Source organism: Sphaeramia orbicularis, chromosome 20 (assembly GCF_902148855.1).
Source record: "Sphaeramia orbicularis chromosome 20, fSphaOr1.1, whole genome shotgun sequence".
Taxonomy (NCBI): domain Eukaryota; kingdom Metazoa; phylum Chordata; class Actinopteri; order Kurtiformes; family Apogonidae; genus Sphaeramia; species Sphaeramia orbicularis.
The window spans coordinates 24,114,833-24,186,550 of NC_043976.1; the positions used below are offsets into that span (position 1 = coordinate 24,114,833).

The 71,718-nt window shown below is 38.4% G+C and overlaps 5 protein-coding genes across 10 annotated transcripts in view; 3 read left to right on the plus strand and 2 right to left on the minus strand.

The window, feature by feature from the left end:
* Positions 1 to 2,288, minus strand: part of amer2 (APC membrane recruitment protein 2) — a 5,178-nt gene extending 2,890 nt beyond the window's left edge. The window contains exons 1-2 of one of the 3 annotated variants that reach the window (XM_030123471.1): positions 1,105 to 2,288; positions 1 to 1,068 (exon numbers count right to left, since the gene is read on the minus strand). The exon at positions 1 to 1,068 is cut by the window's left edge and continues 2,890 nt beyond it. In XM_030123471.1, coding sequence (XP_029979331.1) covers positions 8 to 1,068; positions 1,105 to 2,113 — 2,070 coding nt within the window. In that variant the 5' untranslated portion in view covers positions 2,114 to 2,288 and the 3' untranslated portion in view covers positions 1 to 7. Of the gene's footprint in view, positions 1,075 to 1,104 lie in introns of all 3 variants that reach the window. The other 2 variants (XM_030123470.1, XM_030123469.1) reach the window with 2 other exon arrangements.
* An 8,827-nt stretch (positions 2,289 to 11,115) lies between these two features.
* Positions 11,116 to 24,005, minus strand: mtmr6 (myotubularin related protein 6). The gene is made up of 15 exons (XM_030123731.1): positions 23,812 to 24,005; positions 21,495 to 21,626; positions 19,553 to 19,715; positions 18,249 to 18,406; positions 16,945 to 17,073; positions 16,461 to 16,595; positions 16,229 to 16,361; positions 15,350 to 15,459; positions 14,554 to 14,679; positions 14,248 to 14,297; positions 14,060 to 14,153; positions 13,175 to 13,281; positions 12,550 to 12,684; positions 12,334 to 12,460; positions 11,116 to 11,877 (listed from the first exon to the last, which is right to left on the minus strand). Exons 1-15 carry the CDS (start codon positions 23,833 to 23,835, stop codon positions 11,521 to 11,523), a joined length of 1,980 nt encoding a protein of 659 aa, XP_029979591.1. The 5' UTR covers positions 23,836 to 24,005; the 3' UTR covers positions 11,116 to 11,520.
* Positions 24,006 to 24,901: 896 nt separating this feature from the next.
* nup58 (nucleoporin 58) lies at positions 24,902 to 39,307 on the plus strand. 3 transcript variants are annotated; one of them, XM_030122996.1, is made up of 14 exons: positions 24,902 to 25,333; positions 26,121 to 26,290; positions 26,374 to 26,406; positions 26,576 to 26,851; positions 27,602 to 27,767; positions 27,901 to 27,966; positions 28,250 to 28,424; positions 28,562 to 28,641; positions 28,840 to 28,958; positions 29,540 to 29,622; positions 30,367 to 30,568; positions 35,641 to 35,724; positions 36,458 to 36,556; positions 37,620 to 39,307. In XM_030122996.1, the coding sequence occupies exons 1-14, from the start codon at positions 25,254 to 25,256 to the stop codon at positions 37,787 to 37,789; spliced, it is 1,803 nt and encodes a 600-aa protein (XP_029978856.1). In that variant the 5' UTR covers positions 24,902 to 25,253; the 3' UTR covers positions 37,790 to 39,307. The 3 variants fall into 3 exon arrangements, with proteins under 3 accessions (XP_029978856.1, XP_029978857.1, XP_029978859.1); XM_030122997.1 differs by lacking the exon at positions 35,641 to 35,724; XM_030122999.1 differs by lacking the exons at positions 35,641 to 35,724; positions 36,458 to 36,556.
* Positions 39,308 to 40,297: 990 nt separating this feature from the next.
* Positions 40,298 to 47,943, plus strand: ropn1l (rhophilin associated tail protein 1-like). Of its 2 annotated transcripts, none has more exons than XM_030122781.1 (6): positions 40,298 to 40,404; positions 40,993 to 41,125; positions 41,878 to 42,001; positions 42,559 to 42,720; positions 43,369 to 43,544; positions 47,248 to 47,943. In XM_030122781.1, the coding sequence occupies exons 2-6, from the start codon at positions 40,995 to 40,997 to the stop codon at positions 47,357 to 47,359; spliced, it is 705 nt and encodes a 234-aa protein (XP_029978641.1). In that variant the 5' UTR covers positions 40,298 to 40,404; positions 40,993 to 40,994; the 3' UTR covers positions 47,360 to 47,943. The 2 variants fall into 2 exon arrangements, with proteins under 2 accessions (XP_029978641.1, XP_029978642.1); XM_030122782.1 differs by having other exon boundaries at positions 43,369 to 43,548; positions 47,248 to 47,362.
* Positions 47,944 to 56,325: 8,382 nt separating this feature from the next.
* Positions 56,326 to 71,718, plus strand: part of ankrd33ba (ankyrin repeat domain 33ba) — a 20,881-nt gene continuing 5,488 nt past the window's right edge. The window contains exons 1-3 of the mRNA XM_030123693.1: positions 56,326 to 57,217; positions 70,575 to 70,704; positions 70,856 to 70,996. Of these exons, the coding sequence (XP_029979553.1) occupies positions 56,768 to 57,217; positions 70,575 to 70,704; positions 70,856 to 70,996 (721 nt within the window). The 5' untranslated portion in view covers positions 56,326 to 56,767. The remainder of the gene's footprint in view (positions 57,218 to 70,574; positions 70,705 to 70,855; positions 70,997 to 71,718) is intronic.

The following is a 71,718-nucleotide window of genomic DNA, read 5'->3' on the forward strand; positions in this document are numbered from 1 at the left end:
ATAGACACTACTTCTTGTGGGCAGTTCCTCTGGTTGCGCTGCCAGGCTTGTTTCCAGAGCGACGGACCGGGACCTTGGATACAGGGATTCTGGTGCGGACTGGAGGAGGTGCTTGGGTCTTTGGTGGAGGGGATTCAGCCTCTAGGACGGATGACAGTGCTGAATGGCTTACAGAATGGGGAGGTGTGGATTGTTTGCTGCTTACTGGGATCTTAGATTCCCGGGGAAGGCTGGTGCTGCCTTTCATTGATCGGAAGGAGGAAGAGGAGGAGGAGGAAGGAGGTGTTGTTTGGGAGGTGGGGCTCAGTTTGTATTCAGTGGATGGAGAGGGAGTACTGTGCAGATCTACATCCTCTTCTTCCTCTTCAGGCTCATTGTAGAGATCGTACAGGTGATCTCCAGAACAACTGTCCCGTGATAGGGCCATCTTCTGGTCACGCTGTAGTCCACTCTCGTCAGGTGTTGCTGTGGGAGTTGCTGAGGGTGTGTCCCAGTAACCTTCATCACTAAGTGGCTCTTTTTCACCAGGTGATGTGGGATGGCGGTTATGAGGGAGTGGGGGTTTGGCCGCTGCCCGGCCTCCTGCTCCAACAACTGGAATCTTACTGAGCCCCAGTGTTTTGACCTGGGGTACTTTTCGCTCTGAACTCCTAGATGCTGATGGGAGGTGGCTGCTGGCAGGGTTGGAGGTGGAACGAGGGGGATATGTGGAAGTTGGGATGGTGGAAGGAGGTTGGTGAGATCGGGGCAAAGCTGGGGAGTTGTCCCCTGTGGAAGGTAGCATGTGCCAGAGCCCCTGCATGTCAGCATCATCCACTCCTTCAGGACTTGCCATTTCCTCCCCTCCGCCCATGTAGGCCACCACACCACTACCAGGTGGATGTTGCTGTGGTGGAGGTGGAGCACGGGCTCGAGCAGGAAGCGTCGCAGGCATTGAGCTTGTGGACACAGAGAACATGGGCTGGGAATGTAGAGGGGCTTTGGACGGGGAGCCACGAGACATGGAACTACTGACTCCAGATGCTCTCCCCATACCTGCTCCAATGCTTCCTCCTCCTCCTCCTCCTCCTCCTCCTCCTCCTCCTCCTCCTCCACCTCCACTACCTCCCCCACTGCTGCTGCTGCTGGTGCCACTGCCCCCATTCCCTGTTGGTCCTTCCTCCTCTGCATCAGCAATAATGTCACCACAGCCCGTCAGTGAATCAAAGCTTTTGAGGGATGTGACGTCAGTGAAGAGCAGAGAGCAGAGGCGGTCCACAGAGGGTTCTGAAGGGGGGTCGCCTGTACTGCAGCGGTCCAAAGGGGGCGTAGCAAGAGAGGGGGTGAGGCTTGAAATTGAGGCTTTGGCTTTGGGAATGGGAGGGCGAAGAGGTGAGTCGGTGGGTGTGAAAGGGAAGGGGCTGTCTGGCTCGCCAGACGGCCCTGGCATAGCAACACAGTGTGGGGGTGTCATGGTAACACTAGTACTTGGAGTCTCTAATGCATGGCAATTAGGTTCTGCCTCTGTATTCCCACAATCCTCTTGGTGATGATGAGGAGGTGGCTCTAGAGTTAGGGTAATATCCTTTACCTTTTCAGTGCCTGAACCATCCCCATCCGTCTTCTTCCTCGCTTCTATTTCCTCCGCATCACCTTCGTTTGTTTTTTCCTTACGTCTCCATCGCATGCTGCTGAAGAAGCCCTTTAGGCCCCTCCCTCTTCTGACAAGCCCCGCCCCTCCATTCTCACTCGACCTAAAACTCCCACGTCGGAGCAAAGAGAAGAAACTCAGTGATTTGCTGAGAGATCTTACGGGTACCGCCTCCAGTCCAGTGTGCCCCTCCCCTCTCCGTCCATCGGTGTCGTTGTTGGAGCTTGTTAGCCCATCATGGGTTTTGCTTCTTACTAGCTCTGCTGCTGATCCATTCCCATTCATAGAATTCCCATTGTCTGAATTCCCGTTGTTCCCGCTGTTTGTTGCTCCTTTGTTCCTGAAGGAGAAGAAGCTAGCCATTCCAGAACCAGTGGAGCGCCTTCCGAAGAGTTTGAAGGCAGCTTTGTTGATCTTCCCTGTTGGCTGGGGGTCACACTGAGGGGCCACAGGAGGCTCCACACACTCCGCCTGCACCTCCATTATCCGGCACTCTATCGCTCCCACTCAGTCGTCTCTCTTGAGCTCTCTCGCTGCCTCTCCGTCCTCTTTCTCTGACCACACATACACTCACCCTCTCTCTTTCTGTCCCTCTCTCTCCCTCTCCACCCTGCTGTCTGGTGCTCTTTCACTCCCACTCTGACTCGCTCTAACGCCTGCCTGCTGGTTTTCTCTCGCCTGGTTGCCTCTCTCCCTCCCTCTCTCTCAGACACACACACACATGCTGGGTGCTGCTCCTCACTGTATCCATAGCAACTGGGTGGGCTAAGCAGCTTTCGTCAATGTTGGCGGGGCTCCAGTGTCTGTCCTCCACTCCCTCCCCCATCCTCTTCCTCATCTCTTCCTCCACCTTCCTTGTCACCAATGCACTGTTTGCTGTTTTTTTACTTATTTAAGTGTTCATCAATTTCCAAGCTCAGCATTACCTCATTCTCTGTACTTCCAAATGTGTTTGCACAAAAGCATTGTTGTAGGCATATACACCCACTGATGCATTATAGTGATTAGACATGAGTTCAGTATGTTTATGTGAGCCTTCTCAGTGGCTCATTTGATGAAGTGCAATGACAAATTATAAAGAATGTTTCATACTTGCTTGGGGGTGAGAAAAATCTAACAAGTGAAAGCAGACAATTTAATAAATATCTCTTTGTTTGTGTTTCATTGTTTTAGCCTGTGAAGTGAGACATGTTAAGGCACAAAGAAATCATTAACCAATCGATCTAATTGTCTTGTGTGTGTTTGAGTGAACTTCAGAAACCTCAGAGCACATTGAAAGCGTGAATTAGATGACTCAAACACAAGACTTGCTGATCAACAGTATAAGAGGGCTTAAGCTGGGATATGGATTTAGAAAAAAGTGTTTCAGCACTGTCGCACAAACACACACAGATCAGACAACCCCTCCAATACAGTGTGGGTCCGACTTATAGACCATATGGCCTGGAGCCCTCTCCCATATGGGCCCAAAGACCAGGTGTCTGAAAGCCTGAAATGACAACACATCTAACTGTCACTCTGTCATTGTTAAGTGTGTGTGTGTGTGTGTGTGTGTGTGTGTGTGTGTGTGTGTGTGTGTGTGTGTGTGTGTGTGTGTGTGTTACCACTTATGCAGTCAACATTACAATCATCCTTCTCACATTAGCTATACTGTTAGCTCCTACCTTGGCAACCAGCTCCGTTTCAGTGAGCATGTAGAGCAATTAACTGTTCAGTAGCTGGAGGAAAAAGCAGTGTTCACCTTATTTTGTGGACTTTTTGTTAGTATTCTTCTCTTTCTCTCTTGAATATATGCATCAAACGGGATGTAAAACATGCACATATCTTACATTTAGCACATTCATTTTTTTTTTTCTAAAAATTGTGAATCCATCAAGGAGAGCTCCCCATTGTTTCTAGAGATAGATGATTGTTTTTATTTACATTTTATATTCACCAAAATATATTTTATGTCATCTTTGCTGGCAGCAGATTCACCCAGAGGTCTCCAGTAATCCACTGTGGGTGCTTTTTTCACTGCCTATTCTATCCTCCCAACCCCCATGAATCTCCCTGATACCCCGACCCACTTACGAACCTCTTCTCCCCTCCTTCCTTCCCTCCCCTACTCCTTTTCTCTCCTCCTCCTCCTTCATTGCTGTGGGCACTGGCTCTCCTCTTCCAGCCGAGTGCTATCAAACAATGTCTGCATTCATCCACCCAAAGGCAACACACACACACACTCACAGATCCACAGACAAGCTCACACCCACATAAACACATTTTGAGGGCTTCCCCAGAGTGAGGCACTGAAGCGAATCATCCTCATGGTCTCTCCAGATATAAAAGATGCGTAATCTGTCCACTCATCCCACATGTCAGCCGCCCTGTAGGCTGCTTGCCAGTCAGCCACTCAGTCACTCAGTCACCCAACAAGTGCACAGGTTTTCAGGTGTTACAATAAACCAAAATGCCCTGCAGCCATACCAGCAGGTCAGTTGGTTACTGACTGGACTTGAAGCTGACACTGAGCAGCAGATGGCTGGTGGCCTGACAAGTGGATACATATGAGTGGGCTCAGTTACTACATAATGGGACAAAGCAGTGTTATTGGAGGGCGGGAAAGCACATAATCAAGCAACTTAGTGTTTTTGAACACCAGTAAATCATTACAAATATCATAAATTTGACTACTTGTACAATATAGTAAACTTTATCAGTGCATGTTACAATACTGCACCACTTTGGATGTGGTGTGAAAGCAACAGGGTGTAATGAATAATGAATATTGCTTTGACATTCAACACCAAATCATGAGGTAAACATCACAGCTAAACTAAATAAAGTTGCTTTCCTTTTTAACAGAAATAATTGGCAATTAGGTGTCTGAGTATATTCCGTTTGCCTCGTCCTCATTACTAACTGTGAACGAGGAGACAGACATATACGATGTAAGACAGAAAAAAGTACACACCCTATTATCACTCCACACATACCTCCCCTTCCCCCCATCTGTCTAAATAGGGTTCCCATTTCATCCCCCTGAGTGAAGCTCTGCACTAAGTGGGACAGTTAGAGGACATTTTCTCTCTGCCTGCTACTTTCACTGTGTTTTCTATAATATGGCTTGTCTGACTGTGTGTACGTGCATAGTGCCAACATGCAGATGCTGAATATGCTTTTAGACACTCCATTCTCTTTAGTGAGGATCATCGGGATGCAAATATTGATGTTACTTTGAAAGTGCATGAGTGTGAGTGCATGGAGGGGAGGGTAGATGGTTGGATGCATATGTTACATCAGACGAGAAAATGCTGAATGCACTTCTCCTTGTCACTGTAGTCAAAATCTTAGCTGTTTTAAAAACCGAAAAATCCATTTAGCCCTTGCATCAGTTAAGATTTGCATAAAAGGCAATCACCTTGCATGGATGCAAAGCTCCATGCTCCATGCTCCTGTATGTGTGGCTGTAGTTGCTTTCTCTTTAACCCATAAGGACCCAGTGTGACTTTTGTGTCAGTTCCCAAATGAATTTTTCTCTCTATTTAACCTTTCCTAAGTGATTTATCACCATTTATTATAATATTATCCTCTGAATTTTGCATTTTTTCCAGTGAAAATCATCTATTTTCCTATGTTTAATTGACTGATCATGCAATTGTTCATAAAAGCTCAGAGTAAGTTCAAAGGTTATTGTATCAAAACAGAAAAAACTGAAGAAAAGGTGACTTTTTCAGCAAATCTCTCGTTAACTGAACGTAAACCCAGTGTGTCCATCCACTGTCATTGATCCAACTCCATGGGTTTTACTGGTGAATCAGTGTTGTAGAAGATGACATTGTTTCCATGGTAACTACAGAGCCTCTGAACGTCCAAATGGGTCATATCTGATGCCCATGAAAAGATAACAAACTGTATTTTACACCAATTATTGACATGGATTAATAGAATTAGTGGATCATTAGTTTAGATCAGTAGATGCTTCTGGTCGATGGTGGATGTTTGGGTCTTTATGGGCTATGCTTATTCAAAGTATTTCATCAAGTGGCTCTATAGCAGACAAACTAACTTCAGCAGAACAATTGGTCAGCTTGTGTTAACAGTAAGTGAGATATGAAGAAAAAACACTCTGTATTAGTAGGTTTCAGCTCTCCACCACCTGGATATTAATCTACAGGACATGGATGTACAGGATAGAAAACCAAACTTGAAACACTAATTAGATAAAGGTGACAAACTGAGATTTGATAGGTTCCCCCCAGAATAAGGTGATTAATCAAAATAAATCCCATACCTTTATCGCTGAAGTCAGCTGGTATTTTATCTTTATCAGATGAGAAACACTTTCGTTAAAGCACAGCTACACCCCGACCTGCAAGATGGGCTGCTGGCCAGAAGTGCAATATACCAGGGTTGTAATGATACACTGGTATTCTACTCAACTGGCTTCAGCTCTGATACACTATGTAAATGAGTGTAATGAAAATCAGATGTGAATCTAACTGCGTGACTCTTGTCAAAGGTAACTACAGTACAATGTCCTTATCTATCTTTCCTTTAGTGTACACTGCAGTAACACTGTATGTGCTTGTTTATTATATCACGGACATACATCAGTAGAGTTCCACAGTACTCATGCAGTGGGCTTGTAGAAGACTAACAACCATGCAAACAAAGCACAGGTGTGGCTGTTGTCTATCATTTGTTAGTTCTACTGTACAACAAACCCCAGCCTGTTCAGGACTTCAGAAGCATGAACAGATTGTAAACTGCTGTCTGTATTTCATGCGTGTGTGTGTGTGTGTGTGTGTGCGTGTGTGCGTGTGTGTGTGTGTGTGTGTGTGTGTGTGTGTGTGTGTGTGTGTGTGTGTGTGTGTGTGTGTGTGTGTGTGTGTGTGTGTGTGTGTGTAGGATTACCCCCTGTGCTGGTTTGTTGCTTTAGTTGTCAGTGGGGGGTAACTGTTATCAAGCTGTGTAAGCAGACTTCCCAAGCACTTTTATATCCCACAACTTTTAATTAAAAGAACTACTTCAGACAAATGATAAAACATTCTATTCAGACAAATGATAAAACATTCTATTTAGTTCCTTTCAATTGCATGCACAAATGTTGAAGAAGGTAATGATGACAGTATATTCTAAAAACACATTGTATTCGCAAGTGCACAATCTGCATATGGTGTGTATCGGCATGCTTTAGCTCATCTAGAATCCTGCCACAAGAGTTTTAACCAGACTCTAAGACAGTGGTTCCCAACCTTTATTGGCTCATGACCCCATTTTAACACCACATATTTCTGGCAACCCCAGACATTCAAAACACAGACAGTTTTTTTACTAAAATTAATTTGTTTTTGATCTTGTAATAGTTTGCTATATTATGTTGCAAATAAATGTTAATTTTAGACGACATTTAGGCTATATAGAGTATATTATTATGGGCAGAGGTAGAAAAGTCAGGTGTAGATTACTGCACAAAGTGAGAATTTTATTTTCCTTGATCAGGATATGTACAGTCAGTCCAGCTTGGATTTACAAGGCTGACAATTAATTCTGAGCAAACAATAACTCGAACTATGAATTATGAAAGAGCTGCAGCATCTGAAACCGACCACAATGAACATTTGACTTTGTCATGTCTTTTATGTATTGTGATTGTCTCTCTCAACTCACCATATGTTTTTTATTAGTACGTTTTTTTTTTCAGTTTTATCAATTACTTGAAATTTCAGTCGACCCCATTTGAATTCCAGGTGACCCCACGTGGGGTCCCAACCCCAAGCTTGAAAAACACTGCTTTAAGAGAACAGCATTACCCTGGCTTATAGTTTGTTACAGAATAGATTTTAAAGTACTGCTACTAAATCACAAAATAGTTCATTAGGTCTAGTCGATCTATGGACTCAGGTCTGGTCGAGCCCAAAATCCAGACTTAACATGGAGAAGCAGCGTTTAGCTTTTATGCTGCAAACAAACATGTCTCTTCATGTGCCTATGAAGAAGCTCCCTAACTTACACTCCTATCACATTGTAAGCCTTAACTAATTCTTAATGCTATATGGAAGTCTAACTGTATATTCTTTTAATCGTTTGAACATAGATATCCCATTCTTTCCTGTTATTGTGTTATATATCCTGTATTACTTTCCCATCTTTTATAATCTGTCTCTGTATTCTGATCTCTTATTGTTTAATGCTCCTTTTATTAATGCAAAATGCATTGAATTGCCTTTGTGTATGAAATAGAGTATATAAATAAGGTTGCCTTGTCCTACAGTATTCATGTAGATTGCTTGTGGAGACATTTTGCATGAGTACAAGATATGTGTATGTTAGAGGTAAGTATTTCGTCCTTGTCCTCTGGAGTGTTTTACCAGCCTGCTGTGCGGTACTCATCTGAATGATTCAGAGCCCTGGGAGAGCCCTCGGCAGCTTGTTTCTGGAAGAGTATTCTCAATGTTTAATGTGAGGTAACATGCACAAGTAGGCTACAGCAGGTCCTTACTTGCTGAGAGGGCAGTGACACAGAGTAGTGTAAGAGATGCATTAATCTAAAATGCCATTTTGTCAACATTCCAAATACGTTGCATGTGTTACTTACATTAGCTATAATACTCAGTGTGTGTCTGTTGTAACCACAGCTATGAATGGGCTTTTTCTTAATAAAAATGCTTTTCTAAATAAAATCTGTGGAAATGTGTCTGTGTTTCCCCAAGTCACGGCATGCAAAAATTAGCCACCCCTTCTGCTTGCCCAAACCTGCATATTTTATATTGTGTGTCATCTTTCCGTGATTCCATTAACCCATAAAAACCCAGTGCTACTTATGTGGCAGTTCCCAAATGAAATTTTCTCTATATTTAACCTTCCTTAAGTGATTTATCACCATTTATTCTAATTTTATCCTCTGTATTTTGTGTTATTTCGATGAAAATCAGGTATTTTCCTACATTTAATTCACTGATCATATACAGTTCTGGAAAAAATTATTAGACTACCCTTGTTTTCTTCAATTTCTTGTTCATTTTAATGCCTGGTAAAACTAAAGGTATATTTGTTTGGATAAATATAATGATAACAAAAAAAATAGCTCATAACAGTTTAATTTCAGAGCTGATATCTAGCCATTTTCCACGGTTTTCTTGATTATAACCAAAATCACTTCAGTTCTCACATCAATAGCTATGGCATTGTACTGCCAAAAACAGTGCTTTTAGGCATTCCATGTTTTCTTTTCTGTCTGTTTAAGTCACATGATACACACAGGAGTTAGTACTTGATTGCATAACCATTGTTTTTGATGACTTTGATGGTCTAATAATTTTTTTCCGTGACTGTAGATGTTCAGTAAAGCTCAGATTAAAGTTGAGGATTATCATATCAAACACAGAGAAAACTGAAGAAAAAGTGATTTGTTTATGCAAAATATATCATTAACTACACATAAACAAAGTGTCTCCATCCACTGTCATTGATCCAACTCCATGGGTTTCACTGATGAGTTAATGTTGTAGAAGATGACAGTTTTTCGAGGGTAACTACGGAGCCTCTGAATGTCCAAATGGGTCATATCTGATGACCATGAAAAGAGGACAAACTGTATTTTACACCAATTATTTACATGTATTGATAGGATTAGCGGTTAAACAGGTATTAAACAATTTAGATGGCTTCGGTAGATAGTGGATGTTTGGGTCTTTATGGGTTAATTCTCTTCTTATTTCAGAGCTCAGAAAGATCTGGTGAAAACACACCAGAAGCTTTCACAAACCACCCTGCACTACCAGCTCATCTCTTCTGCAAACTGAATAGTGATTTGTTTATTTGCTACCAGACGCTGAGTTGTCTGAGGCCAATGGCTACTTTGTCTGATTGCTGTGACTGAAAGCACAAAACTCCATTTATTCTAACAATGTGTGAGGATGGTGAAGAGCGCAGACTTAAAGTAGAAAGTAGTTCACTGCCCATGCTGCAAGAAAAATCACATAAAGTATTTAAAAGCACACAGGCACATAAAACACAGCAGAATGAACACTGTTTAGTATGGTGAGTCATGTTTTTCTTTTGCCTTGAGGACCAGAAAAATTAAGAAAATTATCATGAATTTAAGACATTTATGCATGCAGAGAACCAAATAGCATATATTCACTCTGTATATATTTATATCTGCTGTAATCTGATTGAGAGATATGTTTTCTTGTACTGTAAATCCAATGACGATCAAATCCTCTCTGGGCTCTGATATGAACAACCTCATCCTGGAATTAACACAGATTTATTAAGGTCTTAACCTATAAACACGGTTTGGCTTAAATACAAATGTGAACCCATGGCTTCTAATCACACGCAACATCCCTAAGGCTTCCCCAGTGAACCTGACCTAGTTTAAAAAAGTCAGGCTGTAAGAATTCTGCTCCAATATGTGTCGACAACTGACTTTACAGTAGCTCTACAATAATATTTGACTTTAAGTATAAATGTTAGTTGAGAGATTCGGCGTAAAGACAACATACTCTGACTCTGTGATCTTTCATATTCCCTCCTAAAGGTAAGTAAATGTGAAATGTGGAAATGGAAATGTCGTTTAGAAGTAAGACAGCAAACTCTCTGACCTCAGGCTGTCTGATCCTGGTTTGACAATGACCCCTGAAGAGGTTCAGCTGTCATACACAACAGGGTTTTGACATGGCAGATGAACACCAGTAGGATTGTGGGATCAATGAGTACAACTGAGTCAGATTATCTAATCAATGGGAGATGGAAAATAGGATTAAATGATCAATGGCAACATTTGACAATGGAACCTTTCCAGGTCTTGTAGTCTGTGTTAATATATGTGTATAGAGAGAAAGACTAGTTCATTTTATTTTAAGTTAAGCATATTTACCAGTGCTGAGAGATTTATTTTTGTAATTCACTATCAGTCAGATGTTAGCAAATGCAATTCATTTCATAAATCATATTACGATTATACTGGATTACTGGATGCTTAGAGACTACATACTTCTGGTGCCAAACTAGTTCATTTCTAGTGGCTTTTCATGTAGGGGAATATTTTTCAAGAGTTATTAGTTGTTCCCTATCAGATCTTTTCAGTCTCATTTTAATACAAGACTTTGAGAGGCTAAGGTACTCCCCAAAAAAGACATTTGGTATCTTTCTTAGACAAAAATTAACAAAAACACACCATGAATTGCCATAATTTCATTGATATTTCATCTAAAAAGACACAATTATAAATGTTATGGTTTTTCTACCTCACGAAGCGTACATACATTTTTACAACACTATAAACAAACTCCAATCTATTTCTCACCTGCTCCAATCCTTAATTTACTAGCCCCACATGAGCAAAAAAGTGATCTTTTCTTGTATTCAGTTCAGGAAATGAATTAACATATAATATCATTATTATGTATTTTACTTCATCATCTGGTAGCCCAGTAAAAACTGGTCACTCACGTAGTCATCCTAGGTTTAGGAAAGGCAGCTATAGGGAATATAAGGACCATACAGAAAATTTGTTTAATTCTGTCCATGGATACATGAATACATGCAACATACAAAATCCCAGCCCATAAAGGAAGAGAATTTAATTAAAACACCTTATAGACCTTTATCCAGTTGAATTTATTCTCTTATTCTATTCATTAATTCTCAATAGTGCTCTTTAACATTCATAAAAAAAACAAGCTTTTTCCTACAGGTGCAGTATATGACATAATGAGGCTTTCCATAGAGATTTACACTACACAGACACTTCACCCACTCTGCCCATTTAGGGCCATTGCGTAATCAGCATATAGCCACATACAGAATACCAACTTCTCCCTTAACACACACACATTCAGTAAACCTTTGCATTCAGTCGCACCTTCTCCCTCCCAATCCCACAATCCCCCTGTTTGGTCTCAGCAGGTCATGCGTGCCACTCCAAACTCCAGACTGACAACAGCTGGCTCTTCTTTGGCCAGCTCGTTGTTGTATGTCCCTTCCAGCTCTCCATAGCTCTGCTTCCTGCTCTCGGTGCCGCTGCTGCCCTCTACTGTCCGCTCCATGTCCGTGCTCTCCACGGCCTCCTCGCCAACCTCATCCTGCTCGTCCTCATCATCCTGCCCCTGCACATCTTTGTGGTTGACAGGTGCCCCCAGAATGAGGGAGTCAGGGCGCGGTGGGAGGCTGTTAGAGTTGGTGCGCTGATCTCTGGTGGGGGGATGTGCAGGGGGGTCAGAGGTTGTGAGGGGCGTCACGCCAAGCTGATGAAGCCTCTGGAAAAACAAAAGGACAAGAGTCAATAGACAAAGAAGTTCAATCAATGTACAAAACCTCTGAAATGAGGGCATGTCATCGGATGAATCTAATTAGTCACATAATAGAGATCCTTTCTGTAGTTTTTGGGAAATAAAAATTATGGAAGTTAGAGCAGCTGATTGCAGTTATTTTCTTTCATCCTAACAGAGGAATTAATTTTTATCATAAGAGGGTGATTATCTTTTTAACCGAAAACAATGGTGGCTCTTTTCTATGCCATTTATTTCTCCAGTATCATGAGAGAGAAACAACATTGTTTCCACATGAGATCATTAACTCCTGACCATGGGTTAATAAGATTAAAAAAATAATTCTAAACACTGCCCTTCTTTTGGGAAAAGACCAAATGTATGAAACACTGTGATCTGTGTTAACTTTAAAAATCATCCACAAAGATTTAAGTGTTCACTCACATTCTCCAGTGCTTGCAATGTGCTCTCTGCTTTGTGACTATTCTCTCTCAGAGTAAGAATAGTTTTCAAAATAGACTGACGTGGGTGCATGGACCGATCAAACTGGTGATACATGTTTCTCCAGAACCTTGAAAGAACAAAGACAGAGATATGTTTCCTTAAATAGCAGAGAAAATGCATAAAATACCACAGGTGCCTCCGTGAAACTGTACTGACTTGAAATGGTAGGGCAGGGTGGAAGGCTCCAGCACTGGATGTGCTTCACAATAAGCAGGGCTGTAAAATGGGTTTAGGTAGTTCTGTTTTTCACTCAGGAGATACGCCCACAGTGAGTGAGTCCGCTCTCTCAGCCTGGAACACAAGAAAACATTTTAAACCTTTTTTTATTGCAATAGTGAGAATTTTGTGTATGAATCTGCTATATGTGAGTGTGAGACTATTATTCTACTTCATTAATGCACAAAGAGCAAACTAAGTTGGAATGAATGGCTGTCATATGACCTGTGGTACCCAACTACCATCCATTAATACTGTTTGCATGACCCTGGTGCAGCACAAAGACAATTTCAACACAACAATACAAATGCAAATATTTAAAGGCGCAGCCATGCAAAGCAATTACAAATGTCTGTTAGTGTTGGTTCAGGATTGCTTTTTCCACAAAGACGGCCTATTTTATGGAGGGGTTTGGTATTAGTCACCAAATATATGTGCTATTTGAAGCAGATATTTCCTTTAGAACTACTGAATATGTATCCTCTGGCCTACAGAAGTAAGGAACCAGTTTCAGAAGCACCACTGGCTTTCAAATCTAAACCAATACATGTACATTAACACTCACTGCAGTTCCTCTCTCTGTCTCTGATTGTTGCCAAGGAAGTTTCCATACTGACAGGAGTGGACGTGTTCATGGATCTGCAGCAGGAACCACTCGCTGAACTCAAATGCCTGAAAAGAGGATTAACATTATAGAAGTATGATTACCCACTGCATTAATCATAAAATGTGTAGCAAAAGTCGGGTACACACATAAGGATTTTCTAAATCTGAAAAGATTTTTTTTATCTCCTACAGACGCCACATATTAAGATAAAAAATTAGGCACTGAACAGTTTTGATCATACTGTGTGTGATAATCTCAACACAGCACACCACACACATAACGATTTTGTCCCACCACCGCTCTAGAATCTAGTCCTTCAAGCCAGAAATCTCACGTGATCAAATTTGATCGAACAGAAACGAAGAAGAAACATAGCAACAACCGGAAAACATGACATACAGCATGGAAGAGGACATACAAGAGGAGGCAATGATGGTGTTCTATTTTGACAGAAAAATCCCAAATTTCTGAGGTCCACCAAACTTTGTGTTTCAGGTTTGACATGCTTGTTTTTATTTATGCCTGCTTCCTTCTTCCTCACACAGCTCGTTTCTTGACTGGCTACATTCCATTCCACAACACAATTCACAGAGTCACGATTCAGGAGTTGTCGGCTTTCCCCACACACGAAGACTTTTGGTCATAAATGTTGAACAACTTTAATATTTACGATTGTCGGCCCTGACCTGTTTTGGAGCTGATTATCGGGACAAATTCACTCTTAACACACCTCAGACCTCAGGATAATCTTACAAGACAATCTTAGGGGAAAGGGGGAAAACTGAGACAGAAACAGCCCGATTATCTTTATGTGTGTACCCCACTTAACATAAGACAAAATACCTGTGGGAACTGCTCACTAAGCTGCCACACACATTCCAGGAACTGAGTGAAGATAGGGGACACCTCCTTTGGATCACCATCCAACTGGTCACACCTACAGAAACACACACAAACTGTCAGACAACTAAAATACAAATTACATACACAAGACAGCATTTTGAACTACAGTTATTCAGTTAAAACCACACCTGTCTGCAAACTTGTGGCCGAAAGAAATCCAGTCCTTCTCTATCAGCACCTGGAAGACGTGATTGATAATAATAATAATAATAATAATAATAATAATGATAAAAGATTTTATTTATAATGCACTTTTCATTCAGAGAATCTCAGAGTGCTACAGCAGAAAAGAACAAATTAAAAAAAAATCATAATATTATCAATTATAAGCTTTCTTAAATAGATACGTTTTCAGTTCAGTTTGTTAGTGCTAAGAAAAGGTATGTAGCATTCAGACAGTGTTAACAAATTGTGTATGTGTTAGCAGAGGTTACCATGAAGCCCTTGATGGTGCGGTAGTAAGGGTCCATGAGCAACGCCCCCAGTGAACAGACTTGGGCTGTTCGATCCCATCCGTCTGAACAATGAACTAATACACTCGCTCCTTCCACTGTCACTGCCTGAGAGGTCAAACAGCAGAGGACATAGCAATGTGTAAAAGAACATTAGAAACCTCATACCATAGTGACATTTATTAAAGCAAAGTGAGTTTTTAGTGATATTTGTTACAGAAATGCTAAATTCTACCCTCATTGTAGGTTATGGTGTGCGACTTCTGCTTTACACTCTGTTCTCTATCTGAATCTAAAGTCAATAGGTCTGCATCTTAAGGTTTCTAGGCATATTGGACCATGCCTATTTGCATTCGTCTCCTTAAATGATGTGCATACTGTATGTACGTCATTCCATATGTTTACTTTAGGCTTAGGTTATAGCTAGGTTATAAGTGTTTACACTAAGTGATGAATTATGGAGAAAGACACTCACTCCATCCTGTAAAATGGACCTATGACTAACGAGTTATATTTGTACAATGGGAAGTGCAATCGGAACAAGATTCTTCAATCTCCTGTATTGAGCAATGGCTTGTTGCAATGAATGTTTCCAGTGTAAATACTCCCAGAGTCTTCAGTTTCTTACTACACCTTCTCACTGTATATTCTATATCAGTATTTGACTAAAAAAAAAAAAAAATCATGGTTTAAATATAAATTGGACTCCACCTCACGCTAATGTACCTTCATTTACTATTTTGGAGAAACAAACTCAAAAAGCACATGATACAGTTACCTTTGCAAGAAAGATAGCTGCATCTACAATGGCTTTAATATGCCGCAGCCAGCCACTACTCTCCAAACCTTCCAGATAGTCACCCATGGAAAGAGACCGAGTCCCTATCACTGCAAAGACAGACAAGATTCTGGTTAGGTTTAGAAATAATATTTAGCATCAACATACACGTTTACATTCACACCAGTTAAATTATTACTTAGGTTTCCTTCAAAACTGTTTAAATGTATATTTTCCTAAAACTGACAAGCTTTTACAAGGGAACAAGTACTAAGATTAATTCTTCCAGCTCTTTTCTATTAAAGAGGCAGTTCAGATTTTCTGCACTGAGGTTGCCTAAGGTACTTACACAGAGTCAGTGTGTTTCCTACAGTAGATTGTAGTCATTACAGGCCCATTTTGGAGAAGAACACAGGAGTTCAGGTATAGAAGTAAAGCATTACTGAGGACAGGGCCAAGAGGAAAAACTGCTTTAACTTGACATTAAACAGTCATTCTGTTAATATTACTTTTTTTTCAAATGTAGAGTGCACTTTATTCCTGCACATAAGTACCCCAAGATGAACAGCATCAGGCAGAGTTAGAAAGTGCCATCTCAAGGCAAGTAATGCTGTCAAAAAAAGTGTAATATAACATACACTTCACCTTCCTTTTTTCTCCAGGTAAGGCCTTTAAGTGGCTAAAATACCCTTTTTTGCTCCTGGTCCTGTCCTCAGCAGTGCATCACTCTGTTTCTATGCCAGTTATACAGCACTACTTCTAATGGGGCCATGCTAACTGATAGCAGTAGGTAGCATAGCAGCTTTAGATATGCAACTCACACAACCAAACTACCCATTTAATGTACCTTTCATAGTTTAAAAAAAAAAAACATGGTACCTTCAAGTAATTTCTGCAGGCTTGTCCTCATGACATGGATATTTTCAATGCCTACAAACTGGAAGCGGATGTTGGAGTAGTTGTCCTCATTCTCATAGCCTTTACCAGCTGCTCGGTTAGCTAAAGCATTCAACTGCAGGACAGAACATCAAAAACAGAAACTCATTGCAATTCTTCATGTCAAATTCTCTTGAAAAGGTGATTCAGTTGTACTTATTTATGGATACTTTACCTTTGGCCTAGTATCCATGACATAGACAAATCGACTGTTGTGATTGGCTTTGCTGATGGCTTGCAGCATGCTCTCATCCTCCAAGCATCGCGCACTGAAGCCAGAGAGAGGCTGACTGCATCGACACACTGCCGCCTGTCAGGGTAAACAGACAAAACTGATCAGAACTGAGGGGTCAAAATAAAAAAACACTGCAGATAAAATATCATGCAATATGAATGCATACAACACATGGTTAACCTATAATGTAACAATAGGAGTCTTCTAAATCTAAACATTGAACATCTGAACATAATAGTAAAGAAAGAGAGCACTCAGTTTCGTTTTACTGGAAAATCATTGAATACTGTGGGTACAGTTCAGTAGGGAAGTGAATATCTGTCCTTTTCATCATTTCCATTAGTATGAAGATTGTATTGTTTATGCCTCTTTCAGGCACTTCAACATTATTACATAAACAAATCCAGAAACAACAGCACTTTACCTTCTTTTCTTGATAGAAGTATGTAAGAACAGGAAAGCGTCCTTTGCTTCTGAACTTGGAACTCCCCACAATGATAGGCTTACTGGCTGTGATGGGAACATACAAGTCCCGTGGATATGTCTCACAAACCTGGAAAACCACACAAATACACAAAACATCATCCCCAAGCTGGTAACAAATGTGTGGCAAAATATAAAAACTTTCGAAGAGCTCATGGTATGTCAACACAATGGAGCTCCTGCGCCCTCCTGTGGACATACAAGCATACTCACACTAATACTTGTAGTTGAGTGCAGCTACTTTTAAAGAAAAGCCAAAACATAGAGGCGCTTGATACAGATATTATTACCCTGCCCCCAGAAAGGGAAGCAAGGGGTATTGTTTTTGGTTCGTTTTTTTTTTTTTTTCTTAGCACTCTAGCAGCAATACTATTGGTTCAATTCCAAACAAATTTGGTTTATAGATTGCCAGTGACCCAGAGCAGATCGGATTACATTTTGGGAAAAGTAGGTCAAAGTTCCAATTTTTTTTTTTTTAAATCAATTTTTGTAATCTTTTTTTTTCCCCATTTGCTTATAATGGGAGAAATTTCACATGTCTGTAGCAGCAAAACTCTTGGTTGGATTCATACCAAATTGGGTTTATAGATTGCCAGTGACCCAGAATAGATGTGGTTATATTTTGGGAAAAGTAGGTCAAAGTTCAATTTTTTTAAAATAAATTTTTCAAATCATTTTCCCACCATTTACTTATAATGGGCAAAATTTCAAATGTCAATAAAAACATACATTTTGTCTCAATTTACTTCAAACTTGGCACATATATAGAGGCAATTGATATGCTGACATCAGCACACACACAGAAATGATGACATCAGCTGGATTGATGCCAAAATAAGCTACAATACGTGTGAGGGGCGGGTTTGCTGTGCCTGGCATCACTTGTTCTTTAATGGTTACACAGAAACACCAGATTAATAAAATTCTGAGTTAAAAGAACTGCCCTACTATATTATATTGAAATTGATAATTGTACTTGTGGCAATGAATCTGATATGAAAACCTAGCGTGTATTCCATTTTTACTGATGAGAGAATTTGTTTTTTCTCATTTATTAAGCTTTAAACATGTGTAAATGTAACATGTTTTCAATAACATGCACATAACACAAAGTTGTGATCCTTTTTAACATACATTCAAGTAGAGTGAGTTTCGCTGTTTTGAGAAAATATTTTCAGCTTTATAACAGCTTTAACATGAAATGGCAGTAAAAAATGGTTATACAGGACATGATCAGTTATCTACCTTATAGTCTCTGTTGACATCAGTAAGCTGCCATTGGTCACAAGGGACACCCATCCTCTCAAACTCTGCCCCCAGGTCGATGAGCTGCCATCCTTCCTCCCTCTGTTGGTCATTCTGTTTTGGGTTGTAGGAGAACGCATAGAGCTCCTCATAGGATACTGTACAGAAAAAAAACAGAGACAGCCTTAGACATTAGTATGTAAACACTATTGATGCACTGAATATAGGGATGGGTACCTTTCACATTTAAACTGATGTGGTACTAATACTCGGTTCCCAGAAACTGGTACTGGTATACAATGGTACCTGTTTTCAGTACTTTTTGCGTGTTTTGTGTGTATGTGCGATGATTAACGGCATTTTGTCTAAAAAAAAAAAAAAAAAATTAATAAAAACTTCTGAATTCTGAATATTTATTTCTCAACATCACAAGTGAAATAACATAACACAAAACTTGAGAAAAGTGTGTGTGAGGGAGGGCAAATAACTTCAAAATAAATATAACATATATGACATTTTTCAAACTAAACTATTACAAACTAAAACAAACAACTCCCTCTAGCATGAACTGTACTGCACATGTTCAGCAGTTCTTTTTCAGGAACACCAACATATCTACTTTTTCTGGCAAGAGCCGAGCCCACTCCACACTGACTTTTTTTTTACACCACTTCTTCTCCCCTGATGCTGGCTGTAGGTGAGGAGCCGGCAGCTGCTGCAGGTGCAGTGATTGTGCCTGGTGTGGGAGTCATAGCCTGCGCTCCTTTGGAGCTTTTGAACATTGTACATTCCTCAGTCTTCAAGAGTAGATTATGTTTGTTTGAAGTGTTTTCTCAGGTTTGAGGTGTTGCCGTGGCTGGCTTTACATTTAACATTACAGATACTGTAGTGAGCAGAGTCTGCATCAAGTTTGGCAAAATGGAGCCACACCCTCAAATGCTTTCTATCCGCTACGCTTGCTGTATTCATCAAGCCGCCACTGACGTAATCATGCTCTTGTGCATCCAATGCCGTCATCGTATCAGGCAGACAGTCCTTCACTCTCTCCCAGACACTTGGAACACAAGGATGCGTTCCAGTACCGAAATGTGGTACCATTTGACTTTATGTGAATCAATACTCTGTAGTACTGATGGAATTTGGTCATTACCAATAAAAAGTACCAAATTTGGAACCCATCCCATGCAAATGATGTAACCTCTTCATGTGAGCAGTAGCAGTAATGGGAATAGGTTGACAGTATCTAGTGTAGATCACTGAAATATATGGACAAATTCAGAAATTACAAAGATGCAGAAACCAACCAGGCCGTAGAAGACGCAGCAGTGAGCTGTAGATGTCATGGCAGTCTCTTTCTCTCTGAACAACAAAATGAACCACTCTGAAGTTACGGCATTGGATGACCAACGGACAGCCTGTGGTGGTCAGGGACAGCTTCTCCACCGAGGCAATATGATGGTGTAAAATCTACAAAGGGAGGAAAAGGGTAGAGAGATTGTTACATTAACATATGGCCTGCTTTATATCTGGTGTTAATCTAACATTCCTGAATATAAACATCCATTTGCATATTACACATGTGCTGTGACATGTTTCAGTTTATCAGCCTAGTCTCAGAAGAACTTCATAACAGAAATGTTCCCAACAAGAGAGTGAGAGGTCTAAATTTGGTACATTATCATATCCAGTGAGCACAAATGAAATTCCAGCTGGATCTTTTTGGATTGGAAAACTGGAAATGATGAAAATGCAACATCCTTGAGACTGTTTTTTATTTCCCTAAGGTTTTTTATTGTGTTTTATTGCATTTTATTTATATCTTGATCTTATTTATCTTATCTTTTTACTTATCTTTACTGCTATATTGGTGAATGGCAGCACACTGAGCACTTTTTGTCTTGACACTCGACCAAGTACCTGCCTGTCAGTTTCAAAGTGTGTTTTGTAATGGAATGCCAGATGCAATATTTTTTCTGCAAAGCAAATCTACCCACAAGTATAAATAAAGTAACCTTGAACCTTGATCCTATCCCAGACATCGGTACAAAAACACACCCACATATAAACAGGCTAAATGCTGATTGCTATAGCTTTGAGACAGATAATAACTCATACACTACTTAATATTTAATGAGGCAAAATATCACTCTCACAGACTAATTGAAAACTGGATCCAAATACATTGCCAATTGTAGACATATGGCAGCACATTCTGACTAACAGGATGAGAAAAAGTCCAAGTCACACCAGAATAGACCAAAAAAACAAAGAGGAAAGCAAATGTTCCCTCTTCTCAGCACATGCAGCAGGAAGTGCTGTGGTGGTGAAGTGGTGGGGAGGGTCATGGCCCGTGTTCTGCTGTACAAAGCATTTTAGGACAAGCTATGTTATCATCTGTTAAAACCAGCATTATAACTATCTAACAACCACTGCAGAGAAGACAAAACACTACCAAAACATTCTACCCATAGACAAATATAAAAACGGTGTTGCGCATGGATGACGATGGCTAATTCTGGGTGAAAATCCCAACAGTAAAATCATTTTAAAAACAGCACCTTAAAAGTTTACCTGTAGATAATGATCCTGTGTCATCTGGTTGGCATCACAGATTAACAATGAACACTTTGAAACTGCAGAGGTAAGGTAAGATTCTCTCTCTCCTTGAGGAACCAATTCCTATTCACCTGTCTCTCAGTGCCCAACAGTGCCAAATCTTGCTTTAACAAAAAGCAGACTATGAGTCAATAAGAAGCCCTATTGTACTTAATGCTGCTTTGGGACATTAACCCATTTTTCCAGGTGCTGTAGCAGTACCTCTTTCAGATGGAGGTTGAAAGTGCATACATACAAACACACACAAACTGGATAACTAACTGTAATTAGATCTCTGAGCCTCTGTCACACTTCCTCTTGCCACATTCAAGCTTGCAGATTCTCTGCATGACGCATGCATGCATGTATGCAGTCAGACATGAGTGCAAAAATTTGATATGTACAGAATCTTAGCCTTGCTTAAGGTGTGGACTAAGGGAAAACTATGGAAGTTTCCAGTATACAAGAACTTATTCCAGTGTAGGTAAAATGAACAGCTTATGAACTATTTAGCTATACTATTTTGTATTGTCAGTTACACAAAAATAAGGAGATACCTGTTCTGACCTGCGTTAACACTGATATATGTCTGCATGGTGAATCATACCTGGACTTCTGCCTGAATGCATTTACCAGAACGACTGTACTCACCCAGATCTCCTGTGCAGCAGAGGTCAAGTTGTTAGAGCTGCTCTCCACAAAAATGAGATGTGTTGCAGTAAGGTAAAGTGTGCCATTCGTGGATTTGTTGCTGAAGCGATCCAGCAACCGCACCTGCTCCACCTGCAAACACATGCAATCAACAAATCCAAATATTAAGCAGCCTATTGGGTGGGGTTTCAAGGTGTTATAGCCTGTACTGTTTAGAAATTAAACAAATGATGTCTGCAGGAAACATACTGCAAGTGGCTGGAGCAGACACTGTAATTCAGGCCACTTTGTTTTCGGGACATAACTAAGTCATGAATGCATTTTAGAGAAAGAGAAGACATTAGAGCCTGACAAATGGGGTTAGTCAGTCAGTCTATAACAGTTTTACAATTTCTATAAAGCCACTGCTTACCAGCATTTAGCAGTCAACCTCTTTTCCAACTCTTTTACCCACTGTCCAAGTAGAACATTTACTCAAGTCACAAGTCAAAGGAGTCTGCTATAAAGAGTCACGAGTATTAGAATTCCTGGTGGTCTTAGAGTAGGACCTCTCACAATACACTGGGTTTGCATACAGAAGATTTAGGATTCGTACTTCATAACTGCATGTGCATTTTAATGCATTATTTGTTTCTAGATGTTGCTAAACACATTTATCTGTATCTGTAATGTGGCAAACCTGACAAACATGTATTCCAAGTTGTTTTCATATACTTTTGAATACAACTGCAAACCTGCCTGTTGGATCCTGCTCCCTGGCACTGTGTTAAAGAAAGATAACAAAAAACTAGCATCCTGCAAAAGTAGCCAAGACTAACGCTACTGAACCACTTGATTTGGACTGTTAGCTGCTGCTGCTGCTGCTGCTAACGGTCCAAATCCATGATTCATCAGAGTAACACTGCTCCTGCTGACATCCTCTCTCTTGTTTCCGTCTTCCTGTCCTTCTCTGATATGATGAAATGACTGGGCCTATCTGTGTCTCCCAGCAACCACCATTTCTGACACAAAGGCTTGGCACATACAGGAAGTCAGCGGTGTGTCAGAGTGAATAACAGAGTTAAAAGACAGTCATTTGCTTATAGGAGCAATAATATTTTTTTATAAAATGGAAATGTGGCAGGCAGTATTTAAAATACAGAAACCAGCACACACCTCTGACACACCTTTCTTTATAAATGGACACTCCCAAACAATCTAGATGAAGTTTGTTTTCATTTTAAAACGGCATCAAGTTATTTACTATACAATGGAAGAACTACAAGACACTCACTTACATACATTAAAGCTTTCTGGGCCAAGATGCACATAAATTTTAAATGATTTTAAAGAGTGACAATGTCCTCCTCTGCTGCTTTATAAATGCAAACAACCTGTTACGGCCACACCCAGTCTGCACACAATCACACCCACCTAATCCCAGTACACTGTTCATAATTTTAAAGCAGAAATGTGATTCTCACTGTCCTGCCCATGCATACACACACACTTGGACAGACTGACAGCATATGTCCTGCCTCTTAACTCCTCAGGCTTTCATTATATTGCGGGACAGTCCTGCTAGGGTTTGATCTTTAATCTGTAGGTGGGTCTGTGTTGACTTAACACTACCGTCCTCACTTCATAGGATCAAAAGTAATTGGATCTGCCAACTTCTGGTTGCATGTTGTTTCTTTCTTTCTTTTTTTTTTTTTTAATCTTATTTACAGAAATGATGCCTATAATAAAATCCCCATCAGATGCTAGTGTTACATGCTGTGCTAGGCCTGCAGTGCAACATCTGTGTGTTTTTCCACTATCGGCCTGGTATGATAAATGGTATACATAAACGATTGGTTTTAGTTAATACTTCAAAGATTTACAAACAACTCCTTAAAGTGCTTTTCTGTTCAACCAGCATCGTAAAACCTTGTACAGTGAGTCCGATTAGCGGATAGCTCCATCATTATTTGATTTTACGTCTATATAGTTGTAGATATCTATCACCCTAGATGCACTGTCTGGTTGGCAATAGAGTGTAAATAAATCAATAATAGGGCGTGTAAATAAAAAGAGTACTAAGTCCGAGCCCTGGCTTCTGCCGTAGGCTACGAGTGAAAAACACAAACAGCTCATTGATGCTCGTCACGTATGGCACTCCGAGCTGTTCGCGACACCTGCTAGCTATCATGCTATAAGATTTATTGACGCACATTCGGGCTGAACGATTACGGGCAGCAAATGTAACCACAAATTATCTTGGAGAAAATGCCCCAAAGACAAGGCCGAGCTGCTGTCTGTATCCCATCCTCTACAATTAGCTGTAAATGTTAGCTACCTTTGGCGTTCGGATATGCTCCATTTCTGCGTGTCGAAACAGCTGTCAGCAACCGCAAACTTCACACGACGCCCTCCTGATATAACTGTGACATTGATAATATAATGGCTAAGGCTGCTATAAACACACCACCTTTACTTTGTCGGTGGCATACGATATGTGTTTATTGTCAATTATTTTACTCCATCCGCGTAAAGATCACAATAATTACTTCTTTAGTTAACGTCTTTGAATTTCAAAATAAAAGCACGACTTTATATATACACTGTACTTCCGGATCGGATATAGTTAAATAAGTTATTTGTTATTGATTTTAACAGTGGGGGCACCACTGACCAACACATATTATAGTACATTTTCACGTTTGACATAATAACTTTTGAATTTGATCTAAACTTTTATAAGTATTTACATGGTCGGTGAATTAAAATAAGAAAATATTTGATGTTCACTGAAAAATGCAAACTGCACAGGATGATATTATTATAAATGATGATAAATCAAAATGTAGAGAATAATTCATTTGGAAGGCACCACAAAAATAACTTCCTGAATTGTCACATACATATTTATTTTTTTCTAGTCTGTACATTTTTTAAGACAGACATTGCTTTTAAATTTCCAAACATTTGAGGGGAATTTATTCATTTATTTATTTGTTTTTATTTTTTTTATTTGGCATCATTGTGTGACTTTCTAACACCGAGAAGCAAAAGCTGTATTTTGGTATACCCATCAATGCATGCCTTTTTTTTTTTTTTTTTTTTCACTGTAATGTGTGAGTTTTAAAAATAAGCCCTCCAGGCGCTTCACTACCAAGAAACTAAACTTGTGTCTAAGAACAAACTACACCACTATAATGGATTTGATATTTCTAAGCAAATACTGTGTTGGTCTTCTGGCTGTTATTTGCTGGTCTTCTGGCTTTTGTGACTTTTTTGACTTTGAAAGTAAAGACGGAAGTAGGTTGTTGTCTTTTATAAAAACTTTACGATTTTTAGCTACGTCTGCAAGTGTCAGAAGCGTACGCATGCGTGTGGAATCATGCGACGCATGTTAGCACCACGGGATATGTAGTTGACTAACAGATTACCCAAAATGCAATAGCACCTGGAAAATACCAGGCGGGGAATAGGAAAAGTACCCCATGCGAGAATTTATCCTCCGATATTTGGCAGCTTAAAAGTATAAAACGGATAGAGTAGGATGCCGAAACATTACTTATTGTAGTAAAACATTTCTAAGTCTATGTGCAAATAGTTGTAATGTTTTGTCCAACTATGTTCTGACTTAAGATAAGAGCGCGGATTTGGCCCTCACGCGGGCATCCTTCAAAGCTAACTAGCGTGTCACCGTTAGCTGTGATGCGGGTTTGCTTGTTGCGTCTCTAAGTGCGGCCTAAGTACAATTAGCCAGTAGTTGATAAATGTGTGCCTCATAAAATGTCTGGCTTTAACTTCGGATCGGGAACTCTTGGTTCCACAAACACAGGTGGAGGATTCGCATTTGGTGCTGTTACCAGGTAATTGAGAAAGTACCCGACCTAGCTAACGTTAGCATAGCCAGCGTTAACTGACGTTAGCAGGTAACTAGTTGGACTTAATTGACATCATGGTAATGTGTATGTGGGGTATTGTTAAAGATGTCTGTATGCTCTGAAGGGAACATTTACCAAGAAGCAGTTCCTTGAGGTTATCTAAGCCTAGCTGAAAAGATGATTACTAAATATCTGTAAGGAAGTTAGCTGACTAGCTTGCCCATATGATTTTAGGTAAATCCTCCAACTGTTGCTGCAAACAGATAAAATCCCTGAAACACTTAAGTCAAGCTGTTCTTAGAATATTTGCAACTGATGTATACATCTGATCCGACCTTATATCTAGTATACTTCGGAATGTGGATGCATATATGAATATTGTGTTTTATGTATGCGTTCAGATACCAAGAATTTGTCTTAGTGATAGAGTATTAGGTATGAATAAAGAAGAGCCGAAAAGGTCCTACAAATAATTATTAACGCATATTACAGAATGAACGAAAATGTATAATGATGGTATGCTGAATGCATACACGTGTTAAACTGGAAAACAATCATGCATTGTATTAAGTAGGCTGACTTAGGAATATAAATGTATAGCATAAAGCATAAAATATAAATGAATGTGCAAAAACGTTATTAATGCAGTAATAAACTAATAAACATTCATGCAATTGATTATGTCTGTGTGGGTCCAAGGCTAGCAGCTGTTTAGTGATCCATTTTTACATTGATAAAATATTAAACAATTTTACTGCCTTTTTCCCTACAGTGCACCAGCAGCCAGTACAGGTGGCTTCTCCTTTGGAACTGCTTTGGGTACAGCTGCTCCAACTCCTGCCGCTGCCGCCACCACCAGCACCACTCCCTCTCTTGGCTTAGGAGGCAGTCTCTTTGGTCAGAAACCTGCTGGAGGATTCTCTTTTAACACACCTGCCTCAAGTAATAATGTCATCATGCAGACTACTGATTTGCTATCAGCTGCCATACACTCTGTCTAATATTGCAGTGTTGCTTTTTAACAGGTGCTGCCGCACCAACTACAGGCCTTACGCTAGGTAATTTTTTGTAATATATACATTTTCATACCAGCTGAGAAGTGCTGTTAAATTAAAATTAATGTTACATTAAAGTCAATTAACATTACTGCATAACACAGGCACTTAACTCCTGAAGAGCTCTCTGAAAACAGACTGCTAACTTAAATTTTACCCGACCTTTTCACAGGTGCCCCAGCCTCTACAGCTGCCTCCACTGGCTTCAGTTTAGCCTTCAACAAGCCCACCGCCTCAGCAACACCCTTCTCCCTCACCACCACTACCACCACTTCATCAGCTCCTGCTGGGGCAGGTTTAACATTTGGCTCCATTCTGAACTCTACTGCTCCACAACAACCAGCAGCTACAAGCTTCAGCCTTGGACTTGGTGGCACAGCTACTACTGCAGCAGTCTCAACAGGTCCATCACTGGGTGTTGGTCTCTTCTCCAGCACTGCATCTACAGGTGAGTTTAGAAAAGATGAATGAACACAGTAACATTTGGAAAATAGCTATTCAGTTCCTCATGGCCACGACCTGTATACCACCTAATTTACAGGCTTCGTGCCGCATGATGGAATATCACTTCATTCTGATTTTATTATTTCATTTAAAATGTTACATAGACACATGGCTGTTGCAGTTTTAAGACACACTGGGGGCTCATGCAGAAGTAATGATGGTTATTGGTTTTTATCCCTCGGCCAACTTCTGGCCGAAGGGGTATTGTAGTTTTGTCATCTGTCTGTCCGTCTCTGTCCATTCAACGATGTAATCGCATTATCTGAAGAATGTATTCAGATATCTGCACCAAATTTATACTGTAGATGTATCTTGGCATAGAGCTGAAGCCTATCAAAAATAGGTTACTTGGAGCTACTTATTCAAGGTCAAATGGCGACATGTCCTTTCAACAGTGTAATCGCATTATCTGAAGAATGTATTGAGATATCTGCACCAAACTTCTACTGTGGATCCATCTTGGCATGGAGCAGAAGCCTATTGAAAATAGGTCACCTACAGGGCAGTAATTTTCAACAGAATCTTACACTATATTTGGCCGATGGGTATTAAGAATGTACAGCACGTTATGTTTAATAGTTATGTTGGATAGTACCAGACATGATTTAATTTGTCTTATTTTTCAAATGGCCTCTCAGCACTTTGAACAGTGTCAGCTAAAAATTGTAACCTTTTGAACTGCTCTGTGTTACAGGTTTGGGACAGACCACTCTTGGAGGAGGAGGGTTAACGCTAGGTTCACTTTTAGCTACCTCTACAACAGTTTCAGCGGCCCCAGCTCCCAGTATTGGCCTTGGTGGGGTTGATTTCAGCACTTCCTCTGAGAATAAGAGTGACACATCTTCTGGAGCCAACGCACAGTATGTCCTTAAATTGTTTTTACGTAGGTCTTTTATTGTGAGACACCTTATGGCACATTATTTAGTAAATGTGAATCTGATCTGTTAACACTGCTCAGGTTTTGTCATGACAGTCCTTCTTTTACTCCCTCAGGGATAGTAAAGCTTTAAAGGATGAGAACCTGCCACCAGTCATTTGTCAGGATGTCGAAAATTTCCAGTAAGTGTTTTCCTTGTCTACAGCAAATATTCCCAGGATTTGAGCACCAGGAATTTTGGTCACAAGCCTTACATGAAATGTGAGCCACACCACTGATTTAAATACATGGCTATCAGGAGGGTTAGGGTTAGGCTACTAACTGTACTTATGATTGAGAATCACAATATACTTATAAAATATATCAAATGCTATTGTGATCTCTGATTATTGTGTACCACAGGAACAAACTATGGGATACTGTCATAACAATTTAATTTAATTTTGTGTGTCCTTACTTTTACAGAAAATTTGTAAAAGAACAGAAACAGGTCCAGGAGGACATCAGCAGAATGTCATCTAAGGCTATATCTAAGGTCCAGGATGACATCAAGAGTCTCAAACAACTTCTGTCAGTCAGTGCTAGTGGTCTGCAACGGCAAGCCTTGGCCATTGACAAACTAAAACTTGAGACAGCACAGGTAGAGAGCAACAAGATCATACATAATTATTATCTTTCTCTCATCCTATTAATTTTTGCAATATGTCTGTTATTGCTTGATGGATTGTAAAAAGTCTTTGTATAGAGTTTGACTTCCCCTTGTTCTGCTGTCTTAAGGAGTTAAAAAATGCTGACATAGCATTGCGAACACAGAAAACCCCCCCTGGACTTCAACATGAGAACACTGCCCCATCAGAGTAAGTGAGCGTTCAGATAGCATTCAGAAGCAAGAAAGACATTTTTTGTTGCACATTTCTTTCTATTGCATTTGAATCCTGTAAGACAACACTAAACACTTGTGACCTATATCCTGTTTAAGTTGTTTGCCCATAAAGTATTCATCACTTAACTGATTGGAAAGAGAAGGAAGTATTTATTGTTTTTTTATGTTTTAGTTATTTCCGCAGCCTGGTGGAGCAGTTCGAGGTTCAGTTGCAGCAGTACCGACAGCAGATAGAAGAACTGGAGAACCATCTGACAACACAAAGCAGCGGCTCTCACATCACACCTCAGGGTAAGAACAGAATGATATGAATCTGCACATAGCCCCAGAAAATAGGTAAAATGGTTTTGAGGCTTTTTCAAACTGCAGTAATAAATGTTGTGTATATTTTACTTAAATACCAAATATACACTGAGAAAATGATAAATGACTAAAAATCCATTCTACTTAGAAATCATGAAGAGTTGAGATTCTTTCCATTCATTTCCATCTGCTGTATGTTTTTATCCCTGATATTTTGTGTTTTATTATTTGCATTTATTTTTCGTTTGCTGTAAAGCATTTTGGTTAGCTTCTGTTGTTGTTTTTTTCCTCATTTTGAAGTACTACCCTACCACAAAGACATTCTCCAATTCTCCTCTAACACCACACAGTTTGCCAGTTGCATCAAATGTTTTCTCTGTTTTTGCACACCTCCTCTAAACTAACAAACCAACAAAAGGTAACATAAGTGTAACCTCTTAGGCAGAGACCTAATAATGACCTAATCAGGAATACTGTGAATATGTTATTGGTGTTTGTGCTAAGTTCTTTAATATTTGTCCCTTCACATGTACATTAATGTATTACTGATGTGTATTATGTGTTTCCAGACTTGACTTTGGCTATGCAGAAATTGTACCAGACATTTGTTGCACAGGCTGCCCAACTTCAATCCGTCCACGAAAATGTCAAGGTCAGTTATTTTTTGGCAGCAACACTTAAAAATGGTTTTGAAATATGCACAGACTTGCCAAAGAAAGTCACTCCCTGTGTCAGTGGACTCCTTGGACTCATCTGATAGTTCAGATCCCTCCATTGGATAATTACTACAGTGAGTGATTAATATGTTTCAGCTGCAACAAGTTCTTTATCCCTAATTGTTGCAGTGAGTAGCTTCTCATTTCTTAAACCATCAGTTTGATATTGATTATAATGATTGGACTGGGTTTTAGTGGAAAATGTCATGTGGCCTGGTGAGTCCAGATTAACCCTTTTCCAGAGTGAAGAAGCAAATGAAGTGATTACCCATCATGCCTAGTGCCTACAGTACAACCCTGTAGAGACAGTGTTATGATCTGTGTTTAAAAAAAATTGTGTAAGTAAATGTTGCGGCAGTACATAACCTTATTGAAGTGCTGCCTCAGGAAATGCATGCCATAATCAAATCTGAAGGTAGTCCGTCAAAATATTACAGTGTGGGAATTCTTTTTTGGCCAGGCTGTGAATAAGTATTATAATAACGATAATAGATAATACTCATTGATTTTGTACTGTCAATGTTAAAACATGTTATAATGACATGATCATATATTATTGTTTTCTAAAAGTCTCCTATCCAGCTTCCAAGAAAACCTGAGTGAACACCTCCAGACTCTTATTTTAGAGGCATATTCATTTATTTTTCTTCTTTTTTTTCTCTGTTTGTCTTGTCAAATAGATCTTAAAGCACCAGTACCTTTCTTACCGACGAGCTTTCCTAGAAGACTCCACAGATGTCTTTGAGTCCAAGCGAGCATCTAGCAGGAAGTGGCAGAGTACACCGCGAGTCACAACAGGTCCCGCCCCGTTCTCCAGTGTGCCCAATGCTGCAGCAGTTGCCATGGCAGCCACACTGACCCAGCAACAGCAGCCAACTCCAGGTCTGACTGCCTACAAGTTTTAGAAAGTTCTCCCCCTCTCACCTTGTTTAAGAAATATAAATAAAGGATGGAGAAGAAGTACAAATTCAAAAACAAATTTTGGAGTTGTCAGGATGAATGTGGTTAAAAGGAAGCAGCGGAAATGTCTAAAGATGCTAGAGAGGACAATTAAAACTATCAAAATAAGAAGCTTACCTGGTGCCAAGCTGCTATGTTTGTAAATCAAAGAGGGAGAAAGGGTGAGGTAAGAGAAATCTGTCACTCAACTCTGACAGGAAACTTTTGTGCTGCCTTACCATCTTGTCTCTGACTCTCAGTTCAAGGGTCAGAAACATTTATCTAATGCGCCTTACGATATTAGAGTGAGGACATTTTCTACAGGGCTCCTGTGGGAAGTGAACGTAGACCCTGGCAGTGTTAGTGCCAAGCCTATAAACTTGAGAATGTCATATGCATTCAGTCATAGCAAAGGAGAAGGTAACATCCTTGAACTAATTTCTCTTCCTCTGCACCCTCTCTAATGGGATGTCAGAGCAGGTACATAATGCTGACATTGTTGACGGAAATATATAATGGGAGAGGAAGTCAAGCTATGTCAGCTTTACTCACTTTAATCTTGAAGTTGTAATTAGAACTTCTATGTTTGATCTAAACTACAATTCATGTTTTCAGTGGATGCTTGAAATAAGCCTGCTCAGTGAAGGTTGTTTATGTAACAGGCTTAGAAGCATTACATATTTGCTGTGTGATTTAGATATACTTAGCAGAAATACTCTCTGAATAATTAGTCAGCATTTAATGTGACTCTTTTTTTCTTTTATATAGTGTGTCAGTTGGTGTATACAGCATAGATGCCACGAGGCCTCTTGCATGTAGAGAAGCTCCAGTTGATTAGATGCCAAATGATATCAGCAGACTTCACTGTAATAAAGGACTCTTCTATACATGTGATTTTTAGACCAGTATTTGCATAAAGATTGTATCGCCATGGTTCATTGAAGCATGCAGCTTCTCTTGTTCAGGGTCTGACCAGTAGTTGAGGTCATGACCCAATTTTTTTAGAAACCATATTCTAAATAATTAAACACAAGCTAAGGTCAGTGTGTACTACAAAATCCATTCCTATATATTAATGAATGTAAGATCCATTAAATATTAAGTGTTACGCCACATGTTAAATGCATTCCATCTTTTGTCATTAAAACAATATATTTCATATTACATATCAGTCCATGCAGTATTAACATCCACCATAAGCAGACAAGTGAAGATGGATATTTTTTATTATTTATTTAAAGATTGGTTTCAGATGTGTGTTAGCAGAGTAGTTTAGAAATGAGGGATAGGTGTATCTTAAAGTCTTTGAAAAGAAGCCCCAGACACTTAGAAAACACAACCTCGAAGTAGGTCATACTATTTGAGTCACCTCAGTGTTCCATGGCACACAACTCCATTCTCATTAAACATTTTATGACAAAAATGTCTAGAAGAGGAATCTCCACGGATGTGGATGTTGCCACATCTCTGAGGTGTAACACAATTTTCAGCCTTTTTTTAGGCTTTTGTTTGTAGCCATTTTAGTGGCATATCAGGGCACCCACTTAAAATGAACAAACTGCGCTACTATTTATATTACCATCTTTCTCTATGTAAAATTCCATTAGAATTATAAAGCAATATTTGAATTGGATGGCTTGGAAAAGGCATCAGGGTTTTATATGTGCTTGTCAGATTATAAACTTGAGCTAAAAGCAGGCTTTTTCTGAAATTTTAGTTTTCTTTTCATAAAATAAAATCTGCTTACACTTTTGCCACATCTGATAAACAAAGGTATAATGTAAGACACCTTCGCTTGCTTTGCAGCACACTCAGCTTAGATTTGATCCAAGCGTCTAATCAAATGGGATTTATAAAATGAACCATTAGTCAGGAGGGAATGACATATTTTTTTCAAATGGATAAATTTCTTGTATTATACTTCAGAGATGCTAGCTGTCTAAAACAAGACTGCTTTGCACTCTGTTAAAACACTGTAAGTTTTAAGCACGAGGTTGTAATGATATTTGCTGTTTTCAATAATCATAATTTAAGAAATTTCCACCTCCTAGCCAAATAAAGTTAATTGTGTATTATTGAATATGATCATTTCACTGTAGTAACAGGTGGATGTCTAGGTTTGTTCAGTATTTATTTGCGTATTTATTTCTATTTTATGTTTCGTTATGTGTATTACTTAGTCCATAATTGGAATGACCAGTATTGCAGTGTATACAACACTAACCATGTGTTTGATTCGTTGTTGGCCTTTGTTATTATCTTGAAAAAATGCTCAGATTTGTGCCTAGATGGGTATAGGGTGCCAAAAGGCTCAGGACTGAAAATTAAAACAATTTAGTTACCATAAGAAGAAAATACCTGAAAGAATTCCCCCCCCCCCCTCCCCCAAGATTTTTCAAACTTGAAGTCAATACAAAGTTGATAACCCTCAAACAGACCGGGTCTTGGTCACTTAAGTGATTTTGTTTCATTATAATCATATGCTGTGAACAAAGCGCTGAAGTCGATGTTAAAGTTTGTGCAAAATGGATTTGGCATCACCGTTTCAAACCAAGTTGCATCTGATTGGTCTAGTTGTAAGAGGCCCTACCACTGTTACTTGATTTAAGCTGCTTCACCTAAGGGCTACCGTCAGTGTAACAGGGCTGGATCATTTTACTTTGTGCTAAAATTTATAATGTAGAGTGAAAATGCTGTTTTCAAGTTGGAATATCAGGTATTTTATCCACAGTAGTGGTACTATGTATGGACGATTGCCCAGATGCGTCTCCTGATTGTTTCTGGCTTGTGAGACTTGAAAGTCAGTTGAGCCCAATTTATCTGTTCATAAGAGAAGAATGATTTTTGCTGCTTACACTGGTCTTTCAAAACCAGTGAGATACACGAGTGCCAAAACAGGCAGGTCAGCATGGGCATATGTCCACTGCCAATTTCTTTATTATTTATTGGTTTTTATGTTGAAAGGACACAGTGTCGTTTGATATAAATACTGGAGAAAGCTCAGCATTTTCTGGCTTTTACTAAGTGAGTCCAGAAAAATGGTTGTTTAAAATGTTGCCATATCAGCTCCTCAGTTCTTTTTCACTGTACGGTATCCTGCTGCTAGTTACAGCGGCACTCAACAAAACCCAACCAGTGCTTTGTTGATGGAGCAGTTGTATGCTCACTCAGAGATAAACTGCTGCTTTGGATGTTCCTGTCCTGTGTAAAACAAATACTAAACCCCTTGTCGAATCAAAAACATGCTTTGGACTGAACTAGACTTGAGCTAGACTCTCCAGTATTTTGTCCTATCTGTAGTTTACCTTCAACATATCGTCTTCCACACCTCAGTTGAACCTGGCACAGTGAGGACTATTAAAACGTGTAATAATTACTGGTCTGTCAAAGCCTTGTGGACCTTGAACATGGATGTTCTAGTCACCAGTACAAGAGGTTCTGAACATATGTTAATATGTATGCAAATGGTGAATGCTGTTTCTCTTGAGTGCTACTACAACAGTGGGAGTGATCTTATTTACCTCCTTTTTTAAAAATGAGTGAAGGACTTCAAATGTGATTTTTAATTTGTACATTTTCTTTTCTTGATGATTGCCGTGACTACTTCAATCCGTTTTCTTACTCAGTAACTCAGCTGATTCTGGATTGTTTTCTTATGTAGTATTTTGTGATGTTAAGCTTCAAAACAGCAGTCCCAGTCAATTGGCCTGGTCAGTCTAATACTGAGAAATGTATAATTGGATCACCTGCTCATTTGGGTAGTTGGCTGTTCCAGATGAATGTTCTTACCTTCACCTGATCGTTTATTCTGACTGTTTAAATTGAGTCATGCGAACTTTATGTGCTGATATATGGCTACTAAAAGGTACTACTGCACATTTTCTGTTGAAGAGGTGTCTTAAAACGTAATAATCACTTGACTAAGTTCCTCAAATATGTTGTACAATCACCTCTTCTAAGGCCCAACAAAGTTAGTAGCCCATAAACACATTTTAATAATACATCTAGGCTGTAGCTTTTGTGTTAAGGATTACCAATAATCACCTACAATTGAGATGCTATTGCTACTTGTAAAAAGTGTTCACAAAGGTGGTTCATTTCCTGGCCCTCACTTGACCATTTTGACTTCCACAGCAGAGTGTAACATATCACTGAGTTTCCTTTATTTTGACCAGTGTACACTGATAGGCAGCCATAGATGCCAAACTCACTTTTCTTATCTAAATCTTGAGTGCTTTTACTTGTAGATGAGTGTGTATAAACTTATATAACCAATGCCTGTTGATACAGTATTTAATATATAATATGGTGTGCCTTTTAAGCTATATTCAATAATTGTGTGATGCATTTTTTTGGCATATGCTAGTTCATTCACTCTCAAATCTTAAAAATTTGGAAACTTGTCAAACGCAGTAGCAGTTAGCAATTAATTCTGTTCAAAACTGTTTGTTTGTGTTTTATGTAAGTGGAATTGCATATTAAATTGACAATAAATCAATTTTTAAACAAAGAAACGTTTGTCCTTGTTTCATTGCAACTGAAGTTGTTTATGACAATGCAGACAAATTTGTAGCTAAATTTATTAAGAGGAAAAAAGACAAGTTTCAGAGTGAAAGAACTAGCAGCATTTTTACACTGTCAGTGAAGATTAAATGAAACCTTCATTACAGTGTTTCTAACACTAATACTGCATTTGTAAGTGTACAGTGTATTACCTGGTACTGCAGTTGTAAATCATGAAATAGTCTAGAAATAAGCACTATGTTCACTCTAACAGCATCTACTGTAGTCATTGGGAGCATCTAATCATAGTTTGTATAGAAAACTTAGGGGCAATTTGATGTAGAGGAAGGAAAAAAAGGGGATAAATGCAAAAGATTTATCTTAAGTCATAAAAATGCATCATGTTTTGAGGTGACCCAATGCTTTGGCTGTTAAAGGACAAATGAAAGACTTGTATTAGTTAATATATACCAAACAGTCAGGGTAAAGCAAATGCTGTGTCTCTGCCTTAGGGACCCAGGCACCCTTGGGGGCAGGGTTTGGAAACCCCTTTGCCTCAGCAGTGGGCACTGGCTTGGGCTCCTCCACCCTAGGAGGTATTACCTCAGTCATTTTTTTAAATACATATTTTTCCCTTTTCTTGTGTAACATCTTGCCCCATGCTTCATAGTATTAAATGCTAGGCAGTTTTTTTTTTTTTTATTTAGTCTCTGCCTTCTGTGATACGAGGGTACTGGTAGCAGTGTGTGCGTGTGTGTAGCAAAAGAGAGATGTGTGGTGCAATTGGCTTTTTCCCCTCTTTTTATTTGTTTGTAATAGGCTATGTGCGTTCACACCACAACAAAACCGACCAACCATTTGTCACCTTATCTAACTTCATATGTGAGACCAGATTATTTCAATACAGAGTGGTACAGTCATCTTTTCCTGAGTGTGGGGGACATCTGAACTACAGATTAAAACAACTTCAGCTGTTGCTAAAACATCACTTAGTGTGAAAATCCTCTTAAATGCCAGTGAAAAGTAACTGCAATACGGGGACACGTGGTTTGAACGCGCAGCATGTTGGTGTGTTTGGTCTTTCTCAAGCCATTGTGTGCTCTTTGACCTCTGCTTTGCAATGCAATGTTCACTGTGGATCTTTTTTTTTCTTTTTTTTCATTTTCTATTCTCTGGTTAGGTGTTTGTAGTGCTTGTGCTCTGTTGTGTAGGTTGTGGCATTTCTATGTTTGCTAATGCCTACCTCTGTACACTTCTGTTTTTATTTTTTAGTTTATCGTTGACTAGGTTTTAAGTACACACTGACTCCAATGTCACTCTCTTTCACAGGTTTTGGTGGTGGGCCAGGATTTGGTGGGGTGGGGACAGGGGGGTCTTCTTTTGCCTTCTCGTCGACCAGTAAGCCCACAGGAGGCAGTCTGAGTGCAGGTACATATGCATACTATATAAACTCAGTTTATACAGTTCAAATTAATACTGTACGCTACCCTGTCTGTGCCGTTCACCCCAGCAAATAATTTTTTCTTCAACAGAAGTAAAATGGAAATAATTATACCTGGTCCAGTCCAGAATCCACATGCTGTAAGCTAGCTATATGAAATTTAACATGCAACACATGGGTGTTACTGTTGATTTTGAGTTCATTTAACCATTTACCATCTCAGTTCTCATTCCATTATTTGCTAAAAGCAATTCACAGCCTTTTTATATCCCTATATTAAGGCCTTTCCCAGTCTTCATTTAACTGGCTCACAAATGATCCATATTGCAGCTGGAAGGATGTTGAGTGGTACACCCCAGTCCAAGCCTTTCTTCACTTTACATTTCAATTCAAGACTTTGTAGGCTGTTGTCAGTCTTCTTTACGGTCTGATTCCATGTTACATTACCTTTTTCACTAGTACTCAGCTCCTGTGTTCCATGTCCCTTGGTTGCAAATGAAACAAAAAGGTGACGGAGCCATTGCAGTTTCTGCTCCACAGCTGTAGAACCACTTGCCATTATCTCTGTTTTTAAGGGGGAAAATATATTTTTATCCAGTGGCCTTTTGTCACACTAATAATTCAGTCTGTTGTCATGTCCAAATTCAGCTTCTGTCTCTTGTTTATTGTTGTGATAGTTAGCATACTTTTTGTGCTTTATGTGCTTGTTTTTTTGTGTTTTTTACTGCATGTTTTAGTATCCTGTTTATATTTGCTCTAGAAATGCACATTATTTACTTGAGCTTCAGTGAGCATTGCTGTTACCTTATAAAATAGCATATTGCTTATGTATAAATTTTGCAAGAGCAACATACTAACATGTTTTTTTCCCAGTTCTTTTATAATTTTGGAAGACATCAGCATGTTGGTAATCTGGCCAAAACACGTTTTAGAAGTTGCAATTTCTACATACATCGGTGGACCAGCCACATCATCTTACATTCCTGTTTCCTTTAATATTTTTCACTCTTCTATCTATCTGTGTCTTCTGTCTCTTTCTTTGATATTCAGGGTTTGGGAGCAGCAGCAGTTCTGGCTTTAACTTTAGTAATCCTGGCATCAACCCCTCCGCTGGCCTGACCTTCGGCGTTTCTACCCAACCTGTGGCGGGCTTTGGTGCAGGGGGGCCCCTGCTCCAGCTCAAGAAACCCCCTGCCGGGAATAAACGGGGCAAAAGATAGAACCAGTGGAAGACAGAGCCCTGTGTCTGACCAGCTGATGCCTGCTTTCCCAAAAGCATCTAAGCGCTATGACCCAAGTATGGAACAAAGAAAATGTAAAGTTGAGGGGATTTTATCAGGGATGTGATCAGACCCACCCAAATCAGCAAACCATCCATTTAAACCTTATTCGGTTTCAGTTTGTACTCGATAAATGAAATAAATCCCAGTGGCCATGATAAGCCTTATCTTAATATCATATCAAGCTTGATCTGTACTGTCCACTATTCCACTTTTATTAAATGATATTTTGATTTCTAAATGCAGCTCTTGGTGTAAGAGGTTATCAAATGTTCCTGTTAGATTTATTTAACGAGTAAAATTATATTACTTGGTTGCTAATAATGCTCATTTAATTGCCAAAATGCATGAAACTTGATTTTTATGTTTTAATGACAACTGAAATTACATTGCGAACTGTTTTTTGACAGTAAAAGCAGTGGAAGTTAACTAAATGTACCGTATGTGCATATGAAAAGCTAAAATCAGTGTCGGCGTGATCAAAAGCATTTGCATTACCTCAAAGTATTTCCCTGCACACCATGCCAGCTAAGAAAAAGCTGGGTTGATTTCAAATTATTCTAGTTATCTGTAAGGATTCAGTGTACTCTAAACGTTGTATAATATAGATTTTGCGCATTTAGGTGGACAGTGCAGTTCATTCTGTTTTGGCACACAAGCTCAATGAATCCCAGAAGTGTACTTGAATGCCTTTGAAATCATTACTTGGCCCAAGTTTCGTCCAGGGTAGGGTAAGATAAGTAAAGGGAAAGAGGCTGATGAGGTAGTCCCTGTGTTGGTGGGGAGTATTATCTGATCTTAGATAGTTTTATAGGCACAGGAGAGTGTCCAGGGTGGGTTTTTTGGGAAGCACAATTTTATTTTTGTATCAGGAGGAGAAAGAGATGACATTGGGGAGGGGGTAAAAGGGGACACTATGTAGTCCGCATAACCTGTGTTGTTTTTTTCTGTCATTATCATTGTTTAACAGTTTCTTTGTAGCCACATATTGTTTGTCCCTGTGTACCAATGTAAGAACTTAGCAGAGGAAACGCTGTGCAGTTTGTATTACATGACACCCACTAGATGTTCAGTAAAATCTGAAAGGGATTTTTCAAGCAGATTCTACTTGCTCAGCTCAATTTTTACGTGTTAGAACAAATTTGCACTTGCCAGTGTATGTGACATGATGGTGGTTGTGTGAATGTGCATGTGTGCTTATTGCACAAGTATGAATTTGTCTCTCTGGTCTGTCTTAGTTGCTGACTTCTTTTGAGCATTGGGTGTGGTTGGGGATACTCTGCTTTTCTAAATGGTCTTTTGTCAGTTCAGTTACCAAATATTGGTAGTTGTACTATTATTTTCTAATCACAGTCTGTGTAAACATGTATTTTCAAGAAGCTGTTTAATAATAAAATCTTCAATATGATGTTTTGCCTGTTTATGGCATCACTTCAATAAATGTATGTGTTCAGAATATGTCTGTCATGTCTTACTGTCCCACTGAAAAAGGAAATGAGAAAATGACATCTATTGAAAAGCTTATTGACTGGGTTGCAAAAGGTCACATTTGTTTTTTTAATCCTGAAGTGCCTTAAGCTGGTGGTGACCAAAAGCATCCACTAATATAAAATGTTTTACTTTTGAACCACTAATCCTATCAATACATGTAATTAATTCAGATAAAATGTTTCAGCTTTTCTTTATCATCAAATATGACCCGTTTGGATGTTTAGAAGCTCCATCGTGAACATGCGAACACTACTCACTGTGCTTTTGTATTTTGCTGCTGTAAACCTGGAATTTCCCCTAGTGGGACTAATAAAGGCTTATCTTACCAATAAAACCCATGTAGACTGACAAATGGCAATAGTTCTAGATGCTAGTTCTGTTGATAGATTTTTTGGAAAAGTCACTTTTTAATCAGGTTTCTCTGTTTGATATAATAACCTTTGAATTTACTCTTTTATGATCATCTACATGGTTGGTAGATTAAACAACATTTCTTGATGTCAACAGAAAAATGCAGAGGATATGATATTAAATGGGGATAAATCCCTTAGGAAAGGTTAAATGTAGAGAATATTCAATTTGTCACCACAAATATATTTCTGTCTTTAAGGGTTAACTATAACTAGCCGTGTATTTCCTTGTCCATATCATATGTTCTGCAAAATTATAAAAATTCAAGACGCTTTGCCAGTTTTAGACTCGATATCTGAGATTTTAGTTTCAAAGTAGGTGTTTTAGTAATGATAAATTAGACAAAGCTCACAAGCTTCAGGAACAATGTGAGTAGGAAAGACATTTTTTATTTGTTTCCTTGAAAATAAGCCACATCCATTGTGTTTGCATTGAGAAATGGAGATGGGAGGAGACTGCGTGAACTGCACTCCTGCTATAGGGGGCGATAGAGTGTCATCTGAGCTAAACCAATTAAGGTCAAGCGAAGAAGAAGGCTGTTGCTATGCGACGCTGGCCACTATACACAAATCCAGCGCTAGATGTAAATACTGCTAACTTAATTAGCTAGATGTCTTAACTGTTCTCTTAACATTCAGTTTTCAACTATTCAGGTAATGTACGACATTAAAATATTCAATGTATTTGGAGCTTCAATTTAATTCTTTTAACCATATGGCGATATTTTTGTCAGAATAATTTGTAAAAGACATTTATAATTAGCTACACAATATTAGCATTTTCCAGGTATGTATCTTGTTAATATCCATTGATTTGCTAACAACAGCTCAGCTCAGAACTGCTAATATGTTTTTCTATGAGTGACCCATACTGAAGTTTCACCTCAGATGCTTCCCAACTTACTACACCTGAAGCTGCAATGAGTGACTACAAGCTAAACATAGCCAATGGAGAAGATTCACCATTAGAAAACACTCTATTCAGGGATTTGCTTCTCTTTTAATTGTTGTATGTTTTAAGAAAACATTTAAAACTGATCTTAATATATGAGGAAATGCAACACCACATTTCTAAACAAATCACCACTTACTGTAGTTACAGGAATATACACTGCCATGTTAAAAAATCTGCTGTTATCAGTGTGGATGCATGTTGTTTTTAATGACTAGCTGCTGTCAGGGTTGTTTTTATTGGATGTATTGTATGCTAATTGGTTTATATTTCAATACTTTATGTTGCAGCCATGCCTCTTTCAGACACAATGTACTGTGCTCAGCAAATAAACATCCCTCCTGAGCTGCCAGACATCCTTAAAAACTTCACCAAGGCAGCCATCCGGACACAGCCTAAGGATGTACTTGTATGGTCTGCTGCGTAAGTCTCTGTGAACAGTGTTGCAGGTAGAGGATAGGGGTGCTTGTGATTTATTTCAATTTTGATCCTTTAAAAAATATCATAAACAGTGTCTCTAGATAGCACTGTTGTAGCAAAAGCCCAGCCCTTTTCACCTGTGCCTCTCTTATCTTTGCATTTACTGGCTGTAATTAGATCCCAGGGGCTTGCATGTTACTGCAGTGGTTAAATTATTTGACACTCTCCAACAAAGAAGAAGTACTTTGAAAGTACTGGATGAAATTTAAATACATCAAGAATTTTTATTATCTCTAAGGACTGTCATATTCTGTTTCTTTGTTATTAGCTGATGTAGCTTGGAAGTGTTTATAGCAAAAGACAATGAACTGAAACAATATGGTGAAACAGTTTCTCCTGGGTTTCAAATATTTGTACGCTATTAAAGTAACAACACTAGACTCTTTTGCCTCTCAGTGATGATAGAAATTACACATTCAATGCATGTCAAATATTTTTAATTAGATTTATTTAATCGGAAACAACAGCCCCTTAGTGAAATAACAATATTGATGAAAGAAAACAAAAACGAACAAGATTTATTCAACCGATTTCACTCTTGAGAACTCATTAAATTTGACTAATTCTAACTTGTGCCTGATGTAGTTACACAAAGTGTCACTTTATTTGGGTGGGTTTCCTGTGAAAAAGATGCACTGACCACTGTGTTTCAATAATATCCTGCTTGTTAGTAACAAAAATGTTCTCTCTTCTAGGTATTTTTCAGCGCTGTCCAAAGGAGAACGTCTGCCTGTTAAGGACAGGCTGGAGATGAATGTTGCTACCCAGAAAACAGACACTGGGCTGACCCCAGGCCTACTAAAGACTCTCCACAAACAGGTATTTTCATTAATGCGGGTCAACACATCATAGAACAGAGCGTGTAGTCAAGTTTCTTAATCCAGCAGTAGAATAAAGTATAATGTCTTTAAAGTACTGCCATACTGACTGCTGTATTACTTTTAGTTTGTAAATCTTGCACAAGCTGAAACTCATCACCTTTCACAGTATGTTCTCTTGCTGTGATTATTATAGATTGCATTAATTTTAACATCCAGATTTGCTTATACTTACATTCACTTTTGTACATTTTCATACTGCAACAATATTGTGTCCTCATGTTGATCATTAAAGTTCCACATTATTGTAAACCTGTATTATCTCATCTGGGAAAACTGATTTCTTATTGTTGTTAGTTCATTAAGTGAACTGAATAATTAATATTTCCCTAAAAGAAATGTGCAACACCTACGGAACACTCTTAATCTCATGAGACTGCCACTTTCTTTATGTTAGTTTTTCACTGGTGTAACATTTTAAACACTTTTCCTGCAGTTTAAAGGCCTTTGTCTGTCTCTTTTTCATGATTTTCTTCTGCTCCCCATACTCAATCTTAGCTCTCTGCCAAGCAAACATGCAGCAGGGAAGATCTGCAGAAGAAATGGAAGGGCCTGTGTCTACCCATGGATCAGCTGGAGAATCTGCTGTCACTGGGCAGCTTCGGCCCAGATATTGACTGGATGGAGTTTTTTGCCCTCGGCTGTAGTGCTCTGGGAGGGGTGAGATGTTAAATAAGGGCAGATATAAATGTTAATACCATGTTATACCCCTTTAAATCCACTGTTACACTAAGCACAGCTGGAGATATTCAAGCTGTGCCCTATTTGTTCATCTCATAGTGTAGTTCTTAGGCTCAATTCAGACAAAGGTGATCCGAGTTTCTCTATTGAGGTCCCAGGGCTCGAGAAAGAAAGATTAGATAAATCCTTCCCTGACTACATGAATTTTTTCAGTGCTATTAAGTCAATGCTTTTTGCTTACTAAATATAGACAGAGCAGTAGACTGTAACCAAGCTCTACCAATACAACTCGTAATGTCCCTACCAATAAATCAAGCTTATAATTTAAGCAGTAGATACATCAAAATAAATTGGTGGAAAGATCTGGATCTGCAAAAGCAAATGCAGTTCAGCACTGACTCTTTGGGCTTAATGTCTTTCAAATGCTGCTGTTTGTGACACACTGTAACCACATGAGGGCAGTCATGGTCTTTTCCCACCCAACTTTTTAATAGCGTGAGTTAATGTGCCTGCATTTAAGTGCATTTGCAATGTGTGCCTGTGATGCTCAAAATCTATGAATTGTCCTTGATGAATGCAGATGAATTTTTAATGTGTTTCTGATTAAATCCTGTTGTTCAATCTCAGACCCTCATGGCTGCTCTGAAGTATGCCTGTGAGATTCTGACAGAGGATGAGGATGGTGGTGCTGCAAGGATCCCATTCCACACCTTTACTGAACTCTACACCTACCTGGCTGTTTTGGATGGTGACATACCACAAGACCACCGAGACATGTTTCTCAACAGCCTACAAGCACAAGTGTAGGTGACATTTGTTTACATTCGTAAGCATTTCTCATAAATTTCAATCATTTATAGCAGTGAAACCCGCCTCGCTCCATCCATTCAAATAAGAGAGTAGAAGCAGTAGGTGGAAAATTAGGCTTATTTCTTTTCTCTTTTCTTTAGGAATGTAATTATTTTCCTCAATTATATCAGCTCTTCTTGGCTCTGTAAAGATCATATGATGTCAGCAAGTATTTCCTCAGACATTGCTTCACCATGGCATCATGTATAACTGCTTTGAATTGTTTCTCATTTTTCTTGATTGATATTATAATAAATGTAGTAAACACAGAGGCAGGGATGTGTATGTCATTTTAGCATGTACGCTTCCCACATAGAGTGTGCCGAATTGATATTTGCTTTTAAAAGTCAGTACTTGCATACAGAGAATAATTGATAAGAGCTGAATGTAAAACTATACCTATCACATGAAAGATGGATTTTATGCCAATGCATTGAAAATACATTGAGAAGTACTTTAGACCAAAAAGATGACACCAGTAGGTTTTTGGCAATGATGACTTTGTATGTACTCAACACTGCCTTAGCCCTGTTTAGAACAACATTCCTGCCAGTCAGTCAGTGTTGCTAGTCTAAAAAGCCCAGACACTTTAAAAGCTAAGCCAGGTCCTCTCGCCTTCAGATGGTGTTGTGAGATTGCGATATTCACTGTTGTGAAAATCCATGGGCTGCTGAGTGGAGCAGTTGCACCGATGCACTGATTTCTCTGCCCAGCAGCAACAAGCAAAATGGCATGATTCAGGTTTCCAACTTCTACATCAGCAGGAAGTTGAGGGCATGTGGGACGGAATGCAATGAAGACAGGAAGGAAAGAATAGAAGTAACAAAGTGACAGTGTTTAATTAATAAATGGGCCCACTAATGCTCCTTCAAGCACAGCTGTTGTTTCATTACCTAGAAATTGGGCCCATTAATTGTTAGCATCAGACACATTGGGTTATTATTCATCATTGTCCAGCTGAAAGAGGCAGCTATTTTGAGGCAGGTTGGAATCTTTTAATGAGCGGCAAGAGAGGCACAAAGCTGCCTCACACAAACTGTCAGGTGGAGTGAGAGGATGCTTTTTATTGCCCGTTCCCTTATGTCTGGGTTAGCCAAAGTTCATTTATCATACACACTACCTATCAGCTAGCAGCCTCATCATGTTTGGCCTCTCAGCTGCTGTATTCATTTTGCCTAGAAGATGTAAAAGTGAAGGTAAATGCTGAGGGCACAAGAGCATGATTGTGCCCACTTAGCTCTTGTTAAAGATTTAACCCATCCTGTTTTATTCACTTCATGCCGTGTTTTAAATGGGAAACTTTAAATGCTTACACACGTTTTTGCTCGTTTGTTAAAAAGCAAAAGCAATAGCATGCAATACTAAGAGAACGCACACATGGACTGCACATGTTCAGTTTCACACCTGGTCTTCCTGAACTTTAGCTCAATAGCTTTACATTAACATATTTTTAAACACATCAGAGTTTTTCATACACACAGACTGACTTGTACCTATGCCTTTTGAAAGCATTTCATCAGGCAGGACAGGAAACAGGATCAGTGGGGATTCACAGTTCAGTCACAGTTGGCAGTGGGTTTTAGGGGTGGAGGATGCAAACACACACACACACACACACACACACACACGTACACACACTGAAGCTTACGTCTTGCAGGATTGCAGCTGTGGCCAAGTCCAAGGGGACTGGAGGACAGATAGAAGTCCTGATAACCTGATAACTGTTGGCTCACCACTCGTATGACACAGCAGAGGGGGAATTTGGTCAGAGCTTAAAACAGAGACACTCCTGTGAGCTACAAAACAAGCTAAATAGTTCAGGATGTTGCAAAGTATTTAGTTTAATTTACTCAGAATGCCATGTGAGATACTGTTACAAAAACATCTCAAATGGTTTCAAATTATGCTTTTGTCCAAGGGTTAACTTTGAAAACAGAAATAAAGGAGAGACTTCAGACTGTTCCCACTGGACCAGGAAATCAGGAACTTCCATATTTTGTTCTTGTGCCACAGTTTCTGATTTCTATGCAGTAGCTGAGGATCTATTAGAATAGAGTACGCAGTGTCAAACACTGTTGACTTTAACAGAATTCATTTCAAGGACTGATTGTTGCTCATACTCAGATGGGGAATTTGGTTTTACTCTTTCTGAACTGTGACAGTTTTGTTTTTGACAGCGAGAGAGTGTGTTTTTCTGCTAAAAGCTGAAAACAGCTGGAAAGAAAAAGGTTGTTGATCCTTGCAGGTTTCAGCATCAGAAATACCTTACTTTAATAATTCTAGAAGAAACTGCTTATTTCAAAACTGCACAATGGACAAAAATACACCATACTGTAGCATGTAATATAATAATAATGTTAAACATAGTATGTAGATGTGAAGTCATTTTACTGACAGGAAGAGGGAGGAATTACTGTGTTTGATTGCAGTAGAGAGGAAGGATTTTCTATGGCATTCAGTTAGACACTTTAGACCAATTAATCTACAGCTCAATATTCTTCTCAGTCCAACCACAACACTGTGGAGTGGCTGATTAACATTATCTATAATAGACTGGTGTCTAGACAATATTCTCTACTCTGCCACAGGTCCCAGAGTGTCAAGTTCCTCTCCAACAACAGATCCAGCTCTCTTGAGCAGTTTGTTCAGTCCTTTGGTGACTGCCAACTTCATGTTGCTTCCTCAGCATACAGTAGCATAAAATAGAACACTGGGCAGCACAGACTCATAACACATCCACAGTATCATACTGCAGATGCTGACGAGCCAAAGAATATTAGGTGGTCACTGAGTTCTTTGACCAGTCCAATTTACTGACCAGGTGCATCTTCTTGACCTCCGCTAACTGCTTCCAAATTCCATTTTTTAAAAAACAGACCCTTTCAAATAGCGGCGGTTCATCATGGTTTCCAAGTAGTTTCACTTTTCTTATTCTCCTGACAGTGCAGTCTGAAGCAGTGATGTGTTCTTCATAGAGTAACGGATGAGTAGACCTTTAATTCCAGCATTCTCTGCAGCTGAAACCTCTTTGTAGGCTCCTTCTCTGTGAGTATTGTACCACTCCAGTGTTCTATGCTCCATTGTTATTAGATTTTGGAACCAGAAGAAACATGATGTCATTGTAACAATGACAGTGCTTTTAGGGTCTCAGCTCCAGGGTGGACCTTGTTGTGCAACCTCCACTATTTCTTCAAACTTTGCCCATAACATCAGATCTCCAGGGACATGACGAATGTAGCAGAACAGTGTGAAAGAGACAGGAGGAGAGAGAGTGGACACAAAGGCCCCTCTTTTAGCGATCCTCTGTAGCTGTTGTGTAACATGTTTCAGGGTAACGATACAGAAAACATGATTCATACTTTATTTTGTTGTTGTAGAACATGGACATTTTATCACTACACTGTACAAGTGTTCTCAGTCCAGCTGTAACCTGTTTTCTTTGCAGTAATTATTTGGTTGAAAATGTTAATGTTTTCATGATTCATAGAGTAGAGAATATAGTTTCAGGCTTGGCTTTTCATACATTATTAGTCTATTAAACAATAAACCCCTAACTAAACATAATAGTGGAAAGGTAGCTTCTCAGTATTATGTTTATTGCTTCTCTTGTATTGTACAACTGGAATTTTAACAGATTTAACATAATATATGTTTCAGGGAACTGCAGCATGGAATGATTAAACCTCTAGACTTTATCCATCGAGATGATATGGACCCAACTTCTGCTGGTTCATCAGACTTTTCCAGGAGGACCTCAAGAGCTGAATAAAATTGAGCAGACTGACATAAAGATATTTTCTAACTTATATGATGAATATTGAAAGGTAATCCGGGTCCTGCAAAATCTGCTGGAAAAATGGGTGAAATGTCACTGACGCCAACCCTACCTTTCCTCAAGAAATGTTTAAGAAGCCCTTCCAGGAACTGAGGTGGAGCCACCAAACATAAACAACCACACTTACAAAGGTACCTGTAAATCAAACAAAAACTCCCAAAGCATTGTTGTTTGATGATAATCTTCCAAATAGACCATTCTCTACTGAGACACATATGAGGCATGAAATGAAATATCAAGAACTGATCCTGTGAAATAAATATATTGAATATTTAGGAATTAATTTAGCATAGTTTTCCACTGATGTGAGGAGCATTGTATTTTTTTTTTGGAACTACAGTTTATGTTTGTACCTTTGTTTGTGTGTATCTAATCTGTTTGTCTAAAGTGGATAAAAGAGATGATTCAATCTGTTCATATGAAGGATTTTACCTTGTCAAACATCTGTCACACTTTACAGTTTCTTTAGGATCGACTCAGTAATGCAGGATAACAATAAATAGGGATTGTCCACGCTGTATTCAAGCCTCTTCTTTTGCACAGAGCACACAACAGCAACAACTTAATTAAGGGCTATTTCTGCCTTGATTAAAATTAGTTAATTACCACTTGTGGAGTATTGAATATCTTCTTTTCAGCTGGTGGCAAAAATGTGCCTGGATTTATGTGTTGTCCATAGATTCTGAAAAGACAGCGCTGTCTTTCCTGGCCTCATTAACTGAGTAATACTATGAAGATTTTCTAATCAAGCTATTAATAATAAGCACATTTCCAGGGAAATCTTAGGCACAAGCAGTCCCATTAAAACCCTGAGGTAAACACTCACTTCTGTTCACACATACACTTCATCACATACACAAACCTGAACAGATCACTGCTTGTGCTGAGTAGACTCACTGGAGATCTTTGTGCAGCACTCCTGCTGCTGGTATGCAGTAGAAGAGACCATAGTGTGCTGGGGTGTTTTGGCTGTTTGTGGTTTGGATGAATGAATGACTAAGCTGGGAGAGCTTGCATGAACTTGTCTAAAAGTAGTGTAGTGCATCAAGTTATTAAGAGGTGGACGGTGGATTCAGAAGATATAAGGTACCCAAGAAAAAAAACAAAAATGCTAAAATAAATAAATAAATAAATAAATGTATTTTTATTGATTTGTACACAAAAATCCAGTCTTCCTCAGTAAAGTGTTTTGTCAGGTTCTAGGAAGATTTTACAGCTAAATGTATATCACTTAGATTCAGTGTTTTTATCATATTCAGCAAAAACACTGACAGCACTGCAGTCACATGGACTGTATAGTTGGATCTTTAGTGTAACTGCAAAAGTCCCTTGGTTGTGGGTAAAAATATTTATGTTCAGCTTTATAACCCATCAGCTCACTGTGATTATCTAACTGGAGGATGATGAGCCCTGGTAGAGCTAATGATATTGGCTTGGCAAGTGATGGTGTTGCTAATGGTACACTATTTACAGCTTGTTCAAGCCTCGCTTGACCACATGTGAATATTATGTACTGTGAGTACATCTATCATAATGAATGAACACAGCAATCAAATTTTCTAAGTGGCCATGTTGTAGTACTCCAGAATATACTAGAACGAAATGAGGATGTTGCGCATAAAGGAGAGAGATTTGGAATTATACCTTCAGTATATAGGCCTATACGCTGCTGATTTTACCTTGTACCCCAGAATCATCATCAACTACAAACCACATAAAGAAATTTGTTGACGACACTGCAGTGGTAGGGCTCAGCAACAGTAATGAGTCTGCTTACAGAAGGGAGGTGAGGCAACTGGAGGCTTGGTGCAAAACTAACAACCTGTGCATCAATTTGAGGAAAACAAAGGAGATGCTTGTGGATTTTCAAAGGAAGCCCTGTACCCATACTCCTCTTCACATCAGTGGAGATCCAGCTGAGATGGTCTCCTGCTTCAAATACCTGGGAGTACAAATCTGAAATCATCTCAGCTGGACAAACAACACTAGCAGTCTACTGACAAAGACCCACCAACACCTGTATTTTCTTAGGCGCCTCAAGAAAGCAGGCCTGAGCCCCTCCATCCTGACTGCTTTTTATAAATGTGCAGTGGAGAGCATCCTCACCTCCAGCATGACTGTGTGGTACAGCAGCTGCACAGTAACGGAGAAAAAAGCACTGCAGCGGGTTGTGAGAGCCATGGGGCATGTCTTTTTTTGCTGTTGTTTTCCATGCATCGAGGACCTCTACACCAGCAGGTGCAGGAAAAAAGCCCACAGCATCATGGACTATTCCACCCGCCCTCCACATGGACTTTTTACATTTCTCCCATCAGGCAGGAGGCTACGGCACACCCAAGCTCGGACCACCAGACTCTAAAACAGCTTCTACCCAGAGGCTGTTGCCAAAGCCCTGGAATGCACTTTAAATTAGCACTTTACCTTTGTGCACTTTAGAAATGATAAATCATAGCTATTTATGTGCAACTATTTTAAGGGGGGATATTTTATTATTATTTTGCTTAAATGCTGCTGACAACCGGGACCTGAGTACAGCGTTTCGTTTCTGTGTATTCTATATACTGGAATGATAAATAAATTTTGAATCTTGAATGTTGAACTGCTTACTTTGGATGTAGTTAATGCCAATAGTTTTGTGGAACTGAAGAGTTTCTATGTAAGACAGGTTAGATCTTCTTTATCATCATTATTATCCAATCTACCAGAGCTTGAGTTGACACAGTGACCCTACTTCTGCTTGCACAACACTATAACCACTGATAATTTTTATTACTTTACTACCTACAATGTAACCAAGCAGCTTTCAGGAAGCCCACACATTTTCCCTTTGATAGTTAAATATGATTAAGATTCTACACACTTAAGGGCTGTGTGTGTAGTGACCTGATGAGTGTGAGCCAGGGAAGTCACAAAGTTTGTCAACATCCAAATACACAGACTTCACCGTTACCCTAGCTTCAGTCCCTGTTGACCATTACTGGATATGGAAAATATCCTTTCAATATCTGTGGTGATTTGTTAACTATGGTGCAACCAGGCAGTGCAACCTTTGAAGATGTATAATGACAAATACAAACGCTGTCACCATCACAGCAGAAAAGTGACACCATAGAGACAGAGGAGCCACAGGGGAGCAGAGCTCTCAGCTGGGGGTAGATGAATGTATAAAACCTAATAATGGGTACACACTGGGATTGTTATGCTCCTGGTTTTTCCACAGCAGGTAAGGCCAGCAAACTGATGGTTTTAATCACTGAGAGAAAATGATTATCTTTGTAAATCTGACGTGGCCCCTATATAAGACAGCACTATGTTAGTAATTGGATGCCACATCACTTCATGGATGTACCATGAAATTTTTCATGACAGATAAAGGTTCACGTTTCTCAGGTGTTTCATATAATTGCTGAGGCCTTAATAAGTACTGCGAGGGTTATTTCAGGTTATTTCTATGACCTTTTAATGTGCCTCTAGAGATGTAATCCACTAAAACTGTACTATGTGTTCCACAAGTGGTCATTTTGGACAGGTAATGGTAGATGATTGTAAAGTGTTTTGACTGATGGCAAAGCAGGAATATTGTACCTTTTCAGTAAATTTCAAATTTGTTTAAAAATTTTTATTTTTCAGTGCATATAGTATAGTCTTATCATCAGCCACAAGGGGACGCTGACAATCCCCCATAAAATGGTTGAAAACATCCTCAAATACCACACAAATTATTAACTGATGCCTTTCGGATTATTTAGAACTGTTTTTAAGGCAGTTACAAAAATCTGTCCAAAACTGTATTTTTCATAGCATATAGTATAGTGTTGTACTCAACCACTAAGGGACGCTGATGACCCCCCATAAAATTGTTTAAAACCTCCTGAAATACCTCATAAATTATCAATTGATGCCTTTGGGATTATTTAGAGTTGTTTTGAAACAAATACAAAGATTTGACTAAAATTGACTTTTTCTGAGCATATAGTAAAATCTTATTCTTGTCTACCGGGGTGTGTTGATGACCCCCTGAAAAATGCTGTGAAATAACTTCAAATATCTCACAAATCATGAATTGATGCTTTTGGGATTTTTTAGAACTATTTTAAGTAGTTTAATAAATCTGTAAAATGTATTCACAGTGGATTTTCAAGTTATTTCTTAGGTCTTTTCTGGTGACCACCACTATCCTCCATTGGTGAAGTAAGGCTCTACTATGTGCTCTGTAAATGGTCATTTTTGAGAGGTTTTGGTACATGTTTACAAGGTTGTTTAAGATCATTTCTAAGGCATTAATAAGGATGACCAGGGGTATTTCAGGTTATGTCTAAAGCTCTTTCATGTAGTTCTCAAATGCCTCTGGGATGGAGAAGGCTACAGTAAAGTTAAACATGTGTTCTAAAAGTAGTCATGTAGGACAGATTTTTTGACATACTGCTTTGCTGTAGTGATTTAGATCATTGTAAAGGCATTGCAGTAACTATTATCAGAAGTTTTTCAAGTTATTTTTTCTTATGTTTTTTGTCAAATCGCCACTGGCCTCCAGTGGTGGAGAACTAAAGCTAAAATGGTCTCACAAAACAGTCATATTGGACTGGTTTCCAACCAGTTTCCACTGTGTTATATATATTTTCTAAGGTATAATAACTACTCCCTGTGTTGCTTCTGGTGGTTTCTAAGGCATTTTCAGGTGATCCCTATAGAACTCCAGTGGTGGAGTAGTAAGACTCCCCCAGGACTGTGTCATCTGAGAATAGTTATGCATTTATAGGTGTACAACAAGGACTGGAATGCCTGTGGTTTATTTGAGCCAAAGAAAGAGAAACATGAGAGGCAAAGATGAATCTAATCCAACGTCTGGGACGATGGACCAAAAGTCAAGAGACATAGAGGACAGCCAGTGATCCAACCTGGAGCATCTGGAGTCAAGGAGAGGACTGTAGGAGGCTGGAAGAAGGGAGAGGAGACAGACACATAACATGTAGAGCATGTTTTTGAGAGCGAAAATGTACTCTGTATGCTTGGAAAATTATATTTGTTTACTGGGTTGATATGGTAAATGTTTCTAAAAGGTGTTTAATATTTACTAATGCTATAGTAGGTTGTAAGGTCATTTTATGGAGGTCCACAACAGACATTTTGGACAGGCTCTCATACATGTTTCTAAAATCCCCCAAAAGAAATGCAGTGTATGGACAATACAATGTGAACTGGTGATTGTTTTCATGCTTTTTTGTGCAAAAGCCACATCCAGGAAAAAAAGCAAAGGTAGGAGTAGGAGTATGTGAACATTATAAATAAGTAAAAACAAAACAAAACAAAACAACACATGTTCCTCAATGAAAAACAGCAGGGAGCTTGGATGTTTCACTCTCTACGATGCATAATATAGATAAGATTCCAACAATCTGAATGTATTTCAGTGTGTAAAGGGTGAGGGAACATGCATAAGATGAACACCATTAATTTCCATTCCCTCAAGTGGCACCGCATCAAGAACCATTATTCCTTTATAGTTGATAGAACCACGTGGGCTCAGGTTTACTGATCCACAATCCACGTTTTCAGTGAATGACGGTGCATTCAAGTACCTCAAAGCCAAGAGAAGTCGACAACACTTCTCTATACAGGTAACAATAGGCTTCATTTGGGCACAGAAAAATATGACCTGGCATTTGTGGATGAGAATACATATTGTATAACTTAACAAAGGTTTGCAATGGTAATCCTAGATAGTCCTGAATTACTCCTACCTCATCTTGTGTTTGCACAGAATGTGAGGAATGGATGTATATTTACAAATGTAATGAATTTGACCAGACAAAACATTACATATGCTATGTTAATACTGTCTACAAACAAATACAAGCCGTCCAAGAAAACTTTAACATCACTACTTTCTTCTTTTATTAATATTTTTCTGAATTGTGCCAACTATTTCTTATCTGGGGGTGTAGATGATTGCCAAGACATCAACAAGTACTCCTGTTTAGAGTCAGGTAAGTGTTTGTGGTGAGAGCACACATACTTTTGCACGTATGATTAAATATATTTAATTTTTGATGAAACAGCTTTTGCACATGCACACACAACAGATGTAAACCTATATCTACTTTCACTTGGGTTCAGTACCGAGTAATGAAACCCACACTATGTCTCTATCATCGCAGCTGGCTGGCGGCCAAGAAAACAGGACAGAGTAAGAGTGGGTACGGCACAGAATGCACCAGGGCTGTACAGAATGTAAAATAAAGTTCCCAAGGATCAAAGAATCATGGAACATCTCTCTGATCACTCTATTTTCTGCTTACTAGTGAGGACTAAAATGATCTTTCTAATCATACAAGAAAATACAGGGAATTTATGCACAGCCTTAAAACACACTCACACACACACACACACACACACACACACACACACACACACACACATACACACACACACACACACACACACATAAACAAAATTAACTTAATTGGTTCTAAAGATTAAAGTTACTATTTAGTGTGATCCCTGTCAAGCAACACAAAGAGTTAAATGAAACCTGGTGTAAAACATCAGAAAATTAACACAATAAATCTCATATTGTCTGAAAAAAGGGGTCAAATACATATTAAATGCAAAGGGAGGTCACACTAAATGGTTTATAGAAGCTGTTTTTTTAACCTGTAACTTTAGTTTTTACTGCTGTACATACTAATATCCACATATCCAGATGTATTTTAATACAGAGACTGGGATATTTAGTAAATCAACAAAACTAATGTTGGCCTAGGGCTTTTAGAAAAGAATAGAATGCTTTTTATTGTCATTTTACACATGTACAATGAAATGTAAATGACAACTCTCTTGTGGTGCAGGGTACAAGTATGGAAGGCAAATAGACAAAAAAAAGAAAAAGTATAAATATATTATACAGTAGGAAAAACAAGGATGACAACCAACAAATGGCAGAGATAAATATATATATTTTGCACTGTACTGTACATTTATATTTACATTTTTTTATCTTGTGTGAATGAGTCATAAATATCAAATATAAAAGTTCCTGTTGCCCAGGGAAGTTGTCATGAGTCAGATGTACAGTGATGGCCAAAATTATTAGAACACCTGAGAGATCTGAAAATGTTGAGTCCAAAACATGATTTCATTTCATAGTATTCTTGAAATATGCAGATGGTTTCTCTAAGCAACAACAAATATCAGATGGAGTGAGTCCTACTGTTTTCATCCACTTTTAATATTGACTTAATGACTTAATATTGACTTAATGTATGTTCAACAGGATCACACACCTGTGTCCTAAGACTCATTACCATCAGGTTAACCACAGCCACACCTGAGGATGATGAACAGGACTGTATGACAGTGACAGCCTTGCATGTTTTTAAAATGATACAAATCACTTTATAATGTCTATCTATCTATCTATCTATCTATCTATCTATCTATCTATCTATCTATCTATCTATCTATCTATCTATCTATCTATCTATCTATCTATCTATCTATCTATCTATCTATCTATCTATCTATCTATCTATCTATCTATCTATATAAATATATATACAGGGTGGGGAAGCAAAATTTACAATATTTTGAGGCAGGGATTGAAAGACAGTGTATGACCAATTAGTTTATTGAAAGTCATGAGAATTTATTTGCCACAAGAAAACTGACATAATAGAAAATGTTTTTATTCTATGTGTCCTCCTTCTTTCTCAATAACTGCCTTCACACGCTTCCTGAAACTTGCGCAAGTGTTCCTCTAATATTCGGGTGACAACTTCTCCCATTCTTCTTTAATAGTATCTTCCAGACTTTCTCGTAATAGTTTTGCTCATAGTCATTCTCTTCTTTCCATTATAAACAGTCTTTATGGACACTCCAACTATTTTTGAAATCTGCTTTGGTGTGATGAGTGCATTCACCAAATCACACACTCTTTGACGTTTGCTTTCCTGATTATTCATATGGGCAAAAGTTTCTGAAAAGGTATGGATAGTAGTGTTAGGTATGATTATGACATCAATATATGTTTGGTTTCAAAACAATTGACGTAGTGCCTGCTGAGAAAAAACAACTAAATGTTCATTGTAAATTTTGCTTCCCCACCCTGTATATATATATATACATACATATATACATATATATATATATATATATATATATATATATATATATATATATATATATATATATATATATATATATATATATATATATGGTCCAAAATATATATATATTCTTTCAGTCAGAATTCTGAGGAAAACAGTCAGAAGTCTGACTTTTTTTTCTCAGATTTCTGACTTTTTTTCCCCCTCAGAATAGTAATAATAAAAAATATATATATTGGACCTTATTTTTTTTTATTCCCAGTGGCCCTAACCCTCTTCTATAATCTTACCACAAGACAAAGAAATAATAAATGGTAAACTGTGTTTTGCCTTAGATCCAGTATGTAAAAGGTCTGGCTTTTATGCATTAAATATTTTCCTTGATTGTAACTAGCATTATGCAACAAATACATTTTTAAATTTTTTTTTATTTTTATTTTTTCTAGAATGTCCTTTGCAGTGGACAGTGTAGTCTTGTCCCTTATAGATGACAAAAATGCACTACTGGGTCTCAGGAATATAATAATAAATAAGGTATTTAGTGTTCCAGTGTATTTAATTCTGAGGCTGTGCACCAGCCTGTACAATAAGGATAATAAATGATGGTATTGAGCCACCAGTAAATCCCCATAGGTAGGCTATAGGAATATTCCATGCAGTGTGGGGTCGCTTTCTGTGAAGAGAGAGGAGTTAATCTCTTATCAGTGGCCTATGGTCAGAGGAGGGAGGGGGGAGAGGTCCCAGTCCGGTCTAATCGGATTAGGTGACTACAGGTTAACAGGCTGCTGTCTCTCTCCGCCCTACATGGGACTGTTGTCTGCGCAGCACTTTTACTTCACTTCATGACCAACTTCCCGACTGTCCTCATCCACCTCTCCTCGATCGAGATAACTCAGACTGAAACTCAACGTGGCTTCAATTTGAGAAAAGGGAGTTTACTTCGTGAGGCGTTCACGGCGCAGATGGGCATGGGCTAAAGTCAACAACTCCGGCAATGACAGATGGACCACCGCACGCTCCAAACGCGCAAATAGTGCGTCCACCGACACCCATGACCGGACAATCTGCGTTATTTCGGCTCTTAAAGTGATGTAACGTACTTTTCCGTGATCTTTTTTTTTTTTTTTTTAATTTTAACTTTAGCCTATTTTCTGAACACACAGCCAGTCCCATGCCCGCGACCCGGCTGCCAGGCTGCACTGTACCCCGGGGACAGTGCCCTAGGCTGGGGGGTTAGATGGTGCTGATCACGGACGACAGGGATGGAGGAGGCGCCCCATCGGTCCGGGTCAAACAGCTTCAGCAGCAGCAAAAAGTCGGAGGAAGAGTCGCCCAAGTTCATCCGACCATAGCCGAGGAGTCCCTCACACACCCCGACGATGAGGACTACCTGGGCTCCTGCGAGGATGAGGATGATGAAGAGGACGATAGGGAGTTGGAAGACGACGATGAGTTCGAAGAAGTCGACTTTGAGGACTTGGATGACACTCGGAGCATCGCATCGGACGACTCCTTCTACCCCCCGGATGATGTGTTCGCGGACTCGGAGCGCACCCCGTCTCCAGAGAGTCCGGAGCCGCTGTCCTTCTTCCAGGCGTGTTGCACCAACAACGCGGCTATCGTCAGGATAATGATCCGACATGGAGTGAGGGAGGAAGAGGTCAAAGAAACCGACAGGAATAACAGGGTATGAAATATTTAACCAGGCTTACTTAGAGAAAGAAGTTCACAAGTGTCAAAACTTAGGAATGGGTCTTAGTGGTTCCTGAGTCACAAAATATTATTATTATGACTCAGGAATGACTTGGATCCATCACTAAAGATACCACAAGTTTTGGTTAAATTAGTTAGACCAGGGGTGTCAAACTCATTTTAGTTTAGGGGCCACATTCAGCTACATTTGATCTGCAGTGGGCCAAACCAGTAAAATAATAACATAAGAATATATAAATAATGTCAACTCCAAACTTTTCTCTATGTTTTAGAGTGAAAAAGTTAATTTACATTATGAAAAGGTTTACATCTACAAACTATCCTTTCAAAAGATGTGAATAACATGAACAAACTTTAAAAAATAAGTGTAATTTTAACAATATTCTGTCTCAGTTTATCATTTCCACATGTACATTATAACTTACATGTCACAGTGGATCTACAAACACACAAAGCCTTTAGTAACAGAAAGAATATAAGTAAAGTTTCAAAATGTTCATATTTGTTCAGGTTATTCACATTTTTTGTGAAATTATACTTTGTTTTAGTGTAAATACATGAAAATATTTACATTTACAAAGAGAAACATTTGGATTTGTTATTATTTATATGTTGTTATGATAGTATTTTACTGATCTGACCCACTGGAGATTGAATTGGTCTGAATGTGGAACCTGAAATGAAAAGATTGTTAATATTATAGTGTAATTTTTGAATTTCACAAATTCATCCTAAGGGCTGGACTGGACCCTTTGGTGGGCCAGATTTGGCCCCCGGGCCACATGTTTGACACCTGTGAGTTAGACTATGGAGGAATGTCAACAAATATTGCAGGATGAGCAGCAGCCTCAGTAGACGGCCTCCATCACCTTCCTAACACTTACTTTAAAAAGAGCTTCAGATGCTGCTGGTATTGAGATAATTGAGCAGGAGCTTTCTGCAGAGGCTTACCTATTTACTGGCCTTGGAGAAGTGTCTGGTCTGACCTTTGTGGCACTGCTTTAACCCATAAAGGCCCAGTACTACTTTTGTGACAGTTCCCAACTGAATATTCTTCTATATTTAATGTTTTTTTTAAATGGTTTATTACCATTTATCATAATATTATCCTCTCTATTTTGCTTTTTTCCAGTCAAATCATGTATTTTCCTAGAATTAATTCACTGATCATGTAGATGTTCATAAAAGCTCAGAATAAATTCAAACTTTAATGTATCAGAAACTGAAAAAGCTGAAGAAAAAGGGACTTTTTCAGCAAACATACCAATACCTGAACATAAACCTAGTGTCTCCAACTGCTGGTACCGATCAAACTCCATAGGTTTTAGTGGTGAATCAGTGTTGTAGAAGATGACAACGTTACCACGGTAACTACAGAGCCTCTGAACGTTCAAATGGGTCATATCTGATGACCATGAAAAGATGAAGAATAACTGTATTTTACACCAATTACTGACATGGATTGATAGGATTAGTGGATCAACAGGTATTAAATAGTTACATCAGTAGTTGGTTTGGTCGCTGGTTTATAGGTTAATGCATGCAATGACCGAGCCATGCAAATCAATGCATGTACACCCTCACTGGACACTTAAAAACATAAAAAAAAAAGTCCTATAATATAACAGATTACTAGCATTTAGATTTGACATATGTTCTGACTATGCTGCAAGACTCATCATGTTTGGGTTTCTATCTATCTATCTATCTATCTATCTATCTATCTATCTATCTATCTATCTATCTATCTATCTATCTATCTATCTATCTATCTATCTATCTATCTGTCTGTCTGTCTGTCTGTCTGTCTGTCTGTCTGTCTGTCTGTCTGTCTGTCTGTCTATATTTTATTTGTGTGTTTTGTTTTTTCACTGAGCTCATGTTTTTAGTATAATTTGTTTCGTCATACCAGAATTTCCTGGTGGATCAGTGTATGTTCATTTGTTGGCAGACCTTAGTTTTGGAAAGCACACAAACTGAGTACTTAAAAAACACTGAGGCTCCTCATAGTTAGCAGGACACACAGTCCTGTTTGTGTGTGTGTGAGTATGTTTCTATGTGGTCAGGCTGGTGCATTTATGCGTATGTGAGAGCATATGATTGCTTTTTTTGTGGGAGTCTTTTTTTGCAGGTAGACATGCTATCTACTGAAGAGACTGAAGCACTAACAACTTTCCAAGCATCTTAAGAACATATATTCTGCATCAGGTTTGAAGTAGTCTCAAAAATGCATATCTAAGCCTATAGTAGGAAAGTTTTATCATAGAATTTTGCCAATATCAAACATTGCAAAGTGTACCATGCCAGAAATAGAACACCTCTTGTTGCATATACAGTCATGGAAAAAATTATTAGACCACCCCTTGTTTTCTTCAATTTCTTGTTCATTTTAATGCCTGGTACAACTAAAGGTACATTTGTTTGGACAAATATAATGATAACAACAAAAATAGCTCATAAGAGTTTAATTTCAGAGCTGATATCTAACCATTTTCCATGGTTTTCTTGATAATAACCAAAATCACTTCAGTTCTTACATCAATATCTATGGCACTGTACTGCCAAAAACAGTGCTTTTAGGCATTCCATGTTTTCTTTTCTGTCTGTTTTAGTCACATGATACACACAGGAGTTAGTACTTGATTTCATAACCATTGTTTTTGATGATTTTTGATGGTCTAATAATTTTTTCTGCAACTGTATATCATTTTCATTGTAAACTACTCAAAATATCTGTATTTTTTGGCGTAGGTAAGGAATATAAAACACTTAATGCTGCCTATGGACATCATTTGAGATACCTTTGCTGCAATCAGTACATCTAGTATCTCTTTACAACATGTACTGTTTCACTCCTGGCAAAGAATTGGAGCCCATGGCAAAGAGAGGAATCCATAATAATATTACGCCACACTAATTCTTATTCATTTGGACATTTTGCTAATAGTAATTGAATTAGCTGGCAGAGAGCTCTATGCCAAGCAGGAATCACATGCCTTTTCATCAAGCATTGTTGTGCATTGTTAATTTCCCTCCCCGACTCGGGAAATTTGATTAATTACAAGCAAACAGTTTCATATCTTCAATAATGTAGCAGGAGTAGTTGAATGGTATCTGTAGTTTTAGACAACACAATTATAAAATACATGTGAAATTGATTAATTTAAATAATTTGCCTTCCTATTTACTTTGTTCAACATCAGCTTTACACAACAGTTATTTATCATCATCTATTTTTGTTAGTTTTTGTTTTGTTTTTTTCCTCTCATCTCCACTATGTTTCTCACTGCCTCTTCTTCCATTTTCTGTTTGGAAGCATAAAAATAGTCATTCTAATTCAATAAACAAAACAGATTGAACAAATAAAACAGAGAAATATCGACAGGCTTTCAAACATTTCAGCGTAGATTTTCACTGTTGGGATGTATGACTTAAAATAACAGTTAAAAATAACTGAAAAGATGGGGTTACATTAACATATTTGTAACATTTTACATATAAAATAAGACGGTTAACCATAAAATATAGGGTGTTACTCTTAAATTCAACATAAGCTATATATTTTTTCTCTTTAATTGCATTGGTATGTTGCTGTTTTACATGATTTACACCCAAAAAGCAACCGTGAAATACATGAGTTATATTTGTTGCCCAGTCTTCCTTTTCCTCTATGTGCTCCATGTATAGTAATCACTAATGAGGTCATAGGAAGTACAAGTAGAATGACATCACTGAAATGCCAAGACTTCTCTTCTTCTTTTGTCTTCTTTATGAAATGCAGGACAGAGGCACACATTCACTCAAACTCGGCACAGAACCAGACTTAGAAAGGTCAAGGGCCGTGCAGGAACTGGGATTCATTTATAAGGGGCCCTACAGCACATGCCTATGTACTGTGTGTACTTGTATGTCTTTGTGGGGGTGATAGCAGTTAGAGAGGCAAAGGAAAGCGGTTCATGTGTTTGTGTAGATAACCAGGATGTGTGTACATGTGCATTCACCATTCACACTGCTATATCGTGTGACCTCAGGGATGTACACATAACAGGAGACACAATATGGGTTAGGAAACACATCCATTGGAAACACATGTTGATAGGAATCTGTTAAGGTCATTATTGCATGTGTGTATGTGTGTGTGGGTGTGTGTGTGTGTGTGTGCAACTTCCTGACTCAGATGTCAACATCTAAATACAAATGAGATGAGGAGGATGTTACATACAAAGCATGAAATCATAAAGTAGGCTACTTCATATAGCTTTATGACAAAACTAGTGTCATATTCCAAAGCTATATATGACTGCAGGCTCAGAACTGGCTTAAATATGGGGAAACCATTGCACATATAAACCAAAAGATCCAAATTTACTGATTTTGCAGATTGCGCTTGTTAGCTAAAGATGATAAAATATGGTCACATTGTAAACAGTTGCAGTTGTTAATCTATTGTTTGCATGCACATCTTAATTTGTAACTTCTTGTCTCATTTGTTCCCCTTAATGTGAAGGTCAAAGGTCAACAAACTGCACCCAAGAGGTTAGTTAGGAGTTTGTGTTTTGCATTATGTAGGGTATGCTGCTAAATATCTACATTAGAACACACTGTGACTATTTTGACTGATATGAAAATAATCAGTCACAATTTCATTGGTTATATTGCATTGCATTTTCACTGAAGAAGTAAAACTGATAACGTGATTTGTTTCCTGTGTCAAATAGCTTTTTTTTTTTTATGTTTGAGGAATATGATTTACAGGCGAGGACATCTAATATCATCAGAAAACCTCATTTTTAATAGTAATTTAACTTAATCAAAATCTCTCAGTTTGGATATTGCATGTTATGTTGCAAATGCAATAACATTTCAATTTATTGGTGAAATTATTCTGAAATGAGTCATGCGAGAAGTATTTAGGAAACTAATAAAGATCACTATGAAGGAAATCGTGTGAAACAACTAAAAATAGAACAAATAGAGGTGGTGCTTCATCCCTTAGAGGCCAGTGTGAAACAGTACATGTTTCAACTAAACACAGCCTGAATACTAAATTTAGCAGGAAGGTCATATGCAAGACAAACCATAATGTAGGTCATATGCAAATAGCTATATGTATTTAATTCTACAGGTTTACTATGAATGCAAAGTAATCATTTCAGGCACAGAATCCATGCTGTTAGGGCTGATATCCAATCCAACTTTATTTGTAAAGCACTTTAAAACAACCACAGTGGACCAAAGTGCTGTACAGAAAAATAAATAAAAACCCTAATATCAGAGTAAAATACAAGAATAGATTAAAAGACATAGAACAACTGTAAAAAACAAAAAACAAAAAACAAAACAACAGAAGAATAAATAAAACCTAAACAAAAGAATAAAATACAACAATAAATTAAAAACATAAAAAGCTGTACAATTAAAAACAACAAAAAATAATAAACCAATATCAAATAAAACAACTGAATAAAAATAATACATTCAAACATCTCACATGGTTTCAAAAGTCAATGATATAATGAAAGAGATAAAACAAAGTATTGGTACTGTTTTTAAAGGTAGAAATAAATATTGATTAAAACACATTGGTTACAGATTTTGTAAAAGCGGAGTGGAGATGTATTCTCTGACATCTCTGAGCCTGTTTAGGACAGTGTGTGTTACCCTGGCACTGAACACCATAAGCTGTCATGCTCTCATAGAAACTCAATAAATACACACACTCTCACACAGACACAAACAGAATCCAATCAACACAAATTAGGTCACTCTGCCTGACTGTTACCACCCTGTCTCTAGCACACGCATTAATACACACACACATACACTCTCACTGTCTCTCTCACCACTACACAATTAAATTTTCCAAGCAGGGTGAGATCAGGTGACAGATCAGGATGGATACAGTGTGCATCCGTCACGCCTGCCAAGAAAACAGGCAACAAAGTCAACCCCAGAGTGTCAGACACACAAAAAGTCCAATCGAGAAATCGACCCTCGGGTTGACCGGCAGATCCACTAAATAAGGCACGAGCGGTTAGACGCAGAAATTTGGCCCTGCAGATGGTAGCAAGGATGACGCTGGTAGCAAATACAGACGAGTGGAAAAATCAAAGCGACAGTCATACACATCTGATTTGATACAGCCATGTGAACGCTGAGCTGCAGACAGAGAGAGACTTAACAGGGAGGCTATTGACAGAAACATGGACTAGTGCGTCTGTGTCGGTGCCTCTGGTGTGTGTGATTGAGAGTGGTCTAGTGTGTGTTTGCCTGTGTGTGAATGTGTGTGTGTGTGTGTGTGTGTGTGTGTGTGTATGTCCTTGAGCACAAAGGCGCACTGTAAAATGCAAAGCTATTTTTTTATCCGGTTCATGTAGGCTCAGAAGATAGAAGCCGCCTGCTCTTATGATTTGTAGGATTTAGCTTAGCTTCAAGAGTGATCCCTCCATTTTTATGCTGCAAATTCTAAAAAATGCATTGCGGCTAAGTCCTTGCTTAGGAAACAAGAAGGTAGATTAGGCCAATTAGAACAGTACTTTGAGGAACACACAAGGATGAGGTTAAGGGTGGGGAGATTAAACACGTTTCTGCTTAGCTGTGGGGCTGTCCGTATGTTTTTGTACTGTATGTGCCCTCTTTGTGTATAAAGAAGGCACTTCTACTGTTGTATATCCGTTTCATCTGGGACCTTGGATGTTTGTTTGATAGAATTTGTCAGTAGAAAGGAAGGGGAGAGGAAGGCCACAGGGCAGAAGCCAGCGCTTTGGCGGTAAACAGATCTGTTCGGACAGAGCTAATATATTTATAATTCCATCCATTTTAGTATCTGCATCTGTAAATTGCTTATTGCAGTTATATACAAAGACTGGTTCAGTATCTGCAGAGTGAATCATATCAGATTCTCTTTGTTTTATTTGAAACAAATGCAAGGAAATCAATTTAGCAGCAATATCTCGAGATATTACGGTAGTGTTTGTCTATCTACAGTAAATAGATACTAATATGTATTTTGTTGTAATTTGATTTGACATATTTTTGCGTAGATGGTTGTGTTGCATCTTAAATCAGGCCTGTAAACCTGTACTTTATGTGTGTCTTATGTATTTACCATGGTTTCTGTGCCATCCTTATTCAAACTAATTAATGAAAACATTCCTATATAGATACACAGTTACTTCAATCTCCTTCTCTCTGTCTCTGTGGTAAGACTAAGCCTTTCTATTCTTAGCGGTGGATATTCCCCAGATTACTTAGTGTGTGTGTGTGTGTGTCATTGTGTTTGTGTGCATCTTTGTATAAGAGAGAATTTGTGTCTGTCAGTGTACATGTATCAGTTTAGTGCTAATGAAAAAATTGACTAGATTTCATGCAAATCTATTTAGACAGAATTAGAGCCCACAGTGCAGAGTTTTTATGCTGGAATCAAAGGAAACAAGTGATAAAAATAAACGCATCACTGGCTATGTTTACATGCACAGAATATAAGGTTTTGTGCACTTATTGTGAAAAACACAAATTTGCAAATATGCCGTTTACACAGCTAAAATAAAACTGAATATTCCTCTAATATTCCTGTTGACCTGCAGCTGTGCATACATACATTAAAAAGAGGTGAGAACTCTTCAAACATCCTCTTGAAAACCTCAGCTTTTTGATATTTACTCTCATATCCATAAACCTGTTGATACCTTCTGTCATGATGTTTAACAGTGGGTGTTATTCAGAGATTTTTCAAACATGTGGGTTTTTCTTTAGATTCATCCATTTCTTCTAGAGGGGATCTTTGTCTTCATCCCAGCTGGTTGTAAACAGGAGTTGTGTTGCTAAAATGTGCAAATTCAATTCTTTTTCTAAATGCATTCTGTGCGTGTCCAAAGAATCCTTATAAAAATGGAATAATATTGCCATATACAGCAATCCGTTAAATGATTCTTCTTAATAGAATAGAGATATTTTCAAGGTTTAATTGCTGATTTTAAGTGATTTTAGTTGTTTTTAACTCTTTTTACAGTTAATGTTTACCCTTATAACTTTGTCTTATATTTTTTTAACCTCATTCTAACCCTGCAACCTAACATATCATTTCATGTTTTACTCCTTTATGTCTTCTGTCTGTATTTTATTTTATTTTTTGTACCTCTGCACCCCTGATAATGAGCATTTTCCTTAGTGTGTTTTCCGGGAGTTTAAATAAATTAATAATTAATAAAATAACATATCTTTCTTGGAAGATGCTCCATTCTGAAAAAAAAAAGCCAATATCACAATATCAACATGGACACCTGTTAAATTCGCAATAATGCCATGTTCAGAATAATAGGGAAACTTTACCATTTATGTAAATGTGCTCACTATGTGGCTTTAAGTGGCTGTAGTCCACAGAATTATCAGCTCTATGGGTTTCAGATATTTACACTCACCATAATAACATGCAAAAGAGGCATTGTTTAGCTTTAATTTCTCCTTTTAGCTTAAAGGGGTCATATTTTGCTAAACCCACTTTTACTAGTCTTTGGTACATTTATTTGTGTATTTGGGGACCCTAACAGTTCAAAAAGTTTGAATGTGAACCCTCCAGGTGCTGCAAAGCTATCTTTATATTCATTTTGGCAACAGTCGAGTGGATTTCTACAAGGTCAAGACTTCCGACAAACATTTCTCTGAATACGCAATAATTGTTTGTCAGCAGCAGCAGTTGTAGTCCATACTGAAAATATGTCGAAACTTCAAGCCGATTACCTAAAATGTTCAGTTGTTGGTTGAACGAGACAGAACAGCATAGACAACAGCCTAGAGGGGGTGATACTTGAAGTGGTTCATGTGCATTTAAAGGGCCAACACTCAAAACGACCTTTCTGGTGTCATTACTCAGAAATTGGGTTGAAGATGGACCTGTGGAGTTGAATGAATGAAGAATTCAGACCCAAGCATAGCATTTACAGTTTATGTAGACCACAGGGAAATGTTTTAAAATACGTTATTCCATTTAAAAACAGCTAAATATCACACCTTTAAAGGCTTTACATTGCATAAACAAATAAAGACATGTTATGTGTGTAAGAGTCAGACTGAGAAACCTATATGAAAATAACATTTTAATAGAAATGCAGAAAAAGTGTCATTTCAGACTAAGGATAGTTTGTCCAGATTTCAAAAACAATATATTGTAGTTATATCATATTTTAAAATCACTATAAAAGAAAAGGTCAAGAAAACAGTGCTTTCCCCAACATGAAATTTAGGTCTGCCCTCAGTTTGGGGGTAAAAACATCTTGTATAAAACCAGCTACAATTCTCTATAATGGAACAGAAGAAATTACAATCAGGGAGGACATATATATATATATATATATAGTATGCATGTATGTCTATTTACTCAACATACAAAATACATAATCCTTCTGAAAACAATTTTATAAAATCCAAGTCTTATACACTCACAGTCCCTTTACTGTACATGTCCCTTTTTTGTTCTCTCTTTTTCTCTCTCATATATATTTATTCATCCCTAGAAGTACCACTCTTGATGATTTCAGGGTTGTTGAGCTGCCAGGTAGTGTTGTTATTTTTATCCCCTTAGCCTCAGAGTGATTCACTGAGTGGGTCAGTATTTGTATGTCCATGATTACCTTTCAGAGCTTCATGTGTACCTGTGTGCATTTTGTCTGTGCTGGTGCTCGGCTTTGAGGTTCAGTCAGTTTTCACAATCTGACAACGTAGCCAGCAGCCTCTTGTAAGTGCATGTGTGAATGCAGTAGCTGTAATAAATGTGTATGATGGGCCCAGGAGATAAGGAGGGGAAAAAAAACATTAAATGTATGTGTATAGGAGGCTTATATGTTTGTGAGCATGTGCAAAACAGGTTCACAGACAAAATAGGGCATTGTCTGACGAGTGAGATTGCTCCAGACATGCTGCAGGGCAAGCTGCTCAAATACATCACAGCAAGTCTGAAGGGCTGCCAAGAATGTGTGTGTGGACGTGAGAGAGCAGGGGAGAGAGACATAGACAAAGTGTACATGTGCATATCTAACCAGACACAGCTATCTGGACGTGTGCCAGTGTAAGTGAACTTATTCCAGACAATCCACTTGTAAATGCCTAAGACCTCTCTCCACCTTATGCCCTAAAACTCTCAGGGCTGCCGACACTATGTCTGCAGCCTGACATGTTACATCTGAAGATTTTAAGCTCAGTTCATCTTACAGTGAAGCCTGTAAAGTGTACTGTAAAGGCTGCGAGGAACTGTTTAGTGTACCTCAGACACCAGACACAAGCTTAGTCTAGAAAGTTTGACACAAATGAACACAACGGTAAGATTTAGTTTCAAAGCCTAATATATTTTGCAAGTTCTACAGCACAGGTGTCAAACATGCGGCCCGGGGGCCAAATCCGGCCCGCCAAATTGTTCAATTCGGCCCCTGGGATGAATTTGTGAAATGCAAAAATTACACTGAAGATATTAACAATAAAGGATGTTAAAATCATTTCAGGTCATTTCAATCTAAAAAGGTTCAGACCAGTAAAATACTATCATAATAACCTATAAATAATGAAAACGGTAATTTTTTCTCTTTGTTTTAGTGCAAAAAAAAGTACAATTACACAAAAATATTTACATTTACAGACTAGTCTTTTATTAAAAAAATAAAAATGTGAATAACCTGAAATCTCTTAAGAGAAGAATGTGGAATTTTAACAATATTCTCCCTGTTATTAAATGTTTTGTGTATTTGTTGATCCACTGTGATCTCTAAGTTGTAATTCACATGTATAAATGATAAACTAAGGCGTAATATTCTTAACATTGGACTTATTTTACTAAAGAATTTTCAGGTTGTTCATATTTGTTCATGTTATGTTCGAGTACAATTCATAGATGTAAACATTTTCATTACAGAATTTTAATTTTTTCACTCAAAAGTTATTATGATCCTATTATTTATAGTATTTTACTGTTCCGTCCCACTTTATATCATATTAGACTGTATGTGGCTCCTGAACTAAAATGAGTTTACAACCCTGTTCTACAGCATTTCGTTTGATTTATATGCAAATAACCGTTGATCTTTCACACATTCTATATGTTTGTGGGTTAGAACTAGATACTATATCTATCTATCTATCATGATGTTAAAAATGCTCATATTAGTCAGTATTGAAAATTATCAGCATAAATGTTAAGTCATTATTTCTTTCAGGTTTAAAAGCAGGTTTTTAGTGAAAGTTGAAGGAATCAGATGCTAATTTATCAGAACATTTCAGAAATTTGGTGGTAGATCATTCATAACATAAACTGTAATGATAAAATCTTTTTTTGGCCAACATTAGAGTATATAGAATTACTTAAAGTTAAAATTAATTATTAGCTAAATTAAATAAAGTAGCAATGTCTTATTTGACAGCAAAATACTACCTAAAAATGTAAAAAAAAAAAAAAAAAAAAAAAGTTAAAAAAAAAAAAAAGTAATTTTGTGATAATCATAGCTGATCTCTAAGGAAAATTATCCCAAAATAGCATAAAAAATACATTCAGATATGATATAAATAATACTTTTAGGTCCAGCTATAACATAATGACCTGTAGCTAAATCATTTCATTTCAACTGAGTGGCTGAGTGGCTCAGTTTTGTCAGTCTTGATATAATATACTTTGCTATTTTAGCAATAGTCAGCTATAGAATGTAGTCATTGGAGGAAAATAAAAATAGAACATGCAGATGCAATGATCAGCCTTCGTGTTGTTGAGTAAAATGACAGGGGTGCATTTATTGGGTCATCTATTAGCGCTTTAATTTTACAACTTGTATTTTTGATTTTACTTTATTTAAGAATTAAATGGCCAGATACACCGTTGCTCATAAAGTTATAATAATTTTCATTCCTCTTTTTAATTCCTCTTTATACACATCGGTAATTGCTTTTGACCTGGCGCAATGATTACATACTGAGTCCCAGTTACACATTATTTATCAAGAATGTTTAATGTTTAAAAGGATCCCCATTAGCTGGCTAGCCAAAGTGACAAGCTAATCTTCCTGGTTTCCACACAGGACAATACAAAACACAGAACATAACAATACACATAATCATATACATGACAATCATAATTCACATTATTAATAATGCAGATCTAAAAGCAATAACCATTATAAACATCATTAAACACATAAAACATCATCAGAAAAATATGAGATTAGTTATTACATTCATGAGTTGAATCCAGCAAGAAAATAACATACACTCCCCTCCATACAGTACCTGTTCAGATATTTAAGTAGTGCCTTCTCAGGTGATAAGAATAAATCAGATTGTTGCAATCATTTCATGTGACGAAGTAAAAATATGTTATTCCAACTTAATGTTCCACAGTGTCTGTTGGGTCATTTGGTTCACTACAAGAATACCCATTGTTAGTATGTATAAATATTCTATACCTGATCCTTTGACGTTGCATCTTACAATATTAATAATATGCTGTCTACATGTATTCTGATATGATATACCCCTGACTGGCTGAACTTTCCGACACAAATGAAAATACTAATTAAGAGTCCCAGTTGGATCCACAGGCTTGGCATTTAATTGGTTCTTACAAACAGCTCATTGTTTGTTGCAAGTTAAATTTTCCAGTAGCACAAGGTTTATAAAAAGTGTTTTATAGCCATGAACACTAACTGTGCAGACATAATTTAGCTTTGTTGCTGGGAGAAACATTTCATGTATAAATGTATGCTTTGAGTTGCAAAAGTGGGTTGTGTGTCTGAATTCTACTCGCAGCATCCCTCGTCTCTCTGCCCTCTTTCCGGTGGTAAACCTGTTTGTCTTGGCTGATGAGGTGTGCACCTTCCGGAAAGTACCCAACTTTTACAGGAGTTTTCCACGCTCGCTTGCAGACTAACATTTACACATACGTCCACAAACATAAAAGGGTACCTATTCTGGCAGGAGCACACACGGTCACACAAAGACACGTTCTGCACACTGAAAAGTACACAACATCAGACACAGAGACAGCTTATTTTTCCAGAGTTCAAAGCAGTTTAGTTCTCTATGAAAACACAACAGATGTCATATTTATTCATAGATATTAGTTTTGAAAGATGCACAAAGGTCCTTTGGTCATGTGGGAGCCTACTGACACTGCCGTGACCGCATTTTTCTTCATATTACTTCCAATATGTCAGCAACTTTACTGCAGTTTAGCTTCATTTCCTTTGGCAAGGCATTTTTCGGAGTATTTCTGCTGATTCTTAACTTACGTCTCTCCCTCTTTTTTTTCTCTCTTCTCTTCCATCTCTATCTCCCTCCTCTGTCACTATGTGGCTCAGACAGGGCTGCTGGTCGCATGTTACCAAGGTTATGTTGATGTTGTCATAGCGCTGTCTCAATGTCCGTATCTGGATGTCAACTGGCAGGACAGTGAAGGAAACACAGCCCTCATCACTGCTGCACAGGCAGGTAGGAAACACAGTCAAACTCATACACTCACAAAAACAAACTACAAAAACAGACTGACCATACTTGGCACTGGTTGTCCTTAAGATCTTTGAAGGGCATTGTGTGCGTCCTGTTGTCCATTCTAACGTCTGTCTCTGTGTCCATTTCCAAGGCCACATAACTATCACCAACTACCTGCTGAACTACTTCATTGGGTTAGACATTGAGAGGAGGAACTGCCACGGATTCACTGCACTGATGAAGGCTGCCATGCAAGGACGGGTAGACTGTGTACGCTCGATCATGATGGCAGGTGAGGAAAAAATGCAATTTATGGCCGTCATGAAGAATGGGATTGACAGATTTCATACAAAGAAAATAATCTTTATGTTCCCATCTTCCAAGACCTAAACAGCCACTGCAAGCACCTACTGATCTAATAATAATGGATTGGATTTATATAGCGCTTTTCTAGACACCCAAAGCGCTTTACATTATTAACCTATTATTCATTCGCTCTCACATTCACACTCTGGTGGTGGTAAACTACATTTGTAGCCACAGCTGCCCTGGGGCAGACTGACATAAGCGTGGCTGCCAATTTGCGCCTACCACCACCGAACATTCATACACCAGTGTGGGTGGCACTGGAGGCAGGGAGGGTGAAGTGCCTTGCCCAAGGACACAATGGACTGACTAGGACAGAGTGGGATTCGAACCACCAGCCCTTCAGTTATTGGACAACCCGCTCTACCACCTGAGCCACAGCCACCCCCGAAAAATGTTAAATGGGTGCTTCTATGAAACTGGTCCCTAAAAACAGGACAGAGGGGCTAAAAATTTTGAATTTCCCCTTGGGGATTAATAAAATCTATCTATCTATCTATCTATCTATCTATCTATCTATCTATCTATCTATCTATCTATCTATCTATCTAGATTCAGACTAATGTTATGAAGTAAGCTTGGAAGCACGTTGGGTCTATTTTAAAAATAAGTGTTTACTGAGATAAGAGAAACTATTTTTCAAATAAA

What these genes read in the sequence shown, in the direction of transcription:
- mtmr6 (XM_030123731.1), bottom strand. Translation starts at nt 23,835, where the DNA reads ATGGAGCATATCCGAACGCCAAAG. An exon ending in TCATGGATACTAGGCCAAAG is followed by an intron (nt 16,362 to 16,460) that starts GTAAAGTATCCA and finishes TCTGTCCTGCAG; the next exon opens with TTGAATGCTTTAGCTAACCG. An exon ending in CATTGCAAGCACTGGAGAAT is followed by an intron (nt 11,878 to 12,333) that starts GTGAGTGAACAC and finishes TTGTTTTTCCAG; the next exon opens with AGGCTTCATCAGCTTGGCGT.
- nup58 (XM_030122996.1), top strand. Translation starts at nt 25,254, where the DNA reads ATGTCTGGCTTTAACTTCGGATCGGGAACTCTTGGTTCCACAAACACA. An exon ending in TAAAACTTGAGACAGCACAG is followed by an intron (nt 28,425 to 28,561) that starts GTAGAGAGCAAC and finishes TGCTGTCTTAAG; the next exon opens with GAGTTAAAAAATGCTGACAT. An exon ending in GGGCTCCTCCACCCTAGGAG is followed by an intron (nt 35,725 to 36,457) that starts GTATTACCTCAG and finishes TCTCTTTCACAG; the next exon opens with GTTTTGGTGGTGGGCCAGGA.
- ropn1l (XM_030122781.1), top strand. Translation starts at nt 40,995, where the DNA reads ATGCCTCTTTCAGACACAATGTACTGTGCTCAGCAAATAAACATCCCT. An exon ending in TAAAGACTCTCCACAAACAG is followed by an intron (nt 42,002 to 42,558) that starts GTATTTTCATTA and finishes ACTCAATCTTAG; the next exon opens with CTCTCTGCCAAGCAAACATG. An exon ending in GCTGTAGTGCTCTGGGAGGG is followed by an intron (nt 42,721 to 43,368) that starts GTGAGATGTTAA and finishes GTTCAATCTCAG; the next exon opens with ACCCTCATGGCTGCTCTGAA.